This window comes from Zingiber officinale, chromosome 1A (assembly GCF_018446385.1).
Source record: "Zingiber officinale cultivar Zhangliang chromosome 1A, Zo_v1.1, whole genome shotgun sequence".
Taxonomy (NCBI): Eukaryota; Viridiplantae; Streptophyta; class Magnoliopsida; order Zingiberales; family Zingiberaceae; genus Zingiber; species Zingiber officinale.
The window spans coordinates 43,321,096-43,393,184 of record NC_055987.1 but is presented as its reverse complement, the minus strand read 5'-3'; the positions used below and the strand labels follow the sequence as shown (position 1 = coordinate 43,393,184).

The 72,089-nt window shown below is 39.3% G+C and overlaps 1 protein-coding gene across 1 annotated transcript; it reads right to left on the bottom strand.

Annotated features, from left to right (window-relative positions):
* Positions 1-20,527: 20,527 nt before the first annotated feature.
* Positions 20,528-28,368, bottom strand: LOC122023874. The gene is made up of 24 exons (XM_042582285.1): positions 28,027-28,368; positions 27,530-27,747; positions 27,242-27,347; positions 27,017-27,118; positions 26,679-26,738; positions 26,525-26,603; positions 26,152-26,299; positions 25,363-25,486; positions 24,928-25,108; positions 24,778-24,806; positions 24,493-24,641; positions 23,457-23,559; positions 23,242-23,337; positions 23,107-23,156; positions 22,865-22,988; positions 22,521-22,583; positions 22,370-22,429; positions 22,128-22,289; positions 21,953-22,026; positions 21,788-21,881; positions 21,442-21,578; positions 21,280-21,360; positions 20,997-21,102; positions 20,528-20,897 (listed from the first exon to the last, which is right to left on the bottom strand). Exons 1-24 carry the CDS (start codon positions 28,198-28,200, stop codon positions 20,793-20,795), a joined length of 2,625 nt encoding a protein of 874 aa, XP_042438219.1. The 5' UTR covers positions 28,201-28,368; the 3' UTR covers positions 20,528-20,792.
* Positions 28,369-72,089: the final 43,721 nt, after the last annotated feature.

Below are 72,089 nucleotides of genomic sequence, written 5' to 3'. Positions count from 1 at the left end.
CAAACTTGTTAAATTGATTGATTTAAAGCATCTAAGACTAAGAGCATTTTCAATACAAGCTTTGTCAAAAGTTTGTAAAATTTAAAAACCTCATTAAAATTTTTTTTTATGATTGTGTAGATGAAATTTGGGGTTTTAATTCAAGAGTAGGTTTGAGTTTTCAAACCTGTTTTTTCTTTTGAAGGTGGAGCCAATAATTAACGTACATGATTGACCTTTTTTAAATAATTTAAAAATAAATTATTCATGAGCTAATTATAATGGTTCAGCTTATAAATAATTAGTAATAATTAAAATTATATTTTTTTTAAAAAAATAAATATATTTGAGATAAGTTAAAAAAATATACAAATGACTAAAATTAAATTAAATTTATAAAACAATTAAATATTAAATAAAATGATAAATTATATTAAATTAAAAATTATAAATTAATTAATTTATTAATTGTTAATTATAAATAAATTAATTAAAGATTATAATTAATTAAAATATCAAATGAAAATTATATAAAGATATTAAATGAAAAAAATTATATGTAGGTTTTCTTTTAAATTGTAAAGAGAATAGTAGATTTGTATTGATCGAACAACTACATATGGAGAAAATAAAAAAAAAAACTTACTCAAAACTTTAACGATTGGGAATGTTTCAATGAGTTTTTATAATGTTGATGTGGCATGTTAAAATTCTAAAAAAAGATCATTCAAAATTTTAACGATTGGAGATGCCCTAAGCCAAACCTAAAAACAAAAAAAAGCAACAATATCAATGACATAAATTGAAGAATTAAACTGTAAAACTCGATAGCATTAACGATTAACAGATAATTAGACACATGATCAAATTTGTAAAATTAAGTTCCATCAAAATTCTAGAACCTATCACTTGTTTTCTTTTCTTATTCCCAATTGAATTGATTCTAAATTATTTAGTATGAATTTTGGATGTTTTAAATATGCACTTTGAATTATAATAAAACTAGTAAAAATATAAATTCAATAGACTATGATCTTATCCGAGAGTCAAGACAATAGATGTTAGGAGGCGTGCCACTCCTGTTGACCATTGGTAGACTCTGAATTGGAGGATCCTGCAACACAGCAGGGTCAGTGCTGAGCCAGGGAGGGGTTCCCTGATGATGGCCCTCCGACGCTCAAGTCAGTCTCCGATGATGTGTAAGCAAGGAAGCGAAGAAGTAGAGTAACAGTGTAGCTACAGTAGAAATTCTGCATACCTTAATTCGTCGAAGCTTGGGGCCCTTTATATAGGGCTTCGAGGGTGCGCGTGTGCACTCCTCGAGGCATGCACGCTTCTCGGAGCTTTCCCTGAAAAGACATGTCAAGAAAGCGTCTCTGATACCATACCTTAATGACCCGAGCATATCTCTGACAAGACAATGGAAGCTTTCGTTGTACGATCCTCTGTCTGGTCATACCGCCAACTATGCTGTCTGTCGGTGGCGTGAGTTCCCACAAGGATATCGACTGATCCTCTTTTTGTCTGTTAGTGGCCCGAGCGGGGTGGTCATTCAGCTAGCCCTTAGCCGTCCGGGTGGTCTAGCCTTTGGGCCGAGTGGAGTGGCCGCTCAGCCAACATTCCACTGTCCGAGTTCCGTTGTTGTGTCGAGCTATACCTGAGTGTGACTGCTCGGCTGCGATCCTGTTTCGCCAGTTTCGAGGTTCGATGTAAGTCCGAGCGAGCTGGCCGCTCGGCGTATGCCTCGCCGACACACGGTTTTCTGAGCGTCAGAAGCTCGGTATGTGATCGAGCTGTGGTAACATCGGGTTGATATTGGCTTGACTATCCTTCACCCCAGTCGGGCAAGTGAGTTGTCCGACTGGCCAGCAATACAAGGGCGTTGACCGCCTAGACTTTGACTTCCACCGTGGCAATGACCTTTTGTGAGATAGGCCCTTATCACCGGATCACATGCCTCCCCCTCAATTCTAGTCGAGGGAGGCTGAAAGTCCGACTGACTAGACGAAAAGAAGCATGGAGATTGGTTGACCGATCGACCAACATATTGGTAGGACTCCGATCGGTTCGCAAAAGAGTGTCGGTCGGCCTCGAGACCGATCCTTGTAGCCGATCGGTGCTCCAAGTATTTGCACTTGGGCTTTCTCCCTCAGTGTCCTCGAACATGTGCGGTCAATGCTGGCGTCACCAGAATCTCTTCGAAATTCGTGCAAATCACCCCCGTTAAGGTCGACCACACGCCCACGCTTGATAATGGCGCCCATTAAATGCGGACCAGTGAGGGAATGTCATGTGTCACTGCCGCAGTCGCTATATGCCCAAAGTGGCATGCTATGACGCGATGTCTGTCGGTTTGAATTCCACGGCTGGATCTCCGTCTGGGGTTTTACGCCCTAGATCCGACGGCTCTGCTTGGCCGAGCCGAAGGCTTATAACCTTGCAGAGCCTCGTCCCCCTTACCTTTGTGTTCTGCTCCAGTGTTTGGCGATTCTTGTGCGATCAGTGCTCCGACGACTTCCCGTCTTCTGCAACAACCTTTTCTGCTCTTTCTGTAAGCTCTCTTCGATCTTTTGCAACTCTTTCGGATCCTCGCCTCTTTCCCGTGCTTGTCGTGCTTTCTGTCCATCTTTATTTCTATTGAAGTTTGGTTTTCTTATTTTCCGACAATGGTCCGCTCTTCTCAGGCGTCTGACCCTGCTCCTTGTCTTTGGTACAGTATCATGGAGACCAAATTTGATGCGGGCGACACTGAGAGCCTTAGGAATGTCTACGATATCCCCTTTGATCATGATATAATCTTGGCCTCCTCGTCCGATCGGCCAAATAACCCGTCGACCGGCACTATTTGTCTTTTCCGAGACCAATTTGTGGCCAGCCTTCGATTCACGATCCACCTCTTTATCATCGAAGTTTGTAACTATTTCTGTGTTCCCCTTCCGCAACTCATACCAAACTCCTTCTGCTTGTTGTACGACGTCGTAGTCTTGTTTCGGCTGCACACCATTCCCCTGACCCCGCGTGCATTCCATTATTTTTACTATCCCAAACAGTCCGAGCTGGGGACTTTCCTCTTTCAGTCGCAAGTCGGGCTGGTCTTTTTTGACAAGATGTCTACTTCCAACAAGTATTAGAAGGAGTATTTTTTTTCTTTTTGCGTCTACCTGAGCAGCCCGATTACGGAACGCGCCGGTAGGTCTGCTTACCCCCTCAACCCGATCTGAAGAAGTACAAGATCCAGCTGGACTACCTTCATGCAGCGACCATGCTGGCCGACCAGAAATATGACATTCATAAGCTGCTGCTGGAAGGTGTCATGCACATCTTCGGCCTGAGCCCAATCCGATCCCGACTCCCGCGCGGCTTAGGTAAGAAACTTCTTGGGTTCTTTCCTTTGAATCTAACTGATTTCCTTTTTTCCTTTTGTAGCCCAAATCATGATGCGAGCATGGGTGGCTGACTATAGCAAGATGAAAGATGTCGAGGTCGAGGCAATCGCTGCGAAGGAGTTGGTGAGCCGCAGCTTAGCGTCAATCGGCTCCCATGAGAGCATGCCAGCTGGGAGCGGGGAAACGCCCGCTGTGGCGAAGGCACTGCCGGCCAGACGACCAGCATTGAAGTGGTTGGTGACCTGGTCCCAACACCTGAAGCACAGCCCGCCGCTCGGACCAGAGGCTCCGAGTCTTTTGGTGATGAAGTGCCCCTTACTAGGTGCAAGAGGTGCCACACAGACAATCCACCCTGCTCCGCCACCTCGACTGTGGGGGTCACCGAGTAGGTCGGCACCTCTTCTCCCGTGACCCTCCCTGCAACGGCGGAGGTTACTTCATTCGACCGGACCCCGTCTCAGGCCGAGCTGCCACCAGAGACCCTTGCTGCCCAGCCGGTCGCATTTCTGCCGCCAACCCAATGGAGACCATTGCGGTCCAGGATCGATCTTGCGCCCACTGCCGCACCTTCCGATCCAGCGACCTCGTCTCAGTCAGACCCGAGCGATCGGCAATCCATGACGACGGTCCTCAACCTCCCAACAGAGGACTACCTCGTGCAGTGCGCCCGCCCGTATATCCCCGAGCATAAGATTCTAATCTGCAAGCCACTCGCCAGCGTTTGGGAGGAAGTGAGGGTCCGAGCGGCGATAATGTCACCAAGGGCGCTCGGCAACAGCTACTTGCAAATGCCCACTGGGGTAGGTTTTTCATCAACAATTCATAATTTACCTCCGATCGACGCTCAACATTTTCATGTTTATCTGCAGTACTGGGTGGAGAGCATGGCTATGTGCCAGCGGCTCATTTTTTTGGAGGACGAGCTGAAAAAACTCAAGATCTCGGGCGACGCCTCTTCCTCCCAGGGGCCATTGATCGCCGAGTTACAGGCTGATCTGGAGAAGGCCCAAAAGCTCCTTAAGGCCGAGCAGAAAGCCCACCGATTAGGAAGTCCGGCTGGGCCAGCTCGAGGCGCAGGTGAATACTTATGATAAAAAGATTGAGCTGGCCACGATAAGGAAGAAATGAGCCATCGTCGATTTGGAGCTAAAGAACCAGGAGGCTCGGCGGCTCGCCCAGAAGCTCAAAGAAGTTGAAGACTTTCTGGTCGTCGACTGAAGCAGCCGCTCTACTGAGGAGGCTTCTCTTCCGGGGAAACTCAAAGCTACTAAGGATGATTTGGAAGCCTCCCGCTCAGCCCTGGGTACATATCAAGAAGGCAAACCGGGCCGGTTTGAAGCATTGAAGCAGGCTTATCTCTGCTCAGACCAGTTCACCGACAAGGTTGTCCATCGGATCACCCGCGTCTTTGTGCTGGCCATCGACGGGATGCTTCAGCAGCTTAAGACGGACGACTACCTTCCCTCCGAGACGATGGACAGCATCATCAATCGTAGTATATTGACCGACTCGATGCCTGATGATGTTTTTGATTACATAGAGTGAGGTCAAGTGCCCGTCTTGTAAAAGTTTTTTTGAAGTCTCATTGTATGTCCACCGATCGACGATTCTTCTTTTTGATCAATAAATTATCTGCCCGCTTGGCGGGCTTTCACTTTAGAATGTTCCTCGCTTGTTTGCATGTCTGGCCTTGATCCTTTCGTCCGGCATCTATCTCTACGATTTATGTCTTCTTAGGTTTAAGGTCGCCGCTCTACCGTCGATGGAGACATGGGTTTAACGTCACCGTTCGATGATTTGATGAAGACTTGGGTTTAAGGTCACCGCTCAGCCGTCGATGGAGATATGAGTTTAACATCGCCGCTCGACGATTTGATGAAGACTTGGGCTTAAGGTCGCTGCTCGACTGTCGATAGGGATATGGGTTTAATATCGTCGCTCGACGATTTTCCGAAGACTTGGGTTTAAGGTCGCCGCTCGACCGTTGATGGGGACATGGGTTTAACGTCGCCGCTTGACGATTTGCCGAAGACTTGGGTTTAAGGTCGTCGCTCGATCATTGATGGAGACATGGGCTTAATAACGTCGCTGCTCGACAATTTTCTGAAGACTTGGGTTTAAGGTCGCCGCTCAACCGTCGATGGGGGCATGGATTTAACGTCGTTGCTCGTCCGTCAGAATTTGCTCGGCACAGAGTTCAGAATTTGAATCCTTTAACGTCGTTGCTTGGCACAGAGTTCAGAATTTGAATCCTTTATTTCTGCCCTACATACAAGGAGCACAAGGATATAAAGATACATTAATTATTACATCGGTGCACCTCTCACCCGGCTCGGTAAGGCTGGAGATGATTCGCACTCCACGGCCGCTCCAATCATCGTCCGTCATCATCTCCCAAGTAATAGGTGCCCGAACAGAGTTTCTCCATAACCTTGAAGGGTCCAGCCCACGGGGCTTCTAGCTTGGTGACATCACCGACCGGCTTTACTTTCTTCCATACCATATCACCGACCTGGAATGACCTCGGGATCACCCTCCGATTGTAGTTCTACTTCATTCTCTGGCAGTAGGCCATTAACTGAACGGTAGCTTTTGCACGTGCTTCGTCCACCAAGTCAAGCTCTAGAAGCCTCCGCTCGGCGTTATCCTCGCTATAGTGTTGCACCCGATCGGATTCGACTTCGACTTCGACGAGGACGACCGCTTTTCCACCATACACCAAGTGGAAAGTAGTTGCCCCAGTCCCTTCCTTAGGAGTCATGCGGAGCGCCCATAGCATCCTGGGGAGTTCATCTACCCAACTTCCTCCAATGTTGTCGAGCCGAGTGTGTAAGACTCGGAGGATTTCCCGATTGGTGACCTCTGTTTTCCCGTTGCTATGTGGATAAGCTATGGAAATGAAGGCCTGCTGAATGTCATACCTTCCGCACCATTCTTTGAGTTTCTAACCGACGAATTACTTTCCGTTATCTGAGATAAGCTGACGGAGGATGCCAAACCGACAGATGATGTGCTGCTAGATGAACTTCATGACCATCTGCTCGGTTATTCTTGCCAGCGGCTCGACTTCGACCCATTTGGAGAAATAATCCACCGCGACGAGCAGGAACTTCCGTTGACCTGTTTCCATGGGGAATGGTCTAACAATGTCCATGCCTCACTGATCAAACGGGCAAGAGACCGTGGACGCCTTTATCTCCTCGGTCAGTCGGTGTGAGAGGCTATGATATTTCTAACAAGACAGACAGGTAGTCACCGTTCGGGCAGCATCATCTTGGAGGGTCGGCCAGAAGTATCCGGTCAACAAGATCTTCCTTGCTAGTGAGTGGTCGTCCGGGTGTCCTCCGCAGAATCCTTGATGTACCTCCTATAGTATGTAGTCAGCGTCTTTCAACCCAACGCATTTAAGTAGAGGCCTAGAGAAGGCCTTCTTGTAGAGCTGATCCCCGATCAGGGTGAACCAACCAACCCTTTTCCTTAACAAGCGAGCCTCCTCCCGATCGGATGGTGTAGCTCCCGATCGTAAAAACTTCGTCAATGCTGACCTCCAATCGTTTGGGAAGGTAAGCCCTCCATCCGGTCAATATGAGACAGTAGGGATACTTGCTCGATCAGTTGTGCTATGATGATTGGCGATAACGAGCTGGCTAATTTGGCCAGCTCGTCACATGCCTGGTTCTCCGACCGGGGGATCTTTTGTATGACGACTTCCCGAAAGTTGGTCTTTAATTTTTCAAAGGCTTCGGCGTAGAGCTTGAGTCACATGTTACTTATCTTGAATGTCCCGGTCAACTGTTGAGCAGCTAATTGAGAGTCCGAGTGGATGAGGACCTTGATGGCTCCGACGTGCCGAGCGGCTTGCAGGCCGGCTATGAACGCCTCATATTCAGCTTCATTATTTGTTGCCCTGTAGTCCAGTCAAACGAGTAGCTACATTCGCTCCTCTTAGGGAGAGATGAGCAATACGCCGACTCCGCTTCAGTTGAAGACAGATAGATTCGGAGGGGCTCGCCGACAACTGGCTTAGCTAGTACAAGTAACGAGTTGAGGTACTTCTTAAGTTTTCCGAACGCTCGGTCGCACTCCTTGTAATGACCCGGCCCTTTGGCCTCTTGGGCGACCCTTGTGGTGGCCCAACTGGCGGCCCTTATGTTGTCGGCCCATTTGGCGACCTCTAATGTCGTCGACCGACGACCCTTTGGCCGTGCTGTTACTCACTAGGACTTTCCACCACCGGCAGTGGATTTTTGTCTCCCGCAAGATTCGAACTCTAAACCTCCAGGCTTAAGTATTAGAGTTTATGAATCCTGGGCCTCTCACTTGGCTACCAGGATTCATAAACTCTAATACTTAAGCCTGGAGGTTTAGAGTTTGAATCCTGGGGGAGGCAAAAATCTACTGCCAGGGGTGGAAAGTCCTAGTGAGTAACGACACGGCCAAAGGGTCGTCGGTCGACAACATTAGAGGTCGCCAAATGGGTCGATGACATAAGGGCCGCCCAAGAGGCCAAAGGGTCGAGTCATTACAATAAAAAGGCGGTCGCTCACTTGGCTACTAGGATTCATAAACTCTAATACTTAAGTCTGGAGGTTTAGAGTTCGAATCCTGGGGAAGGCAAAAATCCACTGCCAGGGGTGGAAAGTCCTAGTGAGTAACGACACGTCTAAAGGGTCATCGGTTGACGACATGAGAGGTCGCCAAATGAGCAGACGACATAAGGGGCCGCCAGTGGGCCGCCGGAAGGGCCACCCAAGAGGCCAAAGGGCCGGGTCGTTACACTCCTGGTCCCATTGAAACTTGGTGGCTCGGTGCAATATCTTGAAGAAGGGTAAGCTCCGGTCGGATGATTTGTGGATGAACCGAGACAATGCTATTATTTGACCAGTGAGACGTTGGGCTTCCTTAAAATTCCTTGGCGACGGCATGTCTTGCAGTACTTTTACTTTGCTGGGATTTGCCTCGATGCCCCACTCGGTGACGATGTAACCCAGGAATCAGCTACTCTTTACGCCGAACAGACACTTGTTTAGATTCAGCTTGATTCTATATGTCCTGAGCGTCCAACAGGTCTCTTCGATATCTGTATATAGGTCAGCTGCTCGGAGAGATTTGATTAATATGTCGTCGACGTATACCTCCATGTTACGGTCGATCTGCCATCGAAATACTTTATTCATCAGCCTCTGATAGATCGCTCCGGCGTTCTTCAGTTCGAACGACATAACATTGTAACAATACGTCCCGTCGGCCATAATGAAGCTAACCTTTTCTTGATCTTCCCGGACGAGCGGCACTTAGTGGTACCCTTGATAGGCATCCAGCATGCATATCAGCTCGCATCCAGTAGTGGAGTCTATCATCTGATCAATCCGGGGCAACGGGTAGAAGTCCTTTGGGCATGCCTTGTTGAGGTCCCGAAAGTTGATGCAGACTCGCCACTTGTTGCCCGGCTTCGAGACCAGCACTACATTTGCAAGCCAACTCGGGAATTGAACTTTCTGATAGATCGTTAGAAGCGATAGAGGGGGGGGGGGGTGAATATCGCTTGTTTTAAAACTTTTCTTTACTTTTTCAAATCAGAAATGTGCAGCGGAACTTAAAGAAAGAGACACGTTTATTTACTTCATTCGGAACCTAGCTCGACTCCTACTCGAAGGCCCGCGGTCCTTGACCACACCTATGGGCAAAGCACTAAAACTCTTCTCTCCGAAATCCTCGGAGAGAAGCAGATCGTACAAGTACAATGGAATAAGATAGTAACAAGCCTTCGAGAATGTAGAATGCGTAGAATGTAGATCTTATTTACAATTAAGTGCAATATAACATAAGTATACCGACAATAGTATGCGTAGAATGTAGCTTGGTCGGTACTTCCGGACGGAGTGACTTGCTGAGTTGTTGAAGATGTGTAGCACAATCCGTACGTGAATAAGAACTTTTGAGATGATCGAAGAGTTATTATTTGCCTCTGTCTTCAAGCTTGGTTTTATAGGTGTACTGAAGGTTCGGTCGACCGATCCCCTGTTCGGTCGACCGAACCAGCTCCGATCACCTCCAGCTGGCAATCTGACGCTGGCTCGTAATTGTGCTTTAATTTGCCTTCAATGGTTCGGTCAACCGATCCCTCTGTTCGGTCGACCGAACAGGCTCCTTCCCTATTCGTCGAGATTTGTCGTGATCTGCATTTACTGCGCCTTTAACATTGATGGTTCGGTCGACCGATCCATGGATTCGGTCGACAGATCAGCTTAACTTCCTTTTGCTTCTGATCGTTGCTGACATAACTGATCTGTGCTGAGTCAACTTGGTTCGGTCGACCGATCCGGCTATACCTGCAACACAGAGTTAAGCAAAGTATCCCTGCAACACAAAGGTTAGAACAGTAATATATAATGCATGAGTAATATAAAGATAGTAGGACTGTCTTGACATCAACTTGGAAACCTTCCCGGTTCCTTCAGTTGGATCAGCGACCTTAGGTTGTTCCCTTTAGGAATCCGACCTCACTGTCGCTCCTCCAGTTGTTTACCTCAACTTACCTGTCAAACATGCTCCTCCAGACATGTTTAGACTTTTGCCTGCTCAGTGTCTGATCGCCTGATTCACTAAGACTTTTCCTGCAATACTACATTAGCCAACAACAATAATAGTAGTACAGAAAACAATGGTAAACCTAAACCTAGATTTACCGAGATCCGCTGGTCCGGTCGACCGCGCGCGGTCGACCGGAAACCATCCGATCAACCTTGCTTGGAGTTCACTCCTCCAAGACTTCTCGTTACCTAAGGTTACCACCCCCTAGGGTTTTCTCAACCTGGCTTTACTCACCAGGATCTAAGGTTACCACCACTAGGATTTTCTCCACTTGGCTTCACTCACCAAGACTCAATATTCGGCTACCCAGGGATCAAGTCCTCCAGACCTATCCATCTGTCTTGCACAACATACCAAGATTTCCCTTACCTAGCCTACAACTATGACTCAGTATTCGGCTACCCAGGGATCAAGTCCTCTAGACCTATCCACCTGGCTTCCACGATATACCGAGATTTCTCTCCTTGCCTAGCCTACAACTAGGACTTCCCTTGATCAAGCTCCATACTTAAACAACTTAAGCATACTTAAATATATTTGTCTGACATTAAAACCTTGGAGGTCGATTGCCCCAACAATCTCCCCCTTTTTGATGTTTGACAAATATGTTTAAGTTATGTCAATTCAAAAAGATTTAGATTTCTAACTTAAACACTTCTTCTCCCCCTTTTGTCATACAACAAAAAGAACCCTCCATAAATGGCTTTAATTGCTAAGGATCCCTAAGTTTTGCACCAACAATGATGGAATACTTGTAAATATTTACAAGATATGCCTAAGGTATTCCCTCACTCATTTGATGTATAATAGAGTTTTCAATAATGAGTCATAGAGATTTTGAAAAAGCCTTATTCCATTAAAAATTGAGTAAACATGCAGTATATTTTTCAAAATAATTTTGAAGAATGTACTAAGTAAAATCTCTCAAGAATATGTTTCAAAAAGTATTCCAAGACTTAAAGTATTTTTGCAAAAACATGATACAGAAGTTTTAATGCTTGCAAAAATTTCTTAGAACTTTTTTCAAAAATACTTTTCTTATGCACTAAGTATTTTTTTTATTTGCAAAGAATATTTCAAAACATAAAGTTGTAGAGGAATTTTCAAAGTATTTTTCAAGCTATGATTTTTCAAAAAATGTGAGTTTGAAAAATATGATTTTGAAAAGATAATGCTTGAAGAATAATTTTGTAAAAGTAATAATTTTCATTTAAGATTAAAAAAGTTTTATCAAGCAATTTTCAAAGAGTGTTTTGAAACATTTTTCAAAATATGTTTTCAGAAAATATGTCCTTCAATCAAGTCTCTCCCCCTTAACTAGACACTATTTTTAAATATCCTTGTTACCCACAAGGAAGACTTTTCTATGTGTGTCTAAGGGTCACAATTGACTTAAATTTCTAAAGACTTAGGCAGTGAATAACAATAATTTATATATATAATACACCCAATCAATCATCAATCAAAATTTGAAAATAATTCTTAAGAAAATAGATATATAAGTTTTCAAAACATGTTTAAAATAATTTTAAATTTTAATTCTCTTAGCATCTCACCCATTCTAAATTTTCAAGTATGGTAATCCTATAATTGTGTGAGATGGCTTTATTGATTTTGAATTTGGTGAAACTTAAATTTTAGTTAACCTTTGATTATTGAAAGTTAAATAGATGGTAATATTTTGTGAATTAATTGAGTTAATGTTTAGTTTAGAAATTGTAAAGTTATTAAGTGGATTTGGCTAAGAATTATTTTTAATAGCTATGGTTATAGGTTGATTGCTAGATTATTGATTGATTTAAACATAATTTAAAATTAGTTTCAATTTAATTTAGTATTATTATTAATTAGAGTAAGAATTGTTGATTAAAGTTTCATTATTAATAGTTACAAATTAATTCATTATGAATTATTATTAATTTCTTAGGAATTAGGTAAAGATTTTAGGATTAGTTATAAAAACTTAATTTTAATTAAGTTTTAAAATAATTTTAATAAAGTTTTTTAAAATAATTTTAATTAAGTTTTAAAATAATTTTAATTAAGTTTTAAAATAATTTTAATTAAGTTTTTTAAAATAATTTTAATTAAGTTTTTAAAATAATTTTAATTAAGTTTTTTTAAAATAATTTTAATTAAGTTTTAGAATAATTTTAAGTTAAGTTTTATAATAATTTTAATTAAGTTTTTAAATAATTTTAATTAAGTTTTAAAATAATTTTAATTAAGTTTTAAAATAATTTTAAGTAAGTTTTTAAAATAATTTTAATTCATTTTTTAAAATAATTTTAATTAAGTTTTTTTTTAAAAAAATAATTTTAATTAAGTTTTAAAAATAATTTTTAATAAGTTTTTAATAATTTAATTTAATTAGGTTTGATAATTAATTTTGAATTAAAGTTTGAATTAGGTTTGAATTAGGTTTGATAATTAATTTTGAATTAAAGTTTGAAATAGGTTTGAATTAGGTTTGATAATTAATTTTGAATTAAAGTTTGAATTAATTATTCGAGAAAGATTATTGAACCCATGTTAGATTCAAACTTTGCTTTGGGTTAATCAAGCAGGCTTCCTAAGGATAAGCTTTCAGTTCAGTGGCGAGGCATACAGCCTACTTGGATATCATTAGACCACTTGCTGAAGGCTTTCCAAACTGTTCCCGCCCAAAAAATTTAATACTAAATTTTGGTCTAACTAGCCCATGTTTGACTGGGGTAGCTTCGGTCAGATCCACTAAGTCTAGTGCACCAGGTAGAATTCCATATTCAGCCTAGACATGCCTTCGACAAAGTTTCCTTGACGTACTATCATCCCAATCCATCCCGGTGCTATGTTGTTAAGGTTTGGTAAACATTTTTCATCTAACCGTTCTAAATTAAGAAAAGATGAATAATTTGGTATATAACAGATAAGTATGCATGATCATGGCAACTCAAACAATTCAAACAAGTCATGCATAATACAAATTGTTTATTAATATTCTTGTTTTATTATTGTTGTTTTATTATTATTGTTATTGTTGTTTTATTTAAATTGTTATTATTTAATATTACTATTTATTATTATTATTATTATTATTATTATTATTATTATTATTTAGCGTTGTTGTTTTATTATTGTTATTATTTATTTATTATTATTATTTGTTGTTTTATTGTTATTATTATTATTATTTATTTATTATTATTGTTGTTATTATTGTTGTTTTATTATTATTAATGTTGTTGTTGTTTTATTGTTATTATTATTATTTAGTTTTATAATTAAAATGTACATTATTATAATTAAGTTTACGAAAGTTTTGATTTAAATTTGGTTTTGATTTATAATTTAAATCTAGATTATGTGAGTTTATAAAATTATTAATAATGTTTTCTAATTTATTAATTTTATTTTTCAAAACATTATTTTGTTTTTCTAGTTTTCTAAATTTTGATTTATAGTTTAATTTCTTATTTTTGCTTTCTAAATTTTTAGTTAAATTCTGTTTGCTATTAGTTAATCTTAGATTATTATTATTTTGATTCAAATTATCTTGAATACATTGATTAAATATATTTGAGTCTTGATTAAGGTTTGGGTTAATTTGGTCAATTTTAATTATATTTGAATTAATTAAGTTTTTATTATTTTTGTTAAGTAATGTAGGATTTTCATGCTTTTTCAAATTTAATTATAATTCAAACAAGAAGGATCTAAAGCATTTAATTTTTCATGTAATATAAATTTATTTTCCATATTTGCTCCCCCTGAATCCTTGGGTCTTCTCTCTGGACATTGAGATTTGTAATGCCCCATCTTTTTGCACTTGAAACATTCGATGTGGTCCTTCTTTTTCCGGACTCCAGACATCAGTTCCTCCTTTGCCTCCGGTTGTGCGGATTTGTTCATTGGACATTTATTTTTGTAGTGCCCATTTTCACTGCAATTAAAACATATTATGTGTTCTTTAAATTTTGTATTTACAAGATTACCTTTTGAATCCGCATTAGGATTCTCCCCCTTGACCATTGTCATTTCGGATTCAAGCTCGAGTGTTTGGTCGGACTCGGGTTCAGATCCATCAGCCTCCTCCTTAGCCACCAGTGCGATGAAGCTGATTTGATCTTGTTCTTCTAGATAGGGTTCTGAGGATAGCTTTTCGGATTGGGATTCAGACTCACTTTCGCCTTGATCTTCTCGCCTTGATGGAGTCTTGTGAAGCTCAATCAATTTGGTCCACATCTTGAATGCGTTCTTGTAATCTTGTAATTGACACAAAACATTATTAGGCAAAACACTAATTAAAATATCTATTACCCTTGTGTTTGCTTTTGAGTTTTGAGAAAATTGTCTCAGTGCGATCCAGTTGTCGAAATCGTTGCTTCCAATGAAGCTTTCCATCATTTGCCTCCAGGAATTGAAGTAGACTTGATTGTACAGTGGAGGGTCGTAGATACTTCTCCCTTCTTGATAAGATGTCAACATTCTTGCAAGAAAGAAAATAACAAACCGATTTCCAAGACTTTCGTCTTGGGATTAGTAGTGCTTGAAAATATTCTAAAAGAAAATAAATTGAAGGAAAGAAAAAGTTTTAAAAATGCTTTGAAAAACGGTTAAGTTATTTCAGAGCTAACGAGGCTCTGATACCAATTGATAGATCGTTGGAAGCGATAGAGGGGGGGGGGGGGGGGGGAATATCGCTCATTTTAAAACTTTTCTTTTCTTTTTCAAATCAGAAATGTGCAGCGGAACTTAAAGAAAGAGACACGTTTATTTACTTCGTTTGGAGCCTAGCTCGACTCCTACTCGAAGGCGCGCGGTCCTTGACCGCACCGATGGGCAAAGCACTAAAACTCTTCTCTCCGAAATCCTCGGAGAGAAGCAGATCGTACAAGTACAATGGAATAAGATAGTAACAAGCCTACTATCTTATTTACAATTAAGTGCAATATAAAATAAGTATACCGACAATAGTATGCGTAGAATGTAGCTTGGTCGGTACTTCCGGACGGAATGACTTGCTGAGTTGTTGAAGATGTGTAGCACAATCCGTACTTGAATAAGAACTTTTGAGATGATCAGAAGAGTTATTATTTGCCTCTGTCTTCGAGCTTGGTTTTATAGGCGTATTGAAGGTTCGGTCGACCGATCCCCTGTTTGATCAACCAAACCATCTCCGATCACCTCCAGCTGGCAATCTGACGCTGACTCGTAATTGTGCTTTAATTTGCCTTCAATGGTTCGGTCAACCGATCCCTCTGTTCGGTCGACCGAACAGGCTCCTTCCCTGTTCGTCGAGATTTGCTGTGATCTGCATTTACTGCGCCTTTAATATTGATGGTTTAGTCGACCGATCCATGGGTTCGGTCGACCGATCAGCTTAACTTCCTTTTGCTTCTGATCGTTGCTGACATAACTGATCTGTGCTGAGTCAACTTGGTTCGGTCGACCGATCCGGCTATACCTGCAACACAGAGTTAAGCAAAGTATCCCTGCAACACAAAGGTTAGAACAGTAATATATAATGCATGAGTAATATAAAGATAGTAGGACTGTCTTGACCTCAATTTGGAAACCTTCCCGGTTTCTTCAGTTGGATCAGCGACCTTAGGTTGTTCCCTTTGGGAACCCGACCTCACTGTCGCTCCTCCAGTTGTTTACCTCAACTTACCTGCCAAACATACTCCTCCAGACATGTTTGGACTTTTGCCTGCTCAGTGTCTGATCGCCTGATTCACTAAGACTTTTCCTGCAATACTACATTAGCCAACAACAATAATAGTAGTACAGAAAACAATGGTAAACCTAAACCTAGATTTACCGAGATCCGCTGGTCCGGTCGACCGCGCGCGGTCGACCGGAAACCATCCGATCAACCTTGCTTGGAGTTCACTCCTCCAAGACTTCTCGTTACCTAAGGTTACCACCCCCTAGGGTTTTCTCAACCTGGCTTCATTCACCAGGACCTAAGGTTATCACCACTAGGATTTTCTCCACTTGGCTTCACTCACCAAGACTCAGTATTCGGCTACTCAGGGATCAAGTCCTCCAGACCTATCCACCTGGCTTCCACGACATACCGAGATTTCCCTTACCTAGCCTATAACTAGGACTCAGTATTCGGCTACCCAGGGATCAAGTCCTCCAGACCTATCCACCTGGCTTCCACGATATACCAAGATTTCTATCCTTGCCTAGCCTACAACTAGGACTTTCCTTGATCAAGCTCCATACTTAAACAACTTAAGCATACTTAAACATATTTGTCTGACATTAAAACCTTGGAGGTCGATTGCACCAACACTTTCCATATGTGGCCGGCCTCCAGCAGCTTCTCTATTTCTACCCGGATGATCAGATTTTATTCGGTGCTGAAGTCTATCTTCCTTTGTTTTACCGGCCGAGCATCCGATCAGATGTGAAGTTCGTGTTGCGTGACGCTCGGGGGAATCCTGGGGAGCTCGTGCATCGACCATGCGAACACGTCGTGATTTTGCTAGAGACAGGCGATCATCTCCACCCTCTGTTCCGCTTCCAGATCGGATACTATGAAAGTTGTTGCTTCCGCTCGGCGAGGATGGATTTGGACTTCCTCCTTTTCCTCATAGACTAAGGTAGGAGGCTTTTCAGTAATAACACTAACCTCTAGCTGCGGGGTCTTCCGAGCGAACCTGGCCTCAGTTTTGACCATCTCGACATAACACCGCCAAGTGATCATCTGGTCACCCTTGACTTCCCCAACTTGGTCATCCACCGGGAATTTGATCTTTTGGCAGTAAGTTGAAACTACTGCTCGGAACTCGTTGAGGGTCGGCCGACCCAGGATTACGTTGTAGGCCAAGGGGGCATCTACCACGATGAAGTTTGTGGTTCTGGTCCTCCGGAGTGGCTCCTCTCCGAGCGATATAACCAACTTGGTTTGGTTGATCAGCAGAACCTCATTACCCGTGAATCCATACAACGGGGTTGTCATTGGTAGCAGCTCGCCTCGTTCGATCTGGAGCTGATCAAAAGCCTTCTTGAAGATTATATTCACCGAGCTCCCTGTGTCAACAAAAATTCGGTGGATAATATAGTTAGCGATTACTGCTCAGATGATGAGAGCATCATCGTGGGGGACTTCTATGCCTTCTAGGTCCCAGGGTACGAAGATGATTTCGGGCCCGCTCACCTTCTCTCGGCTACAACCTACAGTATGAATCTCCGACCGCCGAGCGTATGACTTCCTGGCTCGATTAGAGTCACCGTTGGTCAGTCTGCTGGCGATGATGCTTATTTCTCCCCGAGCAGTATTGCTTCTATTTTCCTCCTCCCGAGCGGATGGCATGTTCTACTCACAAGAGGCTAGAGGATGATCGACACTTTCCCTCTGTTGATGATGGTGTCACCGCCTGGGTGATCTTCTTGCATCTTCCCGCCATCCAGCAGATTGATGTTCATGTCGTCGGTTAGGAGAGGGAGATCGGTGACGATAGCCCCTTGGGGCCGGTCTGGTGATTGGCGTCAGACCGCGACAGTCACATGTGTTGTGCGACGTCGACTGGTGGAAGGAACATAACATAGGTGTCCATACCTTGCCCTTTGATGCCTTTGGACGGTTGGAAGTCACATATTGTACGACATGTGCCCTCATTTCTTGGTGGGGTCGGCCTTTGGCTCTTGGCCCTTTCGGCGTTTGGTGGCTGCTCGGCGGTCGCAGTTCAGCCGGCACCGAGGGCTCGGCTGGTGCCTCCTTCCTTATCGCCGCCTAGGCCTCTTCCACATTTATATACTCATTAGCCTTCTTAAACATGTGATCATAGTCGCAGGGTGACTTTTTGATAAGCGATTGGAAGAAATCCCCTTCGACGAACCCCTGTGTAAAGGCATTCATCATGGTCTCGGATGAGGCCGAGGGGATATCCATTGCTACCTTGTTGAAGCGTTGGATGTACGCTCGGAGGGTTTCTCTCGGCCTTTGCTTCAAAGAAAACAAACTGACGCTTATCTTTTGGTAACGCCTGCTGCTCGCAAAATGGTGTAAAAAGGCCGTTCGGAAATCCTTGAAGCTTTGTATCGATCCGTCCGGTAGTCTTCTGAACTATCGCTGTGCCGATTTGGAGAATGTGGTGAGGAAGACCCGGCATTTCACCCCATCCGTGTACCGGTGCAGTGTAGTCGCGTTGTCGAACTTGCCCAAATGATCATCCGGGTCTGTCGCCCCATTGTATTCTTCGATCGCCAAAGGAGCGTAGTGCCTTGGTAGCGGGTCGCGCAATATTACTTTGGAGAACTGGCGGTTGATCCGTTCGGGAGACATACCACCTTGAGGCGCCTTGCCTTTTCGAGCATCCCGAACGGACGCTTCATCTGAAGAGGACCCCTACTCTTGATTCGCTTGCACGATTTTCGAGGACATTTGGAACAGAGCCAGGTGGAATCGTATCGAGGTGGGCGGTGCCTCCCCATGTGTGTCGGTCGGCCCTTTGTTTTGTCCCTTGATGGAAAGCTACTCCGGCCGCTCCTCGTGCGCCGCTCGACCCCCCGATGCCGATGTTGCTTGCTGCGCCAGTCGATCGACTAGCGTCTTTTGTTGTTGCTGCTCGACTATCTTCTGGGCTCTAGCCTGTACGAGCATGTCGAGCTCCTCTTGGGTTACCGTCACGGTGTGAAGTCGTCCAGCGTCTTCCATTTCCTCGGCTCGGATGCAGGTTGCGTTTCCACAGACGACGTCAAATTTGATCCTGTTTGAGAGTCGAGGCGATGGATGCTAGGGCACGTGTCTCTCCTGTTGACCGTTGGTGGACTCTGAGCTGGAGGATCCTGCAATCACAATAGTGTCAGTGCCGAACCAGGGAGGGGTTCCTCGGCGATGACCCTCCGACGCTCAAGTCAGTCTTCGATGATATGTAAGCAAGGAAGCGGAGAAGTAGAGTAACAGTGTAGCTATAGTAGAAATTATGCATACCTCTGTTTAAACTTGGAGTCCTTTATATAAGACTCCGAGGGCGCGCGTGCACGCTCCTCAAGGCGTGCATGCTTCTCGAAGCTTTCCCTGAAAAGACATGTCAAGAAAGCGTCTCTGATATCATACCTCAATGACCCGAGCATATATCTGACATGACAATGGAAGCTTCCGTCGTACGATCCTCTGTCTGCCCATGCTGCCAACCATGCCATCTGTCGGTGGCACGAGTTCTCACAACGATATCGATTGATCCTCTTTTTGTCTGTTAGTGGGTCGAGCGGGATGGTCGTTCAGCCAGCCCTCAACCGTCCGGGTGGTCTGGCCTTTGGATCGAGTGGAGTGGCCGCTCAGCTAACATTCCACTATCCGAGCTCTGTTGTTGTACCAAGCTATACATGAGTGTGACTGCTTTGCTGTGATCCTGTTTCGCCGGTTCTGAGGTTCGATGTAAGTCCGAGCGAGCTAGCCGCTCGGCGTATGCCTCGTCGGCACACAATTTTCTGAGCGCTGGAAGCTCGGTATGCGATCGAGCTGTGGTAATATCGGCTTGACTATCCTTCACCCCGGTCGAGCAAGTGGGTTGTCCAACTGGCTAGCAATACAGGACGTTGACCGTCTAGACTTTGACTTCCACCATGACAACGATCTTATGAGGGATGAATTCTTATCATCGGATCAGACTATATGATAATTTTGGAGAATTTTAAATCAGTTTAAATTCTGAGTCCGATGCACGAAGTTCTTGTTATATGGGATCTGAAGAAAGATCCATTGTATGTAATCTTATCCTACTTTTTACAAGATATTGTTTCTAGGATTTGAACTCATGATCTTTTTAGTCATAAAGTAACAACTTTACCGTTGCGTCAAGGCTCCCCTTCATATATACATCTATTAAAATAAAAAAAAAACTTTATTTGCTAAATTATTAAATATGTTGGATTTCTTTTCTATTTCTTAGAAAATAACATTTAAATTTGAAAGGAGAAAAAAAGACAAATATTTAGAAGAATATGAAAACTGTTATTAATCAGATTAAACAGATTAAGTATTTAAGGATCGTGACTTTGAAATGCATTTGGCTTCACCAGTCACTTGTCAAGTTTGCAGAGTGGCCGAGCTACCACAGCGCGCTTGCAGCCCACTCAACCATGCCACTCAAGAAGCCTCCGTCACGCTTGGTCTTTCCTCTGCTACCACAGTGCGCTTGCAGCCCTGCAGTGAAGTCGCGGTACACTGTAGGAGAGGGATGATGGATGGATGGATGGATGGAGGTAGCAATCGGGGAGCTTTACAACGAGGAAGGGGAAGATCAGGCCCAAAGATGAAGGGTGGGCATTGGAAGAAGGGTCAAAGCCTAAACACATAAAGCAGCACAAGTTCTGCTTTCTCTGTTTGAAAAGGATCGAGAGTTATCGCAGATAATTCATTTATTTGTAAACTATGGTGGAAACCTTTTTCCTAAAAGGTTACTCTATATATCTATATATACTGATAAATATTTCATTAGATTTGAGGGTTAAAGTTGCTCGTTCTTAACTAACATCTTTTCAGAGTCTATTGCAGCCTGCGTGTATGTTAGTTATAACAATTTTTTAAACATAATTAATAAGTAGTTGGAACCATGTTGGATTGTCGATAGCTACCCATCAATGACTCGACCCACTTATTAAAAGCCAAAATCATCAGGCAAAGAATGTGATCGACAATATCCAAAAGTAAGGAGGTAAAAAAAAAGAGAAACTAATGAACTCAATGGGCGAGCTTGAAGGGTTCCCCAAAAGCCCCCAATGGCTCAGGTGGTAGCTGGATGGTGGTTTGCTGGTCGAGGGATTGAACCGTGGAACTGGCAGGGAGAAACTCCCTGCATCCCGTTTAACTCACTCCTCCATCCATCTACCTCCTCAGTTACCATGATTGATTGACGGGGGCAAACGAGCGAGCAAATCGTCTTGTTTTTTGAAAGGTTCCCCAAAAGCTCCAATATTACCGGGACGAGAGAACACAATCTGCATCACTCAAACATAAACCAGCATCAACCATATATCGAATCAAACTGATTCACTTTTAATTTTTTTTTTTCATTGTTTATATATGATTTCAAATACCTGATAATCTTCAAGCGTGCATGACTTGAAACCAGCGGCACAGTAGACGAAATAATACTCCCAGGTACGCACAAACTTCTCATCAAATCCTAAGGCGATAATTTTGCTGAAAATTCAAACGTCAAGAAATTATATCAAACAATAAGCAAAAAAAATATATAGAGACAGAAGAAATTTATTGTTTAATCTCTTGATTCCTTAGGATTATATTTCTGTTTATGTTTTCTATTATTACTAATGTTCTATCATCTGTGTTAGGCATCCATATAAAATAGACACTTACTCCTTGTTTGCAAGTAAATTGTTCCTCCAGCATATGAGAGTCTGATAGTAATGGATGCCAATATTCTCGATGTGCTCAATGCTACAAGGTGAGCACACACATGAGGACCAAAAAGAATAAGTAAATCACAATATGCATGTATAAGTTTATTTTGGTTGTCACCATAGTTTAGATGAAGTAGCCATCCCTGTTGTTATCCTGTTCAGAGAAGGAAGGCATCCTCCAGGAAAGATGTACTCCTTGATGAAGTCAGAGCTTCTCCTGTATTCATCGTAGCGTTGATCTGGAATCGATATGAACTGCAAGGTATGCAAAATCAAACTCATTAGACTTTGACTGGTGAGATTACTTGGGTGTTTAACCTCCACACATATATCATTCAACTATTCGAATTCTTTTTAAGTGTTTAACATAGAAGATGCATGGAACAGAAAATAGAAGTAATACAAGATGTAAATTAATACCGAGGCAATCAAAGAGAGTGAAAATAGTAACTAATGGAACAAACCTGGAGGACCAATATGCCATCTGTAGATAAAAGTGACTCGCAACAACTGAAGAAGTCATCTATATATTCATGGCCTACTGCTTCAATCATCTCACTGTAACTACTATCAGTATAGAACTACCAGATACTAAGATCAAAAAAGTTGTGAGTGATAGTTAACAATACCATGAGATGATTCGGTCGTATTTGTGATACTTTGGAAGTTGACGATAGTCCATCAATATGAAATTAGTGCAGTCCTGAGAGTAAGATTGGTCCAAACAAAAGGGAGGAGTATTTAATATAACAATTCAGCTTAAACAATTCTGACGGACTATATAAGTTTCTGAAGAATACAAACCTCAAGTCCTGCTTCTTTAGCTCTTCTTTTGGCAAATGTTAGTTGCTCCTGAGATAAGGTGACTCCTGTATATCTGCAGCCAGTTTGCTTTACAACCTCGATTGCTAAACTTCCCCAACCACAACCAATCTCCAAAACCTCATGCTTCCCCTCAACTTGGGCCTTGATATTAATGAAGAAAATAAGGGATGTGTTAACAATGAAACAAGAAACACAAAAAAAAACTCCAACAATATGCTCACCTTTTTAATTAAAAGAGAGATCTTGCGGAGCTGTGCTGTTTTCAAGTCTTCATTTTGTGTCTACAAAATTTTGGGAAGAAATTTTAGATTCTATTGAAGGAATAACAATTGTATGTAAAACTTGTTAGACAAATATGACAGTAGTTCGAACCTTGAAAATGGCAGAGGAATAAGTCATTGTCTCGTCCAAGAACAGATTAAAAAATCCATTGCTCTGTCACAAATGAAGTTAATTCCAATATTAGACTCAAATAGATAAGAACATTGTTAGTTCGTAATCATTCTCGTGTAATAGAAGATTCTATTGAAGTAAATGGGCAGTTTATACTAACCATATTTACATGTTAACCGACTTTGCAAAAAATACATCCAGTTACCAAACAAACTAAAGCAATGAAAGTAAGGCGAATACACTGAACATGCTAAAAACTCACTTAATAGAGTTACAGATATGAAATACTTTACGATGTGTAGCAAAGTATACTGAAGTCTAACCAGATCGTAATGATTAGAGATGTTACGGCGTGCTTGTGTTATAGTGTTTTGTCTCAAAGTGTGCCGAAAAAAGTATCTTGCTGATGAAACTCCTGCTGTCACAAGTAATGGTGTCCACCAACCTCTGATCATTTTGTCGAGAGAAAAAGTTTAATTAGTGGAAGCAAACAAAGTTAGCATCTTAGTACATATTGACAGTAGTATATTCAGCAAACTAACAACAAAGCAGTGCATGGAGAAACCTTAGACTCTTCCCATGGGAATTTCTCAGATCTCTGTTGGCAATAAGAACCTAGAAAACATACAAAAAAATTAACAAAAATGCTAGTGGCAATAAACTGTGTTTAATATTTTAACTTGGCCATTTGTTAATTTACCAAAAACAGATCCAGAAGACCATTTTCTTTATCAACAAATGAAAAGTACCCATTTATATAAGCATCTGCAAGGCCTATATCAACCTCAGTAGCGATCTGTCAAGGTATATCATAAGTAAGGTTTTGGCACATGCAGCGAAACAAGGAATTTTTAATTGATCTTTAAACTAGGATTTTATTCAAGATAACGCAAATGATTATAGAGAAAACTGAACCTTCCAATAAAACAATGGATTATGAACTCTAAGAATAGCCTTCTTGGTATTGTTCGTTGTTGCTCCTTCGAGGATGTAGATGTTGCCACCTTCTTCTAGCAATCTGCAATTATGATATAAATGGGGTAAAAAAAACTGCAAGTGATGTCTAAACTAAAACGGTCACCGGATAGATGAAAAATAGTTTTTGGACAAGCTCATGCAAACGATATTCATCTCAATTGCTTGCATCCTGATTTATAGAAAACCATTTATTACTTTGCTAATTAAATTCTTAGACAAAATTAATGTTGTAACTAATGGAACTTGTGTGATTAAAGACTAGAGACAAAAAAGCTACAAAGTAGATGAAAAACTCAAATGTCAATGTAAAGTGATTTAGTCTCTTAATGTTAATAGTTATAATTGTGATCCTCGTCTTTTAATAAGAATATTGCCGACCATGTCAATTTACTATCTCATTTTAGAAAAGTATTAACTACTCTTTTAAACTAATGTCAAATTTTCTATTTAAAAGCATCAACAAGAATTCATTTTTGACACATTATCATCATCGTCTTCATCATATTGTGTTCGTTCAAACTATTTTTCAAACTATTTTGGAGTAGCTTACATGAAGCTTATTCCTCTATTGAACTATTTACAAGGCTATATAACAATGAATGTTCAAATTAATTAAACCATTTTGACTATAGAGTTTATTGGTCGTTCTTGAACATAACCATGGTATCTCAACATATTTCTTCTTGCTTTTTTTTCATTTATTAAAGATACACCTAGTGGAATAAAAGCTTGATTATTGTTGTTGGTGGTGTATTAAAGTTACACCTAACTTACTCTAAAGTATTAATATTTTTTTTACCTTTCCAGTAATTCGATATATCCATCTTAGCATTTTCATCATTATCATATTACTTGTTGTATGTGTTACTTCCTAGCAATCTAACAACTCTTCGTACACATCGGTTAAGCAATTGATCTTTTCCAATATTTACTAATGATGGATCTTAATAAGCAAGCAAATCTATGCACTTACGTTACACAACCAGTTGCAATGTAATTCGCAAGAAATCTAGTCACAAGAAATCTCGCTCCACATTCCATCAGTGACGGTACCATGTGTTTTGGGTTTCTCAATAGAACAATGTCATTATTAAGCACATTGTTTGCAACAGCAACCCCAGCCTGTAGAGTGTAGAATGATCATAATCCATGATATTCGGCATTTCATTTATCATCTAGTGAACATAGAATATGCTTCATTCTACCTTTAGAACGAACTGACAGAGTGAAATTCAAATACAAAAAATAGCTCAATTACCTTCAGTCCATCCTCATGGAAGCCATAACCTGCAATCACAACACACACACTCACAATATTAAGGTCTCTGAGCAAAAGTTAAAATTAGAGGTTAATGAAGTAAATGAGCAAAAGATTCATGTTTTTGCTTTAAGTACAGTTGCATTATACCTTGGTATGCTCCAGAGAACCATATTCGTCTTTTCCCTTGTATATTTTCTAGCTTTAAGGAAGCTTTTGAGGCTGCAACAGATGGGAAAGGATGGCTGGTGCACCATTTAAGTAAGCTATGTTTTGGGACACGTTTGGGGTTCAGAGTTACAAGAAATGGTAGTTTAGTTGAATGTAGATTCTGTAAAATATAGCGATTAGTTAGTAACTCCTTTCGGCAATAGGATAAAACCAAAGTTTATTTTACAACAGAATATATTATAGTTAGTAACTCCTTTCGGCTAGAGGCTAAAACCAAAGTTTATTTTACAACAGAATACAGTAGTTATAATCCAAAAACTCCTTTTGATTAGAAGCTAAAATCAAAGTTAAAGAATTCATGATGTTAAACTAATCATGTCTGGCCAGTTGCTAAGACAAAAATAAAGCACTGACCTGTAACACATTTAACCAATATGTAAGGCACACACCGTGTTGTGTTGTCCCAAGAAAGTTCCAAGCACTCCATGCCGCTGGGTTTTGTGGCATGAAACTTTTGTCATGATGAAGATAAATGTCACTGTGCATTGAGAAATTGAAGACTCCAATCAGTCGAGAGGGTGAGAGAACTAAAATTTTGCAAGGACATGTATGTGACTGAGTTTGAGCAAGAAGAAATGTGAAGTTCCCCTCAAGTTTGCACTTGCTAACATTTCTATCCGAGAAGACCATAAATCTCCAAATTCCGAGCAAAAAATTATGTGCAAGATGATTGATCACTAAATCCTAAGGAGATATGAATGTCAGTCTTATTTCTCAGCAATAAATTAAAGATGGAATTAAATAGAATTCTCGATGTCAAAAGGACAAGAAGTTGTATTGCAATATGAGTCTTATTTTGTGATTTAAAGTTCCTTTAGTTCTTTAAAAAAAATTTTGAATTGATATTGCTTGTTGGGCTATTTTTGGAAGAAAGAACTTGAGGTGAGAAAAGGTATGTCGTTTGTTCGAAAGCATATCACTGACCACTGTGAGAAAAATTGAGATCCCAGGGCACCATTTGAAAAAAAAAAAATCACCTAGAATCGAAGCTATCAGTTGTACTAGAACTACGATCCTAGACTTTCAGCTAATAGTTATCACATGAACACCCAATTCTTAAAATTCATGGGCTTCTATGATTTGAATGGCTTTCTTGCACTTCTCCAAAAAAAAAATAAAATATGTGCATATATATCAGCATACCTATATACATATTGAAAAGCACCAAGTATCCTTGCTTCCTCAGATGTTGCTTGCTCTCCCAAAAACTTTAGAGCATCCGGCGCATGAGTGCTAATTATGCATCCATCATATATATCTTTGGAACAATCTTCTCCTACCACACAGCATCCTGCCAAAAAGGCATTTTCAGGAACTAACTAAAATGTGCACCAGAAATTCAACTTGCATAATGAGTTATTGTAGTTTCCCAAAAAGAAAAAGAGAAAAAAAAAACATGATCTGCTCATTGTGTTCTAATAGTACATTAAGATTTTGTTCCAATGCAATGTTAAACCTTTAAGTTTATCGATATAAATATCAATGATCATTGATTAGGTAACTGAAAGTTGTTTACCTGCATCAGTACTAAAAACTGATTCCACAGCACACCTTGTTCTAATAGTACATGATCTGCTCTCCAATTCTTCTCTTATCTACTTATAATAAGCATCAACTTTGAGTCAAAAGTTTACAAAGAATGAGTCCAAAAACTCGGGGAGAGGCAATACCTTGTCGACGTAGCACTGTGAACGTGACTTGACAGTGAGCCACTGTGGACGGCCGAATAGCTGAAATGTGAATGGAAGCATTAGAGAGATCAGAATAAGGGAGAAGGGAAATGGAGAAACAAGGATGCTAAGTTGAATAAGCTCTAGCAAACAACAAAGCTTTCGACAATACAGAAGATACATCACTAAGCATGTAACATGCAAGTTATACAGTGACAAAGCACCAAAAATAGTCTGTACAAACAAAGTGCTAAATAAGAAGAATGAAAATGTGGCAATGCATTACTTCATAATTAACAAGGTAGAAACAACGGCAAGGGTCACAAAAGGCTATTGACCTGAAGAAGGTGGTGATTGCGGCAGAAGGAAAGAACAGAATAAGCAGAGAAACGCAATACTCCCTCGGAGGGGCATGACCAGATAGAGGCACAGACTGGAATCTGAAACATCAAATAATATACATATCAAATACCACTCAATATAATAGCATCAAAAAAGAAAAAAAGAACGAAGAATAAATTAAAGTCTTGTCGAACTAAATAAATCAATATCGTGAATCTCACAAGATAACCCTTCTGAAACAACTCAGAATAACCATGAGATCTGATGAAGTGCTCTAGTGTCTCACTATGGTCCTTATCTGGATTGTTGTCGAGCTCCTCAAGGTACCTTTCAAGATTAATTAGTAGGTGGTTGTTCAAAGACATTGAAGAACAGTTAAAACAAAAACAAAAAAAATCTCACACTAGAAAAAATTGAAATTAAGGTTACCCGAGGACATCAGCCTTGAATTTGAAAATTTCTTTAAAAAAAAAAAATCTCACACTAGAAAAAGTTGAAATTAAGGTTACCTGAGGACGTCGGCCTTGAATTTGAAAATTTCTCGAATCATTTGCCAAAAGTGGGGATTAAAAATATTGGCCTTTTGTGCAAATAAGCTGGAGAAGCCGTTGCGACTTCCCCATTCATATCCTTTGCCGTCATCTAAGCTTACAGCGAATGACATATCCGACTTCTCCATCTCCACGCCGAGGCTCTCAAACAGCTCCATCATGTTGGGATACGTCACCTATAAATTCTCAAAATGATAGTTTTTATTAAAAAAAAAAAACGAAGGCAAAAGTAAGATTTAGACATATCATCACCAGAAGACCAAATTTACTATTAAAAAAAACACTTTCCAGGGAAGTGAAACAAATGGAACTAAATTAAGTTTATGATTTAGAGTAACAATAAGAGGACTAAAGTTTAAATTCTAAATAGGACAAATATCTTGGAGTTGGGAAAATTCTGAACAACACTTGGATTATAAATGAAAAATTAACATGATCAATTCACATCTGGTTACCCGATTGAAAACCATAAAGCCGAGGTCGAGGAGGAGACCATCCACAGAAACAGTTTTTGCGTGGCCACCTAAGTAGTCTTCCTTCTCGTACAGCACCACCTCCACGCCGGCCTTTACTAGTGTGTAGGCTGCCGCCAGCCCGCTGATCCCCGCACCAACCACTGCCACCCGCATTGCGACTGGATTTCGTCTCCGGTGAACTCCCCTAACCAAATGTCTTACCGAGGGAGAAATATGGGTGCAAATTAACCGAAGAAAAGAAGAGAGATGAAGGACGTGGAGTGAGGTGAGGTGTTTAGCAAGATGATGAGATGGGAGAGGGAATTAGAGATACGTGTTTGTTCTTTTGCCCATTCGTGATGGGTTGGTATATCTTTGCCCATTCGTTATGTGTCGGTGTATCCGCTGGACTGTTTTTGCTTTTCAGATAATCTTCCTTTGCATGTATAGGTGGGGCCGGATACACAATCCCATTTATAAAATAAATAGGACTATATATCTCTATCAATACATAAAAAGAGCATCTGGATAAAAAATAAACAGTCATTCCTCTCCGATAGTCCGATGTATCTTCCCAAATAATTACTTGGCCTATGTGGCAGCATTTTTGGTATATTAAATCTTATGTTTTTTCCCAGGTTGTCATAGCGGTAAGGCGGGACTGTGTCGGTCAGAGACTGCAGTAAGTTCCCTTACTGGAGAACGTGAGATCTTCCATCGGATGAAACTTGTACTTAGCGGTCCGAAAGTATCCACATGCGGAAAACACACAGAGAGAGTATTGACTTCGACTTGGGACGATTTTATAGGAATACACGATTGTGGGAATTGATCGTCAATGTATTATTATTGTGTTTCCGAATATACCTGATCGGTAAGAGCATAGCGATGTTGGGACGGGATGTGATTGTCCTCTGAGATTTTTTTTTTTTTTAAAAATTATTATTATATCTCAACGTTTTTTTGACTGACTAATTTACCACAGTTCGTTATAAAAATAATTAAAATTAATCATATATTTAAAAAAACTCTCCACCCAAGCTATCTATTGACACAACTTTTTTTAAAAAAATATCACCACTTAATGATTAAGAATTGAATTTTAAAAATAAAATATATAATAATAAACGGATAAACTAATTGTACAACACAAAGTGAAGACGCTAAATTAAAATTGGATCGAATTCAAATTAAATCCAATAGATAGATGCAGAGATAAGGATTGCATTGATTCAAATCGAGATTGATTTGTAGTTAATTTGGTCAAGTTGTGATTGAACCAATTTTAAGGTTTAAATAGGTTCGATCGATTTAAAATAAATTAATATATTTTGGAAGAACTCTCTCTTTTTTTTTTTCTCTCTACTTTTTTTTACTAAACACGTTGCAACCCTGTTGTATCATATACTATCGTCATGCTTTGATCCATCTCTCTCTTTATTTTTTCTTTCATCTTCTTTCTTATTTTCTTCTTCTCTTTTTCAACAATTATAAACTTGTAGTTTTTTTTCCTCTCCTCTTTCGAAGCACAGGAGCTTTTTTTTCTTCTCTTTTTTCTTCTCCAGTAAGTAAAAAATACAACATCAACTACTGTCCTCTTTCAATAATAAGAGTAGCCCTCGCCCCTCTCATCTTCTTCCACTTATCGTATTTTCTAGAGTTTTGTTGGCATTGTAAGCATAACTCTATTTTATCTTACCTTACTCTCTTTATGTCGTTGCTAAACTTACCAAAGTTAGTCGAGGTTGTTAACGAAGAAGGTAAAATTCTCAAAAGCAATTGTCTTCATATTATTTTTTCCAACAAACAACCCTTTATAAGCAGTTTTTTTTTTTTTTTTTTCCATTTTGTCCAACCAAAACAACAAGAGAAATGTTGAAATAAACAATATATTATCGGAGATTTATGGGGTATTAGTTGAATTTAAACTACACTGAATTAAATTCAACTTATAGTCGACATGACCTGAGAGGATTATCTCAGACTGCCAGTAGAGGTTGATTTCTACTAATTACTGAGTGCAGACCGAGCTTCGAATCTGAGCAGTAAAGTCCGAGCGGACTTAATGGACGAGCGGACAAGCAGTAGATTGGCCGACCGGACAGTAAGGCCAAGCAAGTTCAGCCAGACAGAGAGCAGACTGGGCGAGAGGCCGGTCGGGCAAGAAGACAGGCCGAGCAGACAGACCAAGCGAGAGGCCGGTCGAGCAAGAAGATAGGTCGAGATGTCAGAGAGGTCGATCAGGCGAAGCAGATAGGTCGAGCGAGCTAATGTCGGTCGGGCAAAGCAGAAATGCAACCCGAGCGAGAAGTGTCAATCGATCAAGCTGAGTTGGTCAGGTAAAGTTGCCAAGCGGGCGAGAGGAGAGGCTAATCGGGCAAAGGACCGATTGGGAGAAGTAGACAGGCCGAGCGATTGAAGAAGCAGATGAGCCTGAGCGGGCGAACAACCTCCCGAGCGGGAAAAAGGACCTGTTGGATCGCGACGGCCGGGTACAAGGGGGGTTAAATAGCCTGAAAAATAATAAAATGAAAACTCGACTTTTCTTAAACTAACACTTGCAAAATAGAAAAGTGATAAACTAAAACAGAAAGTAGAGGCACAAGGATGTTTTACTTGGTTACAACCGGGGAGGTTGTTAATCCAAGGAAAGTGTCGCACTAACTATCTCCTTCAGGCGGAGAAGCCTCTTACAACAATGAAGCGTAAAACAGAGAAGCTAATCTAGAAATAAAGCGTATAAGTGTTGGAAATGAATTGCTTGTGTTGATCTTAAGCTTCTGGACAAAGACTGTATTTATAGCCTTGGTCGGGGCGCCCCGAAGGGTTCTAGGCACCTGGGAGTATAAAATTTTATCCCCTACGCACAGATCGCGGTTTGACCACGATCTAGATAAAGTCCAACTCCGGGCGCTTGGAATGGTTCCGGGTGCCTGGACGGTCCGGGCCCTCTGCTCCGGTGCTGCTTGCTTCGGTCCGGGTCTTCCGCTCTGGCTCCACTTGCTTGGGTGATTTCAGCCATCCGGAATAGGGCTCACCCGAACCCAACTTATGGTCTTCTCGAGCAAGCTTCCGCTCCGGCTTCTCGTCCCTCGGAATCGTCGTGTGCTTCCTTCTCGTCCACCAGCGTACTCATCCGCAGTCTTCGTCCCTTGGTCCCACCCCGTGTCGACCTTCTCACTAGCTGCGTCTCTTGCTCCCCGAGCAGTCTTTCGCTCTTGCTTCTCGTCCCTCGGAATCACTGCACGCTTCCTTCTTGTCCGCCGGTGTACTCTTCCGCATCACCTCGTCCCTCGGACGCACCGCGTGTCATCCTTCTCGCTAGCTGCGTCTTCCGCTCGACTACATGTACTCCTAAGCTCCTGCACACTTAGACACAAGGTTAAAAACACACATGACCTAACTTAACTTGTTGATCAGACCAAAACAACCTTGGGGTTCCAACAATCTTCTCCTTTTTGATGTGAGCAACCCAAGTTAGGTTAGGGTAAATAGACATAAAAATAAACTAACTAATATAGCAATAAAGTGCAAAAAATAGAAAAAATTGGTCTACCTGCCCCTAGACTTATACTTTTTCTTCTCCCCCTTTGGTCACATAAAAATTGGGGTTCTAGAAAAAAAACTCTAAGGGTAAAAATTTTGAAAACTTTGAAAAATTTTGCAATAATTTTCACATAAAGAGTCTCTAAAAAATTTCTAAGTAAACTTTAATTAAGAAAATTTTTCTAAGAAAACTCTAAGTAAGAAAATTTTCTAAGTGAAACTTTAAGTAAGAGATTTTTTTTTTTAAAAAAAAATCTGACTTAGGCAACTTTGAAAATATATTTTTTAAAATTTTCCTAAGTAAAAAAAAAATTAAGCAGAAATTTCTAATTTCAGAAGAAATTTTAACTTATGCAAAAAATAATTTAAATTTTTTTTAAATGTTTGACAAACTTTCAAAAAAAATGTTAAAAATACTTTTTTAAGCATTATTAAATTTCAACCTTAATGCTTTATCAGAAAGTTAATTAAACATTTTATTTCAATATTTTGACTTCCGGGTCGTAACGAGGCACTAGGCCTTCTTGGTTATTGGATCAACAACCACTTCCTTAGACAAAACCTCATAAAGAAACTCACTGTTTAATTTTCTCACTGAGAGCGCTAAATCCGATTAAAATTTAGATTAAGCAAGACTTAGGAACCCAATATAGGTTTCAACCAACTGGATTAACTAATAATTTCTTAGGGGCATATCTTTTTAAATGTTCCTAAATTGTCTCTTATGATACCTAAAATATCAATTTAAATTGTTAAATTTTCTAACATTGGTATTAGATGAACATGCATGGTTTTTCAAGTTATTTACTTGTACTTTTAAATTATCATTTTCTGCTTTTAATTTTTCATTTTCTAATTTAATTCTGTTGAATTCTTCTATTGGGCAAGATTTAGCTAATATTATTTTTAAATTCTTAATTTCTTTTTCTAATTTACAGCAATCCTTAGTTAACAATTTAATAAACTTAAATAGTTTGTCGGGAGGAAGAGATCGTACCTGACTTACCTTGTCGATCTCATTGTTCGTTTCTCCCCCTAAACTGCTACTATCTTCCGACGTGGCTCCCCCTTCATGGATGCTCTCGATGCTCATTTCGGAAGAGCTTGACTCGCAGTCATCGTCTTGATGACTTGCCATTAGTGCAAGTTCGAAGAAGGCTTCGACTTCTGATTCGAACGACGTATCGTCCCACGTCGCTTTTAACACCTTGCGTTTTTGAACAGGCTTCCTACCTTTATCTTTGTCCTTGTTCTTTATCTTGGGCAGTTGTCCTTGACGTGCCCTTCTTTGTCGCAGTGGTAGCAGCGGATGGTCTTTTTCTTTCTACCCTGCGGATGGTTAGTTTTTCTAGACTTACAAAGATTCTTGAATAGTCTTACCATCATTACCATTTCCTTGTCGTCGAGAGAACACTCCGACTCAGGTTCGTCTCTCGATGCTTTGAGGGTGACATTGTTCTTGGGCTCTTTCGTACCTACACATCTTGATTCTTGCACTTCAAATGTCGAGAATAATTCTTCCAATGTAATTGTTTCTAAATCTTTCAAAATGTAAAAGGCATCTACTAGTGATGCCCATTTTGTATTTCTAGGAAAAGAGTTTAGTGCGTACCTGAGCGAATCTCGGTTACTTACCTTTTCTCCAAGATTCGAAATTCCGGTGACGATTTCTTTAATTCTTGAGTGCAGATGCGCAACTATCTCGTCTTCCCTAAGTCACAGGCTGGTGAGTTTATTGCGAAGTAGATCTCGTCAGCGAGCTTGGCTTCGGACGTTCCTTCGTGCAGCTCAAGGAACTTCTCCCAAAGTTCCTTTGCGGAGTCATAGTTGTCAATTCGGTTGACTTCTTGTTGCGGGAGAATGCTTAGCAGATAGTACTCTGCTTTGCCGTTTGACACGTAGTCGGCCTGCTCCTTTTTCGTCCAGTGGTATTTCTCCTTACCTTCTGGTGCTGTAAAACTGAATTTCATAATTAACATTAAATCAAAATCAGTTTTAAAAATACCTGCATTCGCTTTTTCCAGCTAGTGAATTCCCCTTCGAACTTTAGGGGGTAGATACTCGGTCCAGCCATTATTTCGTTGCTTCGTTCGGCGGTTAGTCCTCCTGAAGCACCTTGGCTCTGATACCACTTGTTGGATCGCGGCGGCCAGCTAGAAGTGGGGTTGAATAGCCTGAAAAATAATAAAACGAAAACCCTTCTCGACTTTTCTTAAACTAACACTTGCAAAATAGAAAAGCGATAAACTAAAACAGAAAGTATATGCATAAGGATGTTTTACTTGGTTACAACCGGCGAGGTTGTTGTTGGTTGGTCCTAGGAAGATCGTACCGGTTCCACTGTATAAAAATTTTGTACAAGTGTCGAACCTTTCCTAACAACCTATTTTGTTCTTTAGAAATTAAATTTGGAATCGCAAACAGAACTTAACATTATTGATTCCAAATTTAACTTATTTGTTCTTAATGGTTTAAACTTAGATCGCAAGCGGAACTTAACACTATTGATCCAAGTCAGACCTATGTTACAAAGTTGATTAAATATTTATTTCTAAAATCGGCTCCCAGGTCAAACATGGCGAGGCACTAGGCCTTCTTGGGTATGAGATCATCCACCACTGCCTCGACAAAGCCTTTTATAGAAATTTAATATTTAATTTCCTAAAATAACATTAGGTTTAACAAAAAAGAACAATCGAATCACAAATTCAAAAAACAAAACAAAACACGAACTCGATTCACAAATTCGAAACCTAGAATTATATGTCTCTTGTGTTTGGAATTCATACAAAGAAAAACTAGCATGATGCAGAAAATAATTACTAGTTATACCTTTCTTTGTATACAACGACCTCTTGATCTTCTATCGTATTCCTCTTCTTATCTCGGACGTCGTGTGGGCGACGATCTACCGAGACGAGAACCACCCAAGCTTCTTCTTCTCCAAGCTAGTTTCGGCCACCACAAAAAACTCCAAGAGATGTGAGGTTCGACCACCAACACCAAGCTCCAAGGGATGTTAGAAACAAAGCCTCCTTTCTCTCATTCTTCTCCTAGCTAGAACCGGCCACCAAGGACTCCTCTTGTGTTGATGCCGCCGGCCACAAAGAAGGAAGAGAAAAGGAGAAGAACAAGAAGCAAGGGTCGGCCACCACCAAGGAAGAGAGGGAGGAAAATAGAATAGAGTTGTTAGCCATGAAGGCACCCCTACCCTCTCTTTTATAATCCTTGGTCTTGGAAAATAAGGAAAATTTAAATAAAACCTTCCTTAATTTCTTTGCCATGAAAAGGAAAATTTAATGAATTAAAATCAAACTCCTTTTCTTAAATCATATGGCCGGCCACCTTAAAGCTCCAAACAAGGAAAGTTTTAACAACACAAGAATTAAAACTTCCTAATTTGTTTCCGGAAATTTTAATAAAAATTTCTCCAATAATTTTTCACTTCATGGTTAGTTATAAAAGGAAATTTTATAAATTAAATCTTTCTTTTAAACATGTGGATGATTTCCAAAAAGGAAAGTTATCTTTAAAATTAAAATCTCTTTTCAATCTACAAATAAGGAAAGATATCAAATCTTTTCTTAATCCTTTGTAGAAACTTATAAAAGGAAAAATTTATAATTTTAAAACTCTCTTTTAAATCATGAACATGGTTACAAAAAAGAAAAGTTTTCTCAAAATGAAAATCTTCCTTTCAATCTACAAATAAGGAAAGATATCATATCTTTTCTTAATCTTTTGTAGAAAGCTATAAAAAGGAAAGATTTAAATTTTAAACTCTCTTTTAAAACCATGGGATCCACATAAGAAAAATTTTAAAAATTAAATCCTTTTAATATGATGTGGCCGACCACCTAAGCTTGGACTCAAGCTAGGGCCGGCCACTACTTGGTTCATCCAAGGATTAACTTGGTCGGCCCCTTGCTTGGGCTCCAAGCAAGGCTTGGTCGGCTACCTTAGGATGAGTATAAAGGTGGGTATAGGTGGGTATAATACTTTATAAATAAGAGGCTACGATAGAGACCGAGAAGAGGAATTGGTTTTGGTCTTTCGATGAAATTAAGCTTCCCGTGTTCGCCCCGAACACCCAACTTAATTTCATCAATAATAATTCATTCCACTAAAGAATTATTATTGAACTACCGCACCAATCCTAAATTACATTTTGGGCTCCTTCTTATTATGAGTGTGTTAGTCTCCTTGTGTTTAAGATATCGAATGTCCACTAATTAAAGAGTAGTACCAATCCAAGAGTAGTATCACTCAACCTTATCGTCATGTCAGAGTAAGTCCACCAGCAGGGTTTAACATGACAACTCACTTAATTAATATCTCAATCCAAGAGTAGTACCACTCAACCTTATCGTCATGTCGGACTAAGTCCACCTGCAGGGTTTAATATGACAATCTTTATGAGCTCCCCTTGGGGACATTATCAACCTAGATTACTAGGACATAGTTTTCTTCTATAATCAACAACACACACTATAAGTAATATCATTTCCCAACTTATCGGACCTTTTGATTTATCGAGCTAAATCTCACCCTTTGATAAGTCAAATAAATAAATACTAAATATATGTGTTTGTTATTATATTAGGATTAAGAGCACACACTTCCATAATAACTAAGGTCTTGTTCTTTTATTAAGTCAGTATAAAAAGAACTTACCTTAAATGGTCATTCTCAATACATTTTGAGTGTACTAGTGTAATTTATTTTGAGTGTTTATAATTTATAAAGAACTGATAACATGATCTTCTGTGTGTGACACCACACACCATGTTATCTACAATATAAATTAATTGAACAACTACACTTAGCATAAATGTAGACATTTTTTACCAATGTGATTCTTTATTTCAAAATAAATGTTTACAAAAGCTAGGCTTTTAGTATACACTCTAATAGTTATTAATCTAAGGAAAGTGTCGCACTAACTATCTATTTTAGGTAGAGAAGCCTCTTACAATAATGAAGCGCAAAACAGAGAAGCTAATCAAGAAATAAAGTGTACAAGTGTTGGAAATAAATTGCTTGTGTTGATCTTAAGCTTCTGGACCAAGGCTGTATTTATAGCCTTGGTTGGGGCGCCCCTAAGGGGTCCAGACGCCCTGGGGAATAAAATTTTATCCCCTACGCATGGATCATGGTTTGACCAAGATCTGGATAAAGTCCAACTCTGGGCGCTCTGAATGGTTCTGGGCGCCCGGACGGTCTGAGCGCTCGGACCACTGAGTCAACCAAATTGACTTTTTGGTCCGAGTCCTCTGCTCCGATGCTGCTTGCTTCGGTCCGGGTCTTCCTCTCCGGCTCCGCTTGCTTGGGTGATTTCAGCCATCCAGAATAGGGCTCATCCGAACCCAACTTCCGGTCTTCTCAAGTAGGCTTCCGCTTCGGCTTCTCATCCCTCAGAATCGTCGTGTACTTCTTTCTCGTCCGCCAACATACTCATCCGTAGTCTTTGTCCCTCAGTCACACCTCGTGCTGACCTTCTCGCTAGCTGCGTCTCTTGCTCCCCGAGTAGTCTTCCGCTCCGGCTTCTCGTCCCTCGGAACTACTACATGCTTCCTTCTCCTCTGTCGGTGTACTCTTCCATAGCGCCTCGTCCCTCGGATGCACCGCGTGCCATCCTTCTCGCTAGCTGTGTCTTCCGCTCAACTACCTGTGGGGGTCCACTAGGACCCCCACAAAATCTAACTTAACTTGTTGATTACACCAAAATAAACTTGGGGTTCCAACAGGACCGAGGCCTACGAGAGTCGCAGTTTCCTTGAAACAGATTCGCTCACCTCCGACTGTGCTTCGAGGCTCACTAGGGTCGTATGTTTCCCAAAATACAACGGTTAACCATAATTTTCACCAAGCACTGGTGGTCACAGCGAATTGAGTGGCACCCGATTGCTATCACGGGCACTCTGTCGAGCATGAGTTACACGACAGAGGAGGAGGGAATAAAGGTGGAGAGCTTCTGCTTGTGTTGTTGTGTGTCGTCTGCCTATGATCACAGCCTCCTTATATAGGAGCTCAGATCAACGGCAATGTTAATGGTCGATTAATGACCATTACTCGTCGAGCAATGAAACGTCCACCGTTTCACTCATTATCACTCGACCGTTTTGATTCTACATTAATCTCGAATTTAATACATCCATTACACAGCAGCAAAAGGTTTACATGGCAAAATGTTGGTTGTTCCACTTGGGCAAATTTTGCCTCGACCAGTCCGGCACTCGGCGTATGCAGGTCATGTCCGCACACCAGTCAACATGGTTCAGTGTAATCCGGGCCCTGGATTTGCACCCCACCCCTATGCACCCGCGTGTGAAAGAGAGCCTCTCCCCATGTATTTGTTCACATCCTCAATGTATGTGAATCAATATAAATCAACCAACATATCATGAAACTCTCAATGTGGGACTAAAGACTCATTCACAATGAAGCTTTTATTTTCTTCCACCTCTTCTCCATTCACACATATTCAACAATCCCCCACATGAATGGTGATAGGATATGTGATAGCATTCAGCAGTTGAGTCAAGTATAGGATAGGTAGGTTTTACCCTTTGAACCTTCCCTTGTGAAGATCTGGTTACTTACTAGCTGATAGTAGACACGATGCCCTTAAACTATACTGTCGTCTGTGTAAGAAGTGACAAATCACACCCAAAACTCTCCTTGATACAACTCAGTTCTCATGAGTGTGTTTGTTCTTGGCTATGAACATGCCTGGTTTTGTGAGAAGTTCTAATAATTGTACCTCCAATTCTCTTTGAAGCGGCCCTACTTATTTCTCACATAGGTGATCCCTCAAGAGTTGCTATCTATTCTTCTTGATCATTAAAAGTCCATCGGCTTACCCTAGTCTAGTCACTATTTCATTGGACTATCCCCCATAGTGTGTCTAGTCAGTGCAGATTAGTTGTCCCTTTAAACCTAGTTCTTAGGATCTCTAGTCAGCATAGGTTGGGTGTCCTCTGCACTGATCACTGACAACGGTATCAAGCTCATTCCTTATGATGAGCTTGCAACTAACCTTTGATTTAACCTTTTGGTTAGTGAATCTGCTAGGTTATCCTTTGACTTCACATCGTCAACAGTGATAACTCCCGTTGAGAGTAGTTGTCTAATGGTATTATGTTTACGACGTATATGTCTAGACTTACCATTATACATATGACTCTGTGCCTGACCAATTGCTGATTGATTATTGCAATGTATGCAAATTGCCAGCAAAGTTTCAGTCATCGTGGAATATCTTCTAAGAATTGTCGTAGTCATTCAGCCTCTTCATCACATTTGTCAAGAGCTACAAACTCATATTCCATCGTAGATCTGGTTATTACAGTTTTCTTAGAAGATTTTCAAGAAATGGTTGTACCACTAAGAGTGAATACATATCCACTCATAGAAAGTGGAGTCTTTTATGTCAGATATCTAACTCACATAACTGTATCCTTCGATCATAGCAGTATATCTCGTATAGTGCGATCCATATTCACGAGTATACCTTAAGTACCTCAGTACTCTTGTTATCCTTTTCTAGTGTGTAACATTGTGATTACTCGTCTATCTACTCAATTTACTTACTACGTAGGTTAAGTCTGGTCGTGTACAACTCATCAGGTACATCAGACTTCTAATCATTCAAGAGTACTCTATCTGCGAGATACTTTCACCTCGATTTTTTGATAGATGTTGACTCGTATCTATCGGTATTTGTGCCAACGCAGTATTACCCTTGGTGAATTTCTCAAGAATCTTGTCCACGCAATGGGACTGACTAAGAACAAGTCCTTCTATCGTTCTAAGAATTTTGATTCCTAGAATCATATCAGGTAGGCCCATGTCAAATCTTGAGTTTAACATATGTTTAGTGGATTTGATTATCTTATCATTACTCCTAATGATAAGTATGTCATCTATATATAGGCACAAGATGACGTAGTCATTCTCTGTGGCTTTCATGTAGACACATTTATCACATTCATTAATCTTGAATCCACATTCCTTCATGACATTGTCAAATTTCTCATGCCACTACTTTGATGTTTGTTTCAATCCATATAATGACTTCACCAATCTACAAACCTTGTTCTTTTGTCCTGTCACAAAAAACCCCTTAAGTTGCTCCATGTAGATTTTCTCTTCTAAATCCTCATTTAGAAAGACAATTTTATATCCATCTGATGTATTTCAAGATTCCATAGAGTAGCAATAGCTAACAACACTCTAATGGAAGTTATTCTCGATACTAGAGAATACGTATTAAAGTAATCAAGGTCTTCTTGTTGTCGGTATACTTTGATTACCAATCTGGCCTTATACTTATCAATTGTGTCATCTAATTTCATTTTCTTCTTGAAGATCCACTTGCAACCTAGTGGTTTACTTCCCAGAGGAAGATCCACAAGTTCCCAAGTATGATTTTACAAGATAGAGTCTATCTAAGCTGCAGTTACCTCTCGTCAGTGAGGTCTATCAGAAAAGCTTACAGCTTCTGAGTAACTTCGGGGATCACCTTCCAACATGAAAGTGATATAATCCGATCCATAGGATTTTTCTACCCGAGCTCTTTTGCTCCGTCTAAGCTCAACCTCCACTAGTTCCTCATCATCATATTTACCTTGTATTTCATATGTCCACTTTGAGGGGCTAGCATCCTCTCGGGTCTTATACGAAAATACATACTTAAAGAATGAGACATTTTTCGATTCTATTATCGATTCTTGTATATCTCCAATATTTGTGATTCATACACAACAACCCGATAAGCACTGTTGTTCTATGCATATCCAATAAATATGTAATTAATAGTCTTTGGTCCTATCTTAATCTTTTTCAAATCAATCACCAAAACTTTGGCAAAATACCCCCACATTTATAAATATTTGTAGGACAGTTGTCTTTCATTCCATAACTCATAAGGGCTCTTATCTATTTTCTTCCGGGGAACCTTATTTAAAAGGTAATTAGTTGTTAACATAACATCCCTCCACATGAACTCCAACAATCCAAAATTCAATAGAAGAGCATTCATCATCTCCTTTAGAGTTTAATTTTTCCTTTCATCAACTCTATTTTCCTAAGGAGTATAAGTGTTGGTACCCCAAGGTGTTTTGATGTGATCAAACAAGTTAAGTTAGGTCATGTTGTGTTTAACCCTATGTTTAAGTGTGCAGGAGTTTAGGAGCATAGGAAGTCGAGCAAAAGATGCAACTAGCGAGAATGATGGCACGGGAGAGAGCCAATGGGCTCGATGCGTCTGAGTGATGAGGTGCTGCAGAAGAGTACACGGCCGGACGAGAAGGAGGAATGCGGCATTTCGGAGGGACGTGAAGCTAGAGCGGAAGGTTGCTCAAGAAGGCCGGAAGTTGGGTTCGGGTGAGCCCTATTCCGGATGGCCGAAATCACCCAAGCAAGCTGAGCTAGAGTGGAAGACCCGGACTGAGGCGAGTAGCACCGGAGCGGAAGGTCCGGACCAGAAAAAGTCAACATTGTTGACTTTTAGGGTCCAGGCGCTCGGAATGGATCTAGGTGCCCGGAACCTATTTTTATCCACATCCGACGTGGATGTTGACCCTTGCATCGGGGATCAAATTTTATCTCACTCCAAGTGTCTGGAACCCTTCTAGGCGCCCCGACCAAGGCTATAAATACAGCCTTGGTCCAGAAGCTAAATAACAACAAGAATTCTTGCATCAACACTTGTGCACACCTTAGTTCTCATTTAGCTTCTCATTTTCTGTGCTTACACTATTGTAAAGAGGCTTCTCCGCCTTAAGGAAAAAATTAGTGTGTTCCACTTCCTTGGATTAACAACTTCCCCGGTTGTAACCAAGTAAAACTTCGGTGTCTCTATCTTTCAGTTCATTTCTTATTTTGTTTATGCAAGTGTTCTTTTAAGTCCGAGAAAAGTTTGTTCTGTTTTGTGCATATTCAACCCCCTTCTAGTCGGCCAACAGTCCTAACAATAAGGAGTTGTTGTTTCATGTCTGATCGCATGTTCAGCACACAACTTAGCAAATGGTGATACATATTTACCTCTTCGGTCACTTCAAACCACCTTAATCTTTCTATTAAGCTGGTTTTCAACCTCATTTTTATAGAGAGCAGATTTCTCTATAATTTCATCCTTACTTTTGAGAAGATACACATAATAGTATTTTGTGTTATCATCTACAAAAGTGATGAAGTACTTATTTCCACCATGTGTTGGTGTACCTTTGAGGTCGCACACGTCAGTGTAGATTAGTCCGAGTGGTTCGTTACTTCTTTCACTATGTTGAAAGGATGACCTTGTCATTTTCACTTTAACACATATCTCACACTTGTGTTTTGGGTCAAGGTGGAATGTAGGTATGCTTTGTATATTTATTAATCTACACAACACATCGTAGTTAACATGTCCTAGTCTACCATGCCACAAACACGAAGACTCAAGAATATAAGTGGAAGAGCTTTCATTTTTATTTATCTTGGGCTTAATGGCCATTACATTGAGCTTGAATAGCCCATCAGATACATAACCCCTTCCTACAAACATTTCATTCTTGACAATATAATACAACTCTGTCCCACTCAAAAACAATGTGAAAGTCATGCTTGCTTAATAGGTGATCCGGACACTAGATTCTTTCAAATCTCCGAAACATACAGCACATTGTTCAGAGTAAGGTCCTTGCCCGAGGTCATCTTCAGCACCACCTTTCCTTAGTCCATGATGTCCGAGGTTGCTGAGTTTCCGATGAACAGTTTGTCTCTAGTGACTTCTTCGAAGTTGTGGGGCAGCTCTTTATTGCAGCACACATGTTTGATGGCTCCAGTATCGATCCACCATTGTCACGGGTTTGAATCGACCAGGTTCAGTTTGAGACCACTGCGTAGAGGTCGTCCATTTCTAGTCCCTCATTCAGGTTGACCTCCTGTTTCTTCTTCGGCTTCCTGCACTCCGAAGATTTGTGACCTACTTTGTCACAGTTGAAGCACTTCCCAGAGAACTTCTTCTTGCTGATGCTTCCTCTAGGTCCTATCTTGGAAGACTTGGGGTTCTTCCGTTTTGAACTTTGACCGTGCTCGACCACGTTGGCTTTCACAATAGCCTGAGAGAATAACTTTCTCTCTGAACTCTTGTTGTCTTCTTCGATGCGAAGTCAAACAATTGGTTCCTCCGCATTCATCTACTTCCGCTTATGCTTCAGGTAGTTCTTGAAGTCCTTCTAGCCGGAGGGCAACTTCTCAATAATAGCAGTCACTTGGAAGGTTTCACTTAGAACCATCCCTTCTGACTAGATCTCGTGCAAGATCACCTAAAACTCTTGGACTTGGCTAATCACCGTCTTAGAGTCAATCATCTTGTAGTCCAAAAATCGACCCATTATGAACTTCTTGGCCCCTACATTCTCTGTCTTGTACTTCTTGTTCAGGAGCTCCCACAGCACCTTAGTCATTCTCTTCATGCTATACACAGCGTACAATGAGTCGGCAAGGTAGTTGAGGATGCAGTTTCGACAAAGGAACTCAGAATGAGTCAATGCCTCTACTACACTGATGGTTTGCGCATCAGCATCCTCAGTATGCTTGAGAGGGTCCTCTGTCAAGAATCGAGCCAGGTTGAGTGTGGTCAAGTAGAAGAGCATTTTCTGCTGCCACCTCTTGAAGTTCAGTCCACAGAACCTCTCTGGCTTTTCCCCATAATTAATTGGCACAATTCCAATCGGGGCGGAGGGAGCCTTCAAGTGTTGAATCTATTGCACCTCAATATTCTATTCTGTGGCCATCTCAACAGAACCGAGTCTGTTTCAAGATTGTTAGAATAAACAATCTGTTGCGGGAGATTTATGGGGTATTAGTTAAATTTAAACTATATTGAATTAAATTCAACTTACAGTCGAGATGACCTGAGCGGATAATCTCAAGCTACCAACAGGGGTTGGTTTCTACTAATTGCTAAGTGTAGACCGAGCTTCGAGTCCAAGCAGTAAAGTCCCAGCGGACTTAATGGACAAGCGGCCAAGCAGTATATTGGTCGATTGGGCAGTAAGGCCGAGCAAGTTCGGCCAGACAGAGAGCAGACTGGGTGAGTGTAACACCCGTAAATTTCCTTTATTTTTACAAAGCGCAAAAAGAAATAGAAGAAGAGAAAATAAATAAAAATATATACATAAATGGCCGAGCTAGGATTTAAACCCTAGACCTCTTGCTTGAAATTTGTTTAAGTAGCCATTAGGTGGTAGTAAAGCATCACATGAGCAATATGAAACAATTCCTTATATGTGGATTATGTGCGAAGAGACGCTCCAATTTCCACTTAGTATAAAAGGAGTTGGATGAGATCAAAAACCTAATCTTCTGCCTCCTTTTTCCTCTCTAGCCGAATCCTCTTCTCCCTCCCTTCAAGTTTCGGCCAAGGAAACCTAGGGCTCCAAGTCTTAAAGCTTTCAAAGGAGGGAATCTAAAGGAGAGTTTCTCCCAAGGAGGTAGGACGCAAAAGGAGGGTGACTCGGAGATTAAGGCACACGAGGGAGGATTTTGGGGTCTTCCTTGCACCTTAGAATCATAAGATCTAGCGAAAGGATGTAAGTGCCTCTCACTTGCAGTATGAGTAGCTTCGTTAATACATGTTACGACATGTTTTAAACGTGTTGCATGTTAAAGAAGATAAATGTTATGAGATGTAAGATACCCTATAAAGTTTTGGGATTAAGAGCATGCTTAGATCATCTTGGTTTGCTTCCCATTAAGTTTTGGGACTAAGAAGTATAATCAAATGCATAAAGTACTTCCCTATAAGTACGGGGTAATTAAGCGCACATAAAGTGTTTGGTTAAATGCCAAGCAAGTGCAAGTACAAGAAATTAATAGTTAAAAGAAAGTATTTTACTTTAGAAAGGCATGTACTGTACACAAGGTCCTTGGGTGGGTTCCTAGATCGCCCCTAGGCTCCTATACCGCCTAGTAGTACCTTAATGGGTTCGAGATTAGCTACCTCGGATCTTATACGGATGCGCGTAAAATGGTACAATGTCGGGCCCAAGCAAGTGATTATTATTTTCACTATTATGTAATATAAAATTTTAAACTTCATGGTTTGTCTTAGTGAAAGTTTCCTAAGTTTAGAATTGAGTTATGTAGTGCAGTAGTGGCAAACTCAATAATATGCCAAGATGACTGTTTTATTTAGTTACTAGCATGGTTTTGCGTTGATGGTCTGCATGATAAATTGATTTGAAAATACATGTCATGTGCATATTTCCAAGGTACGGTTTTGGGTATGAACTACTACAAAAGCATGGTTACAATGTTGCATTTTTCTTCAAGCAGTTTAAAAAGCATGTCTTCTTTTAATGTCTCGTTTTGTGAGTAGATGGTACTTACTAAACATCCACTTATAGATTGCATTTCCTTATACTGTAGATACAGGTAAAGGAAAGCTTGAGTAGCACCAGGAGCAGTGTTTGGGGGCGTGTGTGTGGCGGAACAATGGAAAGATATCAGGGAATTTGTTATTTTGGAAGCATATAGAACTCTAGTTTTGTTTTTCTTCTCTCCGCTTTACCTAAGAATCTGGCACTAATTGTTTTGGAATGGATTTGACGGCTTGACAGAATTTTGAATGGCAAGTGAAAGTGAAAAAGAGGAGAACAAGCTTTTTCGGCGGAGAAAGGGGGTCCTCTGCACGGGCCGTGGCACGACTGTGCGGGTTCGCACGACCTTGCCCTTCCTCCTCTCGGCCAAGGTGACACGGCCATGTGATTCCACACGGTCGTGCCCTTCCTCCTCTCGGCCAAGGTGGCACGGCCGTGTGATTCCACACGGTCGTGCCCTTCTTCCTCTCGGCTGAGTTGACACAGCCGTGTGGAATCACACGGCCGGGCACCTCCTCCCTTCGGCCAATGCTACACGGTCGTGTGATTCCACATGACCGTGTCTCTCATTCTCTCGGCCGAAGTGACACGGGCGTGTGGGTCCACATGGTTGTGCCCCTTTCATCCTCTACCAAGGGTCACGGCTATGCGACCCTCGCACGGCCATGCGACCCTCGCACGGACGTGCCCTGTATCAATTGGGAGTGCAATAGCTGTCAGGGCCATACGACCCAGACTCACTAGAAGCTTCAAACTCCCTTCGACCCTATGTGACTGCAAGTCATGTCCTACCAGTCATAACAGGTTAGAATAGTTTTAAGGACTAAGCAGCATGTAACAGGTAAGAATGCCGAAAAAATTAGATACACGAGGAAAGAGTAACGTTTGCCCTATAGCTTAAGGGTATGAGTAAGGGTGGGCATTACAACGAGAGGTCGGTCGGGCAAGAAGACAAGCCGAGCAGACAAACCGAGCGAGAGGTCGGTCGAGCAAGAAGACAGGTCGAGCGGTCAGAGAGGCCGGTCAGGCGAAGAAGATAGGTCGAGCAAGCTAATGCCGGTCGGGCGAAGTAGAAATGCAACCCGAGTGAGACGTGTCGGTCGGTCAAGCTGAGTCGGCCGGGCAAAGTTACCAAGCGGGCGAGAGGAGAGGCTAACCAGGCAAGGGACCGATTGGGAAAAGCAGACAGGCCGAGCGACTGAAGGAGCAGAGGATCTCGAGCGGGCGAACAACCTCCCGAGTGGGAAAAAGGATTAAGGCCTGCGAGAGTTGCAGTTTCCTTGAAACAGATTCAGTCACCTCCGGCTGTGCTTCGAGGATCATTAGGGTTGTCTATTTCCCAGGATACAATAGTTGCCCGTAATTCCCACTAAAATATTGGTTGTTCCACTTGGACAAATTTTACCCCGACCGATCCGGCATTCGGCGTACGCAGCTCGTACCCGCACACGAGTCAACATGGTTTAGTGCAATCTGGGCCCTGGATTTACACGCCCCCTACGCACCCATGCGTGAAAGAGAGCTTCTCCCCATGTATTTGTTCACACCTCAATGCATGTGAATTAATATAAATCAACCAACATGCCATGAAACTCCTAATGTTGGACTAAAGTCTCATTCACAATGGAGCTTCTATCCTCTTCCACCTCTTCTCCATTTACACATATTCAACAAAAAATAAGTTGTTACTTTTTTCTTTCATGTTTCTTAAAAAAAAGGAGAGTTTTAAAGTATAAATTTTATTTTATTAGGTTATTAGTTAGGATAATTATTTAGATTGAAATATAGTTATCATATATACAAATATTAAATATTATGATAAATAAGAGTTCATAAATAATTTTTTGACTTTGAGTTATAAATAAGTTCAATCAACGATTGATGGCCAAATAGGACCGCCCACCTCTATTAAATTCATCTCTTCTAATTAAAAATCTTAACTACGCCATAGTTAATAGACGAATAGAAGCCACCCACCTCTAGGACTTAGTTGAAGACTGAGGTGGTGTTTGGTTTAGAGGTTTGGGAATAAGAGAATGGATTTATTCCCAAACCTTGTGTTTGGTTGATGGGAATGGAATCAATATTTTGGAATGAAATCTAAAAATTTGGGTATAGATGAAACTCACCCCTTTCCTTGGGTTTTGATGGAATGAGAATAAAAATTAAGGGGGCGTTTGGTTAAATGATGGGAATGACTATGGGTATGAGTTTGATAGTAGGGTGGAATGGGAATAGAAATGGAAATGAAACCCATCAAGTTATATGGGTTTGGTGATTCCCATAAATCTAGTAATCATTCCTAAAATGTCATTCCTAAACCCATAATCCAAACACTATTTTTTACCATCATTCTATTCCCTCATTCCCAAATCCATCAACCAAACACCCCCTAAGTTTTGGATAAAAATATCCTTAGTATATTTGTTCAATTTTTCTTTCATTTCATTCTCTCTCCATGTTCTCTCTCATCATACTTTCTCTCCTCATTCTATCATCACATTTTCTCTCTCCTTATTCTTTCTCATCACACATTCTCTAAAAATTTCTCTCTGTATTCTCTCTCATCACACAGTCTCTCTCATTATTTTCTCTCTCTTCATTCTCTCATCATTTTTTTCATCATACTTTCTCTCTCATCATTCATTCTCTCTCCTCAATCTCTCTTACCATACTCTCTCTCCATATTTTATCTCATCACACTTTCTCTCTCTTCATTCTCTTCCGTCACACTCTCTCTCCTTATTCTCTCTCATCACACATTCTTTACCATTTTCTCTCTGTATTCTCTCTCATTATTTTTATCATACTTTCTCTCTCATCATACTTTCTCTCTCCTCAGTCTCTTTTACCATACTCTCTCCATATGTTCTCTCATCACACTTTCTCTTTCTTCATTCTCTTCCATCATACTCTCTCTCCTCATTTTCTCTCATTACACTTTCTTTCTCTTTATTTTTTCCCGTCACACTTTTTCTCTCATCACATTTTCTCATCATACTTTCTCTCCTCAATCTCTCATTTTCTCTCATCACACTTTTTCTCTCTTCATTTTTTCCCATCACTCCTTTCTCTCTCAATACTCTTTCTCTCTCATCATATTTTTTCTCTTCTCAATCTCTCCTATTACACTCTTTCTCCTCATTTTCTCTCATCACACTTTCTCTCTCATCATTCTCTCTCATCATATGTTTGTCTAACATTCAACTTTATCTTCCATCTAATTTTTTCTCTTATTTTTCTTTAAGGATAAAAAAGAAAATTTAAGTTCATTCCGATTGAAAATATTCAACTAACCAAATATTACTTTTAAGAATGATACCCAAACGTCATTCCACAATACTATAATACTCATTCTCATTCTGATTCCTAGGAGAGAATCAAACGTCATCTGAATATATCATAGTATATTATACTGACTTTAAATATATCATTGGATCTATTAAAGCTTAATAATTGAAAGTTGACCCAATAAATTTATGATATGGATTGCGGAACATCGATAAAAAACTTGAATATGATACGGGCTCATCTCTCATTTGTTCTCCATTATATTACAAAATGTGAATCAGCCTTCAACTCTTCTGTGTTGGTCCTGAGACGGATTGATAGGGATACTAGGGACGAACGTATTCACCTTTTGCCACAATGAAGCAGCCTTCAACTTTTAAATTTAAAAAATATTTCTTTTTCTCTCTCTGTTTTTTTAGTAAAACTATACTGTATAGAGTTTTTGTGAAAAATTGAAAAAGGTTGGCAATTTTTAAGACGTCGTGTCATCTGTGATAATATCTTACTATTTTATTAAAAATCTCCCCCCTTTACTAACTAACTTTGGTGAAGCCTAAAATGAATTTACGTTACTATCCTTTTTTCTATTCACACTAAAAATAATTCCAAGGTTTATTAGTAATTCCACAAGCGAAACAATTAATGATCTACAGTTCGAGACTCAGCTACGACGTATTATTATGAATTTTTCTCATCATTAATTTTCTCTGGTTATTTTATATAAAAAAATATAGATCTCTTTAGTCCCACATCTTAGAATTGACAACACTATGATCAAAGAAGCTTCTATAAATATTTTAGGCCGACGATGTTAAAAAATATACTTTTCTTAGTTTCTTTTACTAAGATAAGTATAATATTAAATTAAAATAATTTTTTGCATTGGGAAGTCCGTTACAATATTTTATTGTTGGGATTCCATGCATTATTGCACTATTGCATGAATCTTGGTTCTGAACGTAAGGCTGACACTAGAAAATCCAAATAATTCAGATTTTTAAAGATCCAAATAATTTATATATTATTATATTACACAGGCAACGCGTGTGCACGAGCACACTAGTATATATAAATTGCCGTGTCATCTGTGATAATATATATATATATATAATTAAACTAATATAAAATAATTGTATATTTATTTAAAATATAATTTCATAAAATACAAATTCATAAAATATAAAATTGGTTAAATTATGGTATTAATATTTTAAAATGAATTATATTGACTAAAAAATAAATTGTTTTGTGTCAATTTATTTTTAATAAGCGTTGTCCTGATTAATTGTGTTTTAGACTAATTAAAATATATTGTATAATTAGATCAGGTCAATGCAATTTAACATTGTGAAAGAGCAAATGGTTTGATTATGGTAGAATCAAGTTATGGTGTTACTTTCGTTATCAAAAGTTTTTAAGTTAACGTTTTTTTTTCTTTTTTTCTTTTTTCTTTTTCCTTCTCGTTGTAAAACAAGTACGTCCTAAAATAAGAAAAATAGGAAATAAATAAATGATCTAAAAGGGTAAATATAAAGTAAAAGAAGGGAAATATAATGCAAAAGACAACACAAATAAAAGTAAAGAAAGATATAATCACAAAAGTGAGATTAACAAATTGTATTACAAAATCTAAGATTTATAAAAAATAAAAGATTAATTTACTTTACATAATAATAATCAATTATACTAATACATTCAAATTTATTAATGAATTATTTAAAATTATTCATTTAATTGCTATGAATAGATTTTTATTAAGTGGAATATTAAATTTACTCATGAAATTTTAGATCATCGCACAAGAAAGAAAAGAATTTTATTTTCAAATTTCTTTGAGACAACCGTAAAAGAATTATATTTTCTTGAGTTTCAACTGTTGGATTACCTTGAAACATAAGAGAATCATTGGAAGGTGCAGTGTCCCAAGTTACTAAATAGAATGTACACCACAATAGTCTTTTCCGTAGAAATTTGGTAGCCAACCATAACAATGATTCTTTAAACTTAGAGCACCCAATATAGCAGTAACAATTCCTCCTATAGACTCTGGAGTGACTCAATCATCAAATGCTATAATTTCTACTCTTACCGAATAGTTTAAGTTTCTTGTATCTTAATCACAAACTATGTCTGTCTCTTCTCACATAGGTTTGCTCTCTAATGATACCTTAGATATACCTTCTCCTATTTGAGTCCTTGATTATGAAGCTTCACATCATATATCACATAATGTCAATTCTTTTTTATTTTTAAATTCACCTTTTTCTGTGTTAGTCATAAGCGCTGATGGTACTTTCATACCATTAGTTGGTGTTAGTTCTATTTGTACATCTAATTTGTCTCTATATGATGTATATCATATTTCTAATTTTACTTTGAATTTTGTCTCAATTGATCAATTATGTGATTCTAGTTTCTCAATTTCTTTTCTCTATTTTTTATAAAAGGGTAAATATATATCATCAAAAACATATAAGAATGATAATGCTAGTGTTGACGATAGAATTCACAAACTTTATTAATGATAACATGTGATATATAAATATCATTACAAGTGTAAAATAGGAAAACACATAAAATAGGAAAATACATAAAATACTAGGAAATAAATAAGTATTTTCTAATAATAATTATTCTCTAATCTGCCCCCTCAAGATGGTGTCCCAGAAATGACACTGATCTTGCTGCAAATAGCAAACAACCAAGGTTGAGAAAGCAACTTGGTAAGTGCATCAACCAACTTATCCTTAGTAAGAATATGAGTAACTCATAGTTCGGAGGCCTGCACCAGATCAAGAACAAAGTGATAATCAATAGTCAGATGATTCATCCGAGAGTGAAAAATAGGATTAGTCGAAAGATAGGTGGCAAGCACAATAGGCGTGGTAACCAGAAGAAGCAGGTCTGTTAAAAGTGACTTAATCCATTGGATCTCAAATGTCGCAAAGGTAATGACATGATATTCAGCCTCAGTCGAAGAGTGCGTAACTGTGCACTGTTTGGTAGATTTCTAGGAAACCAGATTAACACCCAAAAAAATAACAAATGCACTTGTAGAATATCGATCATCTGAATCTCCTGCCCAATCGGAGAAACCATGAAGAGTAAGAGGTGTATCCATAAAAAGATGAATGTCAAGATCTCTAGTACCATTGAGATACTGAAGTAGACATTTCACAATACCCCAGTGCATCTTTTAAGGAACATATATAAACTGTGAGAGCTTGTTGACCACAAAGAAAATATCAGGATGAGTCATACGGAGATGTTGTAAGCTCCCAAAACTTGTCAAAACTTAGTCAGATAAAAAAACAAATACTCATCATGTAAAGTAAGATGAGAGCCAGCAGCAATAGGAGTCAAGACTAGTTTGGAGTCAAGCATGTTGTGTTTGGAGAGAAGATCAGTGATATGCTTTTACTGAGACAAGAGAAGACCATTTGAGGTTGGGAGAACCTTAACACTACAGAAGAGGGAAAGTGCCCTAAGATCCTTAATCCTAAATTTTACATGAAGTTTACATTCTATGACATCAACAAAAGAAGCATCACTCCCTGTAATAATTAGATCATCAACATATATAAGAAAATAGATAACAGTATCATCCTGAAAATAAACAAAAAAGGAGGCGTCAGCCCAAAATGCGGAAAACTCAAGAGAGATCAAAAAAGCGTGAAGCTCCAAATACCAAGCGCGCAGAGCCTACTTCAGGCTATAAAGCATCTTATGGAAACAACACACATGATCCAGAAACTCAACACTACGCATACCCGAAGGTTGTGTCATATAAACCTCTTTTACAAGACTACCATTAAGAAACACATTGTTGGCATCAAGTTAGCGAAGACACCACCCCCGATTCACAGCCAGACTAAGAACAATGCGCATTGCTATTGGATTAATAACAAGGCTGAATGTATCATAAAAGTCAACACCAAGTCGCTGATGAAAAGCCTTGGTAATAAGACAAATCTTATACCGATCAATTGAGCCATCAGAATTATGCTTAATGCGAAACACCACATGTTACCCACAATATTTTGGTCTGGCGAAGGTGGGACAAGAATCCAAATCTGATTACATAGAAGAGCATCATACACGAACTCTTCGTGTATGGCCTATACCCAATTCAGATCTTTGAGCGCTTGCATGATAGAGGAGGGTTCATAGAGTTGTGGAAGGCTAGTATGAAGAAGATACTTTGAATTGGGCTTGTAGATAACATTTTTGGAGTGAGTTTACATGGAATGTTGGTTTAGAGAAGCAAGAGAGGGATAAAGAGGTGGTGGGTTAGAGGGTTGGTCGCCACCAGACAGCGTGGATGACCCAACAACAGGAGGTCGTGATGGCGGCAGTGATGACAACAGTGAAGAAATTAGTTACGAGTGGCTATAGCTAGTGGTAGGTTGTGGCACAAATGCCAGTCCCATGAGAGGACTGGTGCGGCAGAGAGGTCAAAGTCAGTGTCTATTATTGTGGAATCCAAAGAGGAGGTGACAACAAATGGAAAAACATACCCCACAAACTTAACATGATGAGATATAAAGACTCTTTTGAGTGTGACATCATAGCACATGAAGACATTCTGGGTGAGAGAATAGCTAAGGAAGACATAAGAAGTTGACTTAGGATCAACCTTGTGTTGAGAGTAGGGGCACAACCACAGAAACCATAGACACCTGAAAACTCGAAGCTTAGAAAGATCAGAAATGGTGGTGAATAATTATTCAAAAGAGAACATGTGGGAAAACTTACCTTAGGCATGCAGTTAATCAAATAGAATGTCATAGCAAAGGCATAAGGCCAGAAAGTGAATAGAATAGATGCTCTGTGCAACTTAGTGAGACCAGTTTCGACTATATGACGATGACAATGTTCAGAGTATCCATTATGTTCAAGAGTGTGTGCAAAAGTGATAAAGTGACTGATACCATGAGTAGTAAGAAAGGAGTGAAGGGTTAAGAATTCACCTTCATTATCAGTAAAGAGTGTTTTGATAGTCATCAAGAACCGATTTTTAGCAAGAGTTTTGATGCAATAAAGGTAGAGCATACATCTAATTTTTTACGTAAGGGATAAAGTCATATATAATTCATAAAATGATCAACAAAAATAACATAATATTTGGGTCCATCAAATGATGATCTAGGAGATGTTCAAACATCAGACAAGATAATATCTAAAGGAGCACAAAACGAAATACTAGATTTATGAAAGAGCAATATATGACTCTTATTAATATTACACGAAGTGTATAAAAAATTAGACAAAGTATCCGTAGAAACGAAAGACCCAAGGATAACAAAAAATATTACAAAACACCTAATGACGGATGACCTAGATGACTATGCCGTAAGGAAATAGATGAGATTAATATAGAAAAGGTAGAAGGGAATGATAGTGTAGACATAAATTTTGGCCAGTATAATAAACACCATCTTTATGAACCCCCACTAACCAGTGTTACCCTCGTATGATGATCTAACACCTAAAAATAGGAATCAAAGAAAAGAAATATAATAGGATTAGTAGCATAAAGTGCAACGGCAGAAATCATTTTTATTACATAGATGGTACAAATAAAACATTAGAGAAAAGGCAAAAATAGAGTCGAAAAGAGAAAGAACTAGTGTGGTTAATGGATAGTCCAAAACCATTACCAATGATGATGCTATCATTCTCAGAGTAAGGCTCATGCAATGAGAGTGAGATCAGTGGTGACATGATAGAGGTGCCAGAGTTAGCTACCCATTCCCGAGAATCAAAGGGAGGTGTAAAATGAATGGCAGTGTGTGCAAACGGTGCATTATACGCGGGCCGCAAAGCATGCAAAGGAGCCGACAGAAGTAGAGCAAGCATTGAGGCAGTCATATGACTGCACTATCGAGCAGAGTGACTTTGAACACCATAGATCTGGTATCACCCAAGATAATGATTAAGAGTGGATACAGCTAGATGTGCAGGAGGATGCACAAACAACCCCGGAGTAGACAAGCATGGCTGATGGGACATCGACGAACCTGCTGGTGACCACCACAATAGTTTAAATACCGATTATGAGAATTCCCTATTGGAGCCACAAGAGTAATCATTGGCATCAAAGATGGAGATGGTGTCGAGACTTTTAACTAGGCTTCATAGCTGAGGAGCTACTCAAATAGCTCATCCAAGGTAATAGGGGTGTCATGAACTTGCAGAGCATGTGAGATATTGCAATAACCTTGGCTAAGACCATTCTGGACATGAATTGAGAGCTCATCAAAGTCAACTTTGACATTCATAAGCACAAAAGCATCAATATTTCTTTTAATATCTTGCATATAATCAATGATAGATCTATTACATTGTTGAGAGCTGGCAAGATTTTGATGATGAGTCATAATCCTGCCACATGAGGGAGCATCGTAGGTTTTCTCCAGTATCTGCCATGCGTCTCTAGATGAAGTTGATGAATTAATAAACTGCACAACAGTATGAGACATTAAACCTATAATAGTGTTGAGGAGAAGTTGATCCTCACGGAGCTATAGAATATGATTAGGATTCGCCTAAGGAAGTGTGGTATATGTAGGCATTATTTGTGTAGGGGGCAGGGACGTGAGCCATCAACAAATTTCAGTAAGTCATATCCGATTAGAAGAGATGTGAACTACAAGCGCCAGACAAAGTAATTGGAGGTAGTGAGTTTCAACGGTGTTTGAGCATTGACGTTGAAAACTACAAGGTCAGAAGGTGAATCAAGAGTATTTGTGAGAGATAGCCGGTGAGTGATGTCATCGGCGACAACCATTGTAGAAGGCAACCGGTGGGTATTGTGAAGAAAAGGAAAAAAAAGGTTGCTGTTAAGCTTGATGCTCTGATACCATGTTGACGATATAATTCACAAATTTTAGTAATGACAACATGTGTTATATAAATACCATTACAAGTGTAAAATACGAAAACACCTAAAATAGAAAAACACATAAATGCTAGGAAACAAATACGTATTTCTTAATAATAATTATTCCCTAATAAATAGGAAATAAATAAGTATTTTCTAATAATAATTATTCCCTAATAGCTAGTTCCTACTAGTCACATCAGACATCTTCCAGATCAAAGAGGATACTCATGGGTCAATGGGTTGGTGCATGTTTTTCTTTTCTTTTTTTTTTTTAATGAAAAGGGAAAATATATATCATCAAAAACATATAAGAACTAATGATACCACTGGTTCTTACTCGTCACATCTGAACATCTTCCAGATCGAAGAGGATACTCATGGTACCGTCAATGGGTTGGTGCATGCACAAGACCACCAATCTACGTCACTGTTAAACATAATCACAGAAATGATATAGTCACAAACATAATCACAATACTCATCAATCTTTATCAACCCATTTGCCATCACCTTGTGATGCCATTAACCCACTGCTTATCCGCCATTCCTGCACAATATCCTGGCAGTGCTCTAGTATTGCTCTCTAACATACCGATGACTGACAATCCTCCAAGTGTGACCTGAGTTTGATAGGGGATGTCCAATATGCACCCAACCCCGACCATCTCTACCATTCTATGATTTCAGCAGAACTCCAGTGAACCATCCACGCTTCAGTCGTTCAGACTATTAAGACCAAGGGGAGCTGAAGGGGGGGAGTGAATAACTCACTTTGATTTCTTGATTGCATAGTGAAAACTTGGAAGCAATGCTAAATCCTTTATTTACTTGGTATCTACTTCATTGAGGTGACTAATTCAAGGATCTGACCCTTTCTCACACATACACTATCAAAGAGCTCCTTCTTAGAAATAATTCAGATGTGGAGAAACCTCGTATAAACTCATACATGAAGAAATACGAGAAGAAGACGATGAGAAGATAATACAAATGGAATCTTACAAGATTACAACAATGATGGCTTGCTCTCTTCTTGCTTGAAAACACCTCTTGATTAACATAGAAATGCAACAACACTTTACTTTAAGTCTCCAAGAACTGGTTGTTGTCATTGAGAAATTGTGAGCGATAGAGATGAGAAACAATGCTTGCGTCAACCCTTTTCTAGGGCTCTTCAGGTGCCTTAATCGCTTAAGAATCTCTTAAGAAATTACCACCTCTATAACTTGCTTAGAATGACTATATTTTTGAACCTTAAGCGATTATCCCAATCGCTTAAGAGGAGCATAATCGATTAGCTTGATCGATTATACTCCCTTGCTCGATCACGAGAAAGGTCGTAAGCGATTAAGTTTCCCTACTTAATCGTTTACCACAATTGAAGCGATTAGGGTAATCACTTCAGTACCTTTCTGTTTCTTCACAGAAAGGATCCCAAGCGATCACCCTGATTCCTTAAGACATCCTGAATTGCTTAGCTTAAGCGATTCATGTCGCTTCTATAGTTGCAATTTTGAACCTTAAGCGATTAAACCAGAGCTTAATCGCTTAAGCTTTGCCAAATCCAATCGATTTGGAAACCCTAGCTCCTAACCCCAAGTCCTAGGGTTCCTTGCCCAACATTCGGTTAATCATGACCTGTTGGAACTCCTCACTCCCTAACATCCGATCACCCTTGACCTGCTAGGACTTCTTCACTAAGGGTTCGATCAATCATTTAACCCACTTGGACGTTTTTCTTCGTGCCAAGTGTCCGGTCCTCCATGACCCACCTGAATTTCCAAATGTCTAACTTTATTCATCAAGATTTGTTACTACCTAGCTTTACTCATTAGGATTTTTCCACTCGCCTTCACTCACCAGGATTTCCTCACTGCTTGGCCTCACTCATCGAAACTTCCCATTGCCCGATTTCACTCACTGGGACTTTTCAATTACCTAACTTTAGTTAATAGAACTTTTTATCTACCTAATTTCATTCATCAGGATTTTTCATCTGCTTGACTTCACTCATCAGGATTTTCCAACTATCTGGCTTCACTCACCAGGACTTTCTCATTACCTAGCTTCACTCGTTAGGGCTTCCCAATTGTTTGGCTTCACTTACTAGGATTTTCTCACTGCCTAACTTTACTCATTGAGAGTTTTCATACTAAATGTCTGGCCACTTGGTTTTTATTCTTCTGCCAACCATCCTGTTGGTCTTACCCCTACCTAACCTTTAATTAGGACTCTCCTAATCAAGTATCTAATCAACCTTGACTTACTTGACTAATCTCTCACTTCAAATTAGTCAACCTTTGACTAGAGGAGACATGCGCCAATATTCTCCCTAATGGATAATTACACTTGCAATCTCCATATATTGCCAAATATCAAAACTTAAACTTAAGCAAAACTAGTTAATTTTAATGTAAGGGCAATTGCACCAACACAGACCACTCCTCCTTTGACCCACCATGATCTCCAACAGCAAGTGATGAATGATCCAATTTTTATGACGATTAGATTCGCATTAGCTAGCATCTCAAACCATCCCTTTTTTGATCCAAGCTGCCTCCCCTACCTCCTCCCCCTCTATGCAGCCCCTCCTCGACCTTAGTCGTCATCCCTAGCTAGCGCCGCCTTGATTGGTTGCCTCCTTCCATATGTGTGCTCCATTGTCTATCCTACAAATAGGGAGTCTCCGTAGCTTGAGTTAACGGAGGGGCTTTTTTCCACCATCAAGTGTTTCACCGGCCACCATTGTCTAAGAAGAAGATGATTTTGGTGTCTTGTGTCCATTTGGGTGTGGGTTGTAAATTGAGTGGAGATCCAAAACCCAAACTCTAATATTTCCTTTCCCACTGAAAGAACCGGATTTGGGGGCAGGGGTTGTGGAGTTTAAAATTCAAATTTTAAATTTTGAACTTTCAAACTTCCAATCACCAAACCCAAATTTCAACCCTCCTACCTGCCAGCTGGCCACCTTTCCCAAGTCCTCCAAAGAGAGTGTCCCTCCCTTGACTTCACTAAAACCATCCCTTAGTTAGTCCGAGCTCTAACATTTGCCTAGTCTCCCGTATATGGTTGAAAAATAGAGCAGCGATGCTCATGCTTCCTCGTTGACCTATGAGAACCGTAGCACAGTCATTGCAATGTTGGGTGTTGCAGGAGACGAAGGGAAATGGAGTCCTTTCGTCTCTCAGGTTACTACAAACTGGTGCAAATGCCAAAGAGACGAAGGGGCATCCTTTCCCCTTTGTCTTCCTTAGTCTTCTTATAAAGGTGCATCCAAGCCTTTGAGAAGAGGATGAGGGAGCAGAGTTTTTGAAAGGTGATCAGAGAGCGCAGCGAAGTGTGAGGCGACTGTGATTTGGTCGAGCAAAGGAGAACGTCCTGAGGCTGGGATTTGGCTCGTGAACTTTGAAGTGCTTTCCAGTTGCGCCGTGATCGTGCTTCCGACAACGGCAACCTCTTCATCGACCGACGTCTCAAGTTGCGATTTCTGCAGGAGATCACTGTGAGTGATTATAGTTTGCTTTGTTTCTGTTTCATGCTCTCAAAAAGACCAACAATGGTATCAGAGCATAGTTTTGAATGCATGAAAATCGATGCGAAGATCACTCTCGCATTTTTTCTTCTTCTGTCGTGAAGAAGAAGATGAACAGTAAATATTGTTTATCAATTGAATTGATTAACCAATCGATTCAATTGAATTGAATCAATTGAAATTTCATTTCAATCGATTCAAAATCACACAGAGTTCTTCGATCGATTCATGGATCGATTGAAGAATCAAAAACATGAACAGCGCCGGTTTTTTGACGAAGCACAATGCTGAACGAATTCATGAATCGATTGGAAGAGAAAAAAAATGAAGTGCACAGTTTATATTTTTTTCTTTTCCAAAATTCGATTGATAAAGAATTGAATCGATTCAATTCACGGCACAGTGCATACTGTGTTTAATCGATTCTTCAATCGATTGGAAAAGAAAAAAATGAGATGCACAGTACTTTTGATGAATCACAGTGATGAAGAGGAAAAAAAACATGTAAAAAAAATGCATGCATGTTTTATTTTTTTTTCTTTTCTTCTTCTTCTTCACGTGCATGAACAATGCCTAAAATTTAATTAAATATATTTATTTATTAATTAAATATATAAGGAAATGTATTTATTAATTAATTAATAAAAATATTTAATTAAGTTATGGTTCAATTTACTAAAAATGGAACCATACCAACTTGTCCAATCAAATCCAGGTCTGGTTTAAATTATTAGTTGATTTTAGCAGACCAGTTTGATTCAATGATACCTAAAACTGGTTCAAATTATTTATTGGTTTAACCAGTTCAGATTATTATTGAATTAATTGGGGTGATCTTGATTACAGAAGTTGGACTGATCAAATATGACCAAATTGGTTCTATTGTGTAAGATTTGATCAAAAAGATTAGATTTGTTATAATGGGTCAGACTTAATCCAATGAACATTGGATGAATCAAACGGACCTAAGTTTGATCAATAAGTCTGAGATTGACTCAAATGGGCTTAAACAATAACAGAACATAGGTCAGAAATCCCTGTCCAATTAGATTAGTTCTAAGAAGGATAATAAACTAAGCTTAAGATCCGAACTCTTGATTGACCGGTCCAATGGATCAGTCGACTTAAACTCCTGAAAATCAAGAAGATTTATTTTTCTTGATTTATAATGATGGTTTTATGCTTGTATAATTTGAATTAAACTAGTTTTGTACTGGTTAGTCGGTTTTGTACTGACTTATTTAATTCAATTTTCAGATGGCACAGACTATTACCACATTGACTCGTCGCGAAGTGCGGCGAAATCAGCTCCGAGAAGAGATTCAGGAGATAGAGTATAAGTCTGCTTATGGAGTCGACGGACATGTTAGACGACTTGATAGACTATTTTAGAAACTTGAGCAAGAAGAGTTTCCAGTCCTGGACAGTTATAGGATCTGGGCATTGATGCATTCATTGCTAGAATATTCTAGGATAATAGCAGACTATGTATGGGGATGTCATAAAGGATGCGTCACATATTCAGAACTGTGTGAGGAACTGCTTCAGCATATGGGTGAAGAAGAGCCTGAAGAGTCTGAAGAGGTCCAGGAAATGTTCGAGGAAGATCCAGAAATGGATCTGATGGAGAATCTTGAAGCTGCCCCATCTAAGATTATCCCAAATGAGTCCAGGTTAATAGGGATAATATTGGCTGCTGCACTAGTGTTTGTCCTAGTGGGAGTAGTGCTGACCTATCTAGTTTATTAGTGTTCTATTTACTGTCGTTATGTACGAACAGTGTTAGCTCATCTAGTTTTTGAGTCATGTAATAATTTCTGTCATTATGTACGAACAAAATTATATAATGAAAAGTTATGTTATATGTTAACAAACTTGGAAATGATTAGTTCATTTCATGACATGATTAGTTCATGTGAATATGATTCGTTCATATATCCATATGATTAGTGCATATGAAAAATGATTAGTTCATTTTAATAATGATTCATTCATTAGATGAGATGTGTGTAATATGATTGATCAATGTTGATTAGATTAGAACATACAAATGATGAGTGGAAACAATGTTATCACTTGATTTTGTAAACTAACTCTAATTTACACTAAGTCAATAAATAATTGCACATATATGAATTACACTGAAATAATAAATAATGTATTTATTTATGTAGATCATGGCAACTAAAAACATCATAGTTGAACTCAATAAGGTTGAGAAATTATATGGGGATAACTACAAAATCTGGCACCTCAAGATATAATACGTTCTTGAGGGACAAGAAGTTCTAGAGGCTGTAAATCAAATCATGGAGGAACCGATTGATGGTTCTATAGCACAGCACAGACATGACCTTGATGCCTATAAGGCATGGAAAAGGAAGGACTCAATTGCTAAGGGTATATTAATTAGTTCAATGGTGGATGACCTGGTATTTGAGTATGAGCCATTACCATCTGCTCATGCTGTCTGGGTAGTCCTTAGAGAGAAGTACAGTGGAGTCAGTCTGAGTAAGCTCCTTCAGCTAACTATCAAGTTTGATAGCTGTAAAAAGAGCTCGAATGTTACCATGGCCCAACATCTCAGGGAGATGAGTAACATGATTCGAGAGTTTAAGACTGATAGTCATGCATTGACCGATGAACAATATGTTCAAGCAGTTATCCGTTCCCTTCCTGATTCTTGGGAAACGATGAAACAGAATCTGACCCACAGTGAGAGTATCAAGACTTTCACCGATGTCTCACGCCATGTTGAACTTGAGGTGGAGAGGATTGAATCCACAAGGATTTCTGGTCAAGCTTTTGTAGCTAAAGGTTTTAGTTCCAAGAATAAGAAAAGATGGTTTAAGAAAGGAAAGGGAAAAGGAAAGGAGGCTAATGTTATTAAATACCAAATCAAGAAGAAAGGAAAGAGATATGGACAAAGACCTATGAGCAAGTTGAATTGCTTCAACTGTGGCAAGAAGGGTCATTTTGCTTGAGATTGTACTGAGCCTAAAAAGGTAGATCCATTATTGTCTTCTTTCCATGAGCAATTTGTTGCAAGTACAGTGTTGTTAGCTGATTCGTATCATTTGTGGATTGTAGATTCAAGAGCAACGAACCACGTAGCACGTGATCGAGCTACATATGTGGAGTATCATCGGGTACCAGCTGGCAACAAATGGATATATGTAGGAAACAATGTAAGAATTGAAGTCAAAGGCATTGTCACTTACAAGCTCAACCTACATGGTGAGCGTACCTTGTTTCTACATGATGTCCTGTATACTCCTAAGATTCGACGGAATCTGGTTTCTATCATTTGTCTTCTTGATTTAGGTTACAATGTAAATTTTTATAGTCGTTGTGTGAAACTTTAAATTAACTCTGTGTTAATTGGGTATGGTTATGTAACAAATGATTTTATGGTTCTTGATGTAGAACCAAATAATAATGATGGTTGTTTTTCAAACATTGCTCTTACTAGTAATGCTGATGTTAATGATGAAATTTGGCATGCTAAATTGGGGCATATAAGACAAGAACGAATGAATATATTTGCTAAGGAGGGACTTTTAGGCACTCATGCTAAGATTAACTTGTCTATATGTGAGCATTGTCTTGCTGGAAAGACGACAAGGAAACCATTTGGTAAGGCTATTAGGGATGAATCACCATTGCAATTAATTCATTCCGATATTTGTGGTCCGATGAATATGAAAGCTAGAAATGGGAGTTCTCATTTCATTACATTTATTGATGACTTCACACGTTTTGGTCATGTGAATTTAATTTCTCACAAATCTGAAACATTGGATTGCTTTATTTGTTACTTGAACGAAGTTGAGAATCAATTGGAACGTAAGGTTAAAACCTTGCGCACTGACCGTGGAGGTGAATATTTGTTTGATCAGTTCAAGACAATGTGTAATGAGAAAGGGATTATTAGACAGCTAACTATCCTTGAAACTCCACAGTAAAATGGGCTTACATAAAGAAGAAATAAGATTCTTCTTGAAATGGTTAGGTCTATGATGGCACAGGCTAATTTGCCAATCTCCTATTGGGGAGATGCATTATTAGTTTTGGCCTATATACTTAACAAAGTGCCTTCAAAGTCAGTTTCATCTACCCGACATGAATATTGGACAGGTAGAAAGCCGGATTTAAGTAATCTATGACCTTAGGGGTCAGCTGCCTACATTCATGATAAGACTCACGAACATGGAAAATTAGGACCCAGAGGTAAGAAGTGTATCTTTATAAGGTACTCTGAGACTTCTAAGGGTTATGTTTTTATTGGTGAGCGACAAGATGGAACCATCTCTGAAATAGAGTCAAGAGATGCTACTTTTCTTGAAACTAAGTTCTCAACACGAGGTGAAGTTGATAAGACAATTCCTCTATATGAGATAGAGGAGGAGGATAATGTTCCTTTATCAACAGATCAGGAGATGCCTGAATCTAGTCAACTGAGTGAGAGTAATTTGTCACTGAATGAGTCAGTTTCAGAACGATCTAACCTTCGAAGAAGTAGTCATCAGATTATTCCTTAAAGAAGGTTTGATATTAAGAATGAGGCATTGATGGTTCTCCCAGTTGATGATGAGGAATCTCGAACAGTTGAGGAAGCTTTGAGAAGCTCAGTTAGAAAAGAATGGAAAATTGCAATGGATGAAGAAATAGAGTCAATGAGAAATAATCAAGTTTGGGATTTAGTCGATCTTTTTCCGGGTCGAAGGGCTATTGGGAATAAGTGGATTCTCAAAGGAAAGAGGAAAGAAGATGGATCAATTAATCGATACAAAGCTCAATTAGTTGCAAAAGGATATACCCAAATGGAGGGTATTGACTTTAAAGAGACATTCTCCCACTTGTGAAGTTTGTGTCAATACGTGTCATCCTAGCTATAGTAGCACAATATGACATGGAATTACATCAGATGGATATAAAATGATTTTCCTTAAAGGTAATCTTGATGAAGAAATCTATATGGTATAACCAGAAAGTTATGTTGCTGAAGGCCAAGAGAAAAGAGTATGTAGACTTCGGAAGTCTATATATGGGCTAAAGCAAGCGTCAAGACAATGGAACATAAGATTCAATGAAGTCATTTTGTCTTATGGTTTCGAAATGATCAATGAGGATCATTGTATTTATCAAAGAAAGGAGAAAGGAAAGTTTGTCATTTTATCATTATAAGTTGATAATATGCTAATAGCTGGAAGCGACATAAAGTATGTGATAGAAGTCAAAAGTTGACTTTCATCACAATTTGACATAATAGATATGGGAGAAGCAGGGTACATCTTGTTGGATCAAAAGCGCTAGAGGGGGGGGGGGGTGAATAGCGCTCGTGGCTTTCACTCGTTTCGTAATCGTAAAACAATCGAGAAGTAGCAGCGGAAGAAGAACAATACACAAAAGACACTAAGATATTTACTTAGTTCGGAGCCTAGGGCGACTCCTACTCCAAGGCCCGCAATCGTTGATCGCTTTCTGTGGGCAACAACTATATCGCACAAATTCAATTACAAAGGTATTACAGTAGTGCAGTAACAATAACAGAGTTATACCGATGACAAAAATCAAAGTCTCGAAGCTTCGGGTCGTCGGGGACTTGCAACAGCACTTCAAGATGTCTTTTGGAGCAGCACGTTGTAGTAGAGATCTCTAGAATTTGTTGTATTAAGCTGTTGCTCGAAGACCCCTTTTATACAGTGCTGGAGGCGCCTCCAAGCCTGTCCGAGGCGCCTCCAGGCCGCCGAGTCGCACGCGTGGATCAGCTCTGATCTGATCGCACCTTATCCCATTGAAGGCGCTTCCAAGCTGAACCAAGGCGCCTCCAACGCCTGGTCCAAGGCGCCTTCAGCTTCCTCCGAGGTGCCTCCAGCTCCTTTACACAGCTGGCTTCGACTTGCACCTGAGGCGCCTCCAAGCCCCATGGAGGCGCCTCAGACACTGTTCATCCGAGGTCAAATATGCTTCTTTGTTCCTGCAAAATGTGTTAGTCCCAAACACAAACTCCTATAAAACAAAGTTAGCACAGACATATAATAAGTGATATAATCGACAGTCATCAGACTGTCCGGGTCTGACTTCGGATTTCCAATTAGAAATCCTAGGTCGACCCGACGCCTACAGTTCCCTCTACAGGGAACGCGTCCTCACCTACTCCACTCAGGAGATTTACCTGTTGCCAGTGCGATCCTCCAGATCGACTGGACTTTTGCTCAGCATTCGAAGCTTCTGGACTTTCTGCTGGACTTTCGCTTCCCGGTCCGTCCAGTCTTTCACCTGGTTCGCGACACCAGGACTTTCCACCTAGAGTTACCCCCCCTAGGACTTTTGCCTGAAGCTCTCGACCCGCCAAGACTTTCCGCATAGGGTTACCACCTCCTAGGATTTTCCACCTGTCTAACCGCAGCTAGGACTTTTGCCTAAGTATACTTAGGACTTTTCTGCAAGCTCATTCAACACGTTAGATAACAATTAAACTTAACTTTGAATCCCTTTGTCATTATCAAAACTTGAGTTCGATCGTCGGATGCTTCCCGCACCAACAATCTCCCCCTTTTTGATTATGGCAACCGAAATTCAAAGTTAAGAAAAAAATTGCAATAAAGATAAGCATAAATTAGCACAAGCATAAATAAAGCATAAACACATTAAAGCTCCCCCTTAATAGAAGCTCTCCCTTAATAGAAGCTCCCCCTTAAAATGATTTCTTTTTATTTTAAATTTTCTTTATTTTTTTTTTAATTTCTTTATACTCTCCCCCTTTTCCATATATCAAAATAAATAAGAGAGTAAAATGAGTATAGACATAAACACTTAGCTGTTTTAAAATAAGTTTTCTTGTAAATGTTTAGCTAAGTTAAAAAATTCGCCATAAGTTTGGAACCACAATTTTTTTCAAGGATTTTTCAAATGAGTATGCTTTTAAAAGATTTTTCAAATGATTTTTCAAAGCATTTTGAAAGATTTAAGTGAAATTTTTAAATGAGTTTTTGAAATAATTTTCAAAGGATTTTTAAATAAGTTTTTGAAATAATTTCCAAGGGATTTTTAAAAATAATTTTCAAGGGATTTTTAAATAAGTTTTTGAAATAATTTCCAAAGGGTTTTTAAATAAGTTTTTGAAATAATTTTCAAAGGATTTTTCAAATAATTTTAAAATAGATTTTTTTAAAGAATTTTTCAAATAATTTTGAAATTAATTTTTAAAGAATTTTTCAAATAATTTTGAAAAGAATTTTTTGTTAGTGTAATATTCCCTAGGTCAAGGTTGACCTAGTTGACTAAGCTTGAATTGGGTTAAGCTCGAGTCTTGATGTTTGAGTTTCGATGTTTGACAATACATGTAGACAACACATGGAGATTGCAGGTGCGATTGTTCATGTGGGGAGATTGTGAAGGAGAGTCAAGTAGGTCAAGGTTGACTGGATACTTGAGAAGAAAATCCTGGTGAGTGAAGCCAGGTGAAAGACCTAGTGAGTGAAGCTAGGTAGAAGAAAATCTTGGTGAGTGAAGCCAGGTGAAAGACCTAGTGAGTGAAGTTAGGCAGAAGAAAAGTCCTAATGAGTGAAGCTAGGCAGATGGAAAGTCTTAGTGAGTGAAGCAAGGCAGTTGTGGAAAATCTTGGTGAGTGAAGCCAGGTGAAAGACCTAGTGAGTAAAGTCAGGCAGAAGAAAATCCTGGTGAGTGAAGCCAGGTGAAAGACCTAGTGAGTGAAGCTAGGCAGAAGGAAAGTCCTAGTGAGTGAAGCTAGGCAGATGGAAAGTCCTAGTGAGTGAAGCTAGGCAGAAGGGAAGTCCTGGTGAGCGAAGTCAGGCAAGGAAAATTCATATGGATCAAGGTTGATCAGACATCAGGTGTTAGGAAGTCCAAGTAAGTCAAAGGAATTGAACAGATACTTGGCACGGGAAATCCAGGTGGATCAAGGTTGATTGAACACCTGGTGGAGATGAGTCCAAGTGGGTCAAGTACACTTGGCACGAGGAGAAAAGTCCAAGTGGGTCAAAGGGATTGACCGGACACTTGGTAAGGGAGTCCTAGCAGGTCAAGGGTGACCAGATGTTAGGCATGATGTACCAACAGGGCATGGAGGATCGTATGTTGGTTTGAGGTGTAACGACCCGACCCTCTTGGCCCATTTGGCGGCCCATTGATCTCACTTGGTTACCAGGATTCATAAACTCTAATACTTAAGCCTGGAGGTTTAGAGTTCGAATCCTGGGGGATGCAAAAATCCACTGCCAGGGGTGGAAAGTCCTAGTGAGTAACGGCACGGCCAAGGGTCGTCGGTCGACGACATTAGAGGTCACCAAATGGGTCGACGACATAAGGGCCGACGGTCGACGACATGAGAGGTCGCCAAATGGGCCGCCAAATGGGCCAAGAAGGCCGGATCGTTACAATAAAAAGGCGCCTTTTTATTGTAACGACCCGACCCTCTTGGCCCATTTGGCGACCTTCGGGTCGTCGACCGTCGGCCCTTATGTCGTCGGCCCATTTGGTGACCTCTCATGTCGTCGACCGATGACCCTTGGCCGTGTCATTACTCACTAGGACTTTCCACCCCCGGCAGTGGATTTTTGCCTCCCCCAGGATTCGAACTCTAAACCTCCAGGCTTAAGTATTAGAGTTTATGAATCCTAGTAACCAAGTGAGATGACGATCGTAACGACCCAATTTTCCCTATTTCGAGTTCCAAATGTCCATAAAAATATTTGGAAATGCTTTTAAAATATTCTAGAGATTTTTAGAAATTTTTAGAGTATTTTTGCGTAATTTTTGGAGGTCGTTTAGTATTTTTACGAAACAAAGGAAGTTTAGGCAAAAATCGTTGGAAGCAAGGTTCGAACCCGCGACCTCGGGTCGGACTGACCCAAGCCAAAACTGGCCTGACCAACTGAGCTAGGAGATTTTTGTTAACTCTATGTAGAAAGAATTAAGGATATAGTATAGTTTGGAATAAAACCCTAGTTATTAAAGGACCTAGTTCTTTTCCTTCCCGAGCCGAAAACCCTGCCTTCTCCCCGATCTCGACTCCGCGCGGCGCTCCTGCTCGGGCGACAACGAAGAAGAAGTCAGGCGTGGTCTCCGGCGCCGACGAAGTTTCTCCCGACCATCCTTCATCCGCGGGTGGTTGTCTCGACAGAGGAGAACTTGGGAGCACGAAGGGACCGCCGGGAAAAGTAGCTACCCGAACCCTAGAAGCTTCCTTTCCTTCTTTCCGGTTGTAAGTCCAAGAACCCTCGGTAAGTACTACTCACCTGTAGTAGGAGTAGTTCCGATGTATTGCTTTGATCTCTTAGCTTTCGAAATTGAAGTTGTGTGGATTTGGAAGCTTTTATGTTGCTGCCGTGAGTTCTATGTGAAAAGAATTGGGGGACTTTGGTTTTCTTTTGAGGTTCTGCCGTGAGCTTCACAAAGGAATAAAAAAAAAATTCGTTTAGGCTAATTGAGCATGAAGCATGGTTCTGATACCTTAATTTGGGTGCCGGGTAGAATTGTATGCTAGGGTTGTTGTGTTATGCATTCTATCCTTAATTGTTGCTAGGGATTTTGCCATGCACAGTTGAGTTTCCGGTTGGTTCTTTGCTGCCCTGTTTTGGATCATACCGTACAGATTGCTATGGTTACCTCATGTTGCTGCCGTGAGTTCATCTAAGGATACATTCTTTTGGCTTGCTGTTGAATTCTTTGAGTTGTGTTTTATGCTTGAATCTCCTTGCTTTAAGATCATATTGTACAGAGTTAAGGTTGTTTAGGGATTAGCTTTGGACAGCATATTAAAGAAGCCTGAAGTTGTATTCTTTTGCTTTATTTATAGCATGTTTAGAAAGTTTGAAGTAGCACTCTGTTGCCTATTTTATAGCACGTTAAAGAAGCCTGAAGTTGTATTCTTTTGCTTTATTTATAGCATGTTTAGAAAATTTAAAGTAGCATTCTGTTGCCTATTTTACAGCATGTTTAGAAGGCCCAAAGTTACTCTCTTTTGCTCTATTCTGTAGCATGATTAGTAGGTTCAGATGTGCTTATTTTTCCTTTATTTACAGCATGTTTAGGAGGTCCAGATTTGCTTTCTTTTGCCTTGCTCTATAACATGCTTAGAGAGAGTTTAGATTTGTCTCCCTTGTATTGTTTTTATATAGCATGCTTAGTTAATTGTAATCCTATACTTGTTAGGTATATCTAAAGGATTTCAATAAACTCTAATAAAGGATTATGAAAAAAAAATGAGTAAAGAAAAGATTAGAGTCTAGTTAAAAAGAGATAACTAGTAAATTAAAGTAAGAGGCTAGTACCCGACTTCCAAGGTTGTCGTTAAATAAATCCAGGTGACCAATTCCAAGGTCTTAGCCCTGGTAAGACCAAGGTCTTTACCTCATAGGACTAGAGGCTCGCTACCTCAATCACTATTAGAGAGCGCGCAAAACAAAGATGGTACTAAGCCTGGGCCCAAAGAAAAGAAAAGAAGAAAGAAAAGAAGAAAAGAAAAGAAAAGAAAAGTTAAGAAAAAAAGAAGAAAGAAAGAAGAAGAAAGTAAAAGATAGAAATTAAAAGATTAATTTCTATTATAAGGATATAGGAAATTGAAACAAGTTTTATGCTTAGAATAAATAAAAAGTTAGTTTCTTTAATTCTAAGCTTACAGTGTTAATTTCTTATTATCCTGTTAGATAGTGAGCATGTTTAGTATCCAGTTTCATTTTCTGTATACCATGAGCACATGCAGATTTGCTTTAGCATTTCAGTTTCAATATTATTGCATTACTTTTTATGCACTTCGAGTTTTGTGAGATAAATTAGTACTTACTAAGCGTTTTCGCTTATAGTTTTGTTTTCTTTCCTCCTACTGCAGATAAAGGAAAAGCTAAGATATGAAGGGAGGCGACAGGGTGGTGGTGATGATGAATGTGTGTGGTGACTGGACTATGGAGAGATCCAGAGAGTGCTACCAAACCTGCAGGACCTATTTGATTAGAGTTTATGCTTTAGTTCTTTTCTTTAACACTATTATGAAGTTTGTGAGATTGTAGTTGAGTTTATTTCCGCATATGCATTTAGTCACTTTAATTATTTGTGGAGTGATATAGTTGGTTGTTTTTACTGGAGTAGTTCTTTCTTTTACTGTTGTTTTTATAACTGCGTGGTTGTGAAAAATGTGTTCCAGTCGCCTGTGGCTGCGTATATATCTTATGTACTATGGATTTGGTCACCGGTACAGGGGAGACTCTGTCGAAATTTTTCGATAGGAATTCCTCTGAACCGTGATAAATCTAACTGATTTTAATAATAGCGTCAGTGACACTAGTAAGTAGAGTAGTAGTTAGGTAACGGTTGCCCTTAGAGAGTAGTAGTAAGAAGGGTGGTCGTTACATGAGGGATGCTTGGACTTGATTTGGCGAGTCTCACATGGGCTGGATCGATCAACCGATCGATTGGCTCATGCCTAATCGATCGGTTGATCGATTGGGGAGAATCACAGATCGCACAGAAAGTCTCCCAATCGATTGCCCGATCAATTGGGAGCCTTCAATCGATCGGCTGATCGATTGGGAGCTACGATTTTGCTCGATAAGCCCTGGATCGATCAGCCGATCGATCCAGGCGATTCCCAAGAGCATAGAGGCACTCTGGATCGATCGGCCGATCGATCCAAAGCCTCCCCGATCGATTGGGAGCAATCCAATCGATTGGGATTTGACCGTTGGCGCAGGATATAGCTGTTGGCGAGCATTTCTCTAGATAGAACTCTCTCGGCTTTCTTCTCCAGCAAAAACAACAACCACAGCGACTTCTCCACAGCTCTCACGCCAGATCTTAGAAGGTTCTTGGAGGCTTGTGCTGGTGCACGTCCAAGTCAAGAGGCGAGGAAGAAGCTAGGGTTAGGGTTTCTTTGTGCATATCTTGTAAGCTTTTGCTTGTATTGTATTTCCCTTCCCTTTCTTCTTGTACTGTGAGCTTGTAGGGCTTCTCCGCCTTCGGTAGTTACCGAAAAGAAGCGTTTTCATAGTGGAGGGTGCGTGAGTGTGTGGATCCTTGGACTAGTCACCTCTTCTTGAGGTGGATACCAAGTAAATCCCTAGTGTTACCGTTGTGTATTTGTTTCTTTGTATTTTCCGCTGCATTTCATCACAAGAAACAAGCAACAATGAGCACGAGATCGCGTCGAGCTATTCCCCCCCCCCCCCCCCCCCTCTAGCTACATTTCGGTCCCAACAATTTTCAAATAATTTTGAAATTGATTTTTAAAGAATTTTTCAAATAATTTTGAAATAGATTTTTAAAGAATTTTTCAAATGATTTTGAAATAGATTTTTAAAGAATTTTTCAAATAATTTTGATATTGTTTTTAAAAGAATTTTTCAAATAATTTTGAAATAGATTTTTAAAGAATTTTTCAAATAATTTTTCAAATAATTTTGAAATAGATTTTTAAAGAATTTTTCAAATAATTTTGATATTATTTTTAAAAGAATTTTTCAAATAATTTTGAAATAGATTTTTAAAGAATTTTTCAAATAATTTTGAAATTGATTTTTAAAGAATTTTTTAAATTGATTTTTAAAGAATTTTTCAAATAATTTTGAAATAGATTTTAAAGAATTTTTCAAAATTAAGAATTTTTCAAATAATTTTGAAATAGATTTTTAAAGAATTTTTCAAATAATTTTGAAATTGGTTTTTAAAGAATTTTTCAAATATTTTCTAAATAGTTTTTTAAAGAATTTTTTTCAAAAATAATTTCTCAAATAATTTTGAAATTAATTTTTAAAGAATTTTTTAAAGAATTTTTCAAATAATTTTAAAATAGATTTTGAAAGAATTTTTCAAATAATTTTGAAATATATTTTTAAAGATTTTTTCGAATAATTTTGAAATTGTTTTTTAAATAATTTTTCAAATAATTTTGAAATAGATTTTTAAAGAATTTTTGGAATAATTTTGAAATAGTTTTTTAAAGAATTTTTCAAATAATTTTGAAATTAATTTTTTAAAAAAATTTCAAATAATTTTGAAATATATTTTTAAAGAATTTTTCAAATATATTTTTAAAGAATTTTTCAAATACATTTTAAAAGAATTTTTCAAATAATTTTGAAATTAATTTTTTAAGAATTTTTCAAATAATTTTGAAATAGATTTTTAAAGAATTTTTCAAATAGATTTTTAAAGAATTTTTCAAATAATTTTGAAATAGATTTTTAAAGAATTTTTCAAATAATTTTGAAATAGATTTTTAATGAATTTTTCAAATAATTTTGAAATAGGATTTTTTTTTAAAAAATTAATTATTAGTTAATTAATAAGTTGAATTAATTAAATTAATTACTAATTTCAACCTAGATCCATCTCACCCGATTCTAAGTTATCAATCAGGTAATCTTAAGTAATTTTGTGAGATGGTTATCTTTAATTTAGGTTATGTCTAAGGATTAAT

Bases quoted from the DNA above. Each gene is read 5' to 3' on its own strand.
- LOC122023874 (XM_042582285.1), bottom strand. From the start codon at position 28,200: ATGCGGGTGGCAGTGGTTGGTGCGGGGATCAGCGGGCTGGCGGCAGCC. The intron at 26,739-27,016 runs GTCAATAGCCTT...TTCACATTTCAG, and splicing joins GCAATCACCACCTTCTTCAG to CTATTCGGCCGTCCACAGTG. The intron at 26,300-26,524 runs GTAAACAACTTT...CCTTTTTGGCAG, and splicing joins AGTTTTTAGTACTGATGCAG to GATGCTGTGTGGTAGGAGAA.